Source organism: Carcharodon carcharias, chromosome 13 (assembly GCF_017639515.1).
Source record: "Carcharodon carcharias isolate sCarCar2 chromosome 13, sCarCar2.pri, whole genome shotgun sequence".
Taxonomy (NCBI): Eukaryota; Metazoa; Chordata; class Chondrichthyes; order Lamniformes; family Lamnidae; genus Carcharodon; species Carcharodon carcharias.
Window position 1 is genome coordinate 74,301,871 of NC_054479.1, and position 61,077 is coordinate 74,362,947.

Consider the following 61,077-nt stretch of genomic DNA (forward strand, 5'->3'; position numbering starts at 1 on the left):
TAACTCACTGACTCCGCTATCAGTTTCACTACTTATCACGTTCTTTTAACTCTCCAATTACGCTCTCAGTACCACCCCTTCTCGCGCTCAATTAAGTCTCTAACTCCACTCTCAGTCTCGCCTCTTCACGCGCCCTGTTAACTCTCTGACACCTCTCTTTCTCTCGACCCTTCTCGTTCACTTATAAATCTTAGACTGTGCTGTCACTCTCGCTACTTTTCACGTTCTTTTGAAACTCCGACACCACTCTCAGATGCAATCCTTCTCGCACATTTTAGCTCTCCAAATCCAGTCTCTTTCCCATCCCTTCTCGTGCGCTTTTAAATCTCCGACTCCACTCTCAGTCTCGCTCCTTCTCATGTTTTTTAACTCACTGGCTCCGCTCTCAGTCTCGCTACTTACCACGCTCTTTTAACTCTCCAACTATGCTCTCAATCTCACCCCTTCTCGCACTCCATTAACTCTCCGGCTCCGCTCTTCATCTCTACTCTTCTCGCGCTCTTTAATTCTGCAACTCTGTCTCAGTCTCGCTCCTTCTCTCGATCTTTTAACTCTCTGACTCCACTCTAAGTCTCTCTCCTTCTCGCACTCATTTAAGTCTCGAACTCTGGTCTCAGTCTCGCTCCTTCTCTCGCCATTTTATCTCTCCAAAACCACGCTCAGTCTCCCTCCTTCTCGCGCTTCTTTTACTCTCCAACTCCAATTTCAGTTTCAGGCCTTCTCGACCTCCTGTAGCTCTCCAAATCCGTGCTCAGTCTCAGTCCTTCTCGTGCTCCTATAGCTCTCTGACTCTGCTCTCAGTCTCATTCCTTCTTGTGCTCTTTTAAGTCTCTGACACCGCTCAGTCTCATTCCCTCTCATGCTCTTTTAACTCTCCAAAACGGCTCTCAGTCTACCTCCTACTCGCACTCCTTTTACTCTCCAACTCCAATTTCAGTCTTGGTGCTTCTCACGCTCTTTTAGCTCTCCAAATCCACTCTCAGCCAAGACCCTTCTCACGCTCTTTTAACTCTCCAACTCTGCTCTCAGCCTCACTCCTTCTCATGCTTTTTTATGTCTCTGAATCCACTCTCAGTCTCGTACCTTCTAGTGCTTTTTGAATTCTCTGAAACCACTCTCAGTCTCCCTCCTACTCACACTCCTTTCACTCTCCAATACCAATTTCAGTCTCGGCCCTTCTCATGCTCTTTTATCTTTCCAAATCCGCTCTCAGTCTCTCCCCTTCTCGTGCACTTTTATGTCTCCGCCTTTGCCCTCAGTCTCACTGTTTATCATGTTCCTTTAAGTCTCTGACTCTGTTCTCATTCTCGTTCATTCTCGTGCTCTTTTAACTATTCCGAAGCGGCTCTCAGTCTACCTCCTCCTTGCACTCCTTTTATTCTCCAATTCCAATTTCATTCTTGCCCCTTCTCAAGATCCTTTAACTCTCTGCCTCCACTCTCAGTCTCGCTCCTTCTCGCGCTCTTTTAGCTCTCTGATTCCACTCTCTGTCTCGCCCCTTCTCGTGCTCTTTTAAATCTCAGACTGTGCTGTCCGTTTCGCTCCTTCTCTTATTCTTTTAAATCTCCGACAGCGCTCTCAATCTCGCTCCTTCAAGCGCCTTTTAACTCTTCAACTCCGCTATCAGTCTCGCTCTTTCTCGTGCCCCTTAATGTCTCTGACTCCACTCTCGGTCTCGCTCACTCTCTCGCCATTTTTTCTCTCTGAAACCGCTCTCAGTCTCCCTCCTACTCGCTCTACTTTTACTCTCCAACGCTAATTTCAGTCTTGGTCGTTCTCAGGTTCTTTGAGCTCTCCGAATCCATTCTCAGTCTTGCCCCTTCTTGCGCTCTTTTAACTCTCTCACTCTGCTCTCAGTCTCGCTACTTCTCATGCTCTTTTAAGTCTCCAACTCCGCTCTCATTCTCGTTAATTCTTGTGCTCTTTTAAGTATCCAAAACGGCTCTCAGTGGACCTCCTTCTCACTCTCCTTTTACTCTCCAACTCCAATTACATTCTTGGTCCTACTCGCATTACTTTTGCTCTCCGACTCCGCTCTCAGTCTTGACTCTTCTCATGCTCTTTTAACTCTCTTACTCCACTCTAAGTCTCGCTCCTTCTCTCGCCATTTTATCTCTCCGAAACCGCTCCCAGTCTCCCTCCTTCACGGGCATCTTTTACTCTCGACCTCCAAATTCAGTCTCAGGACTTCTCGCACGACTTTAGCTCTGTGAATCACTCTCAGTCTCACCTGTTCTCACCTGTTTTTAACTCTCCAGCTCTGCTCTCAGTCTCGCTCCTTCTCATGCTTTTTTAATCTCCAACTCCGCTTTCCATTTCGTTCCTTCTCATGCTCATTTAATTCTCTGAATCTGCTCTGAGTCTACCTCCTTCTCCCACTCCTTTAACTCTCCGATTCCAATTTCATTCTCAGCCTTTCTCAAACTACTTTAACTCTACGAATCCACTCTCAGTCTCGCTCCTTCTCGCTCTCTTTTAACTCCCAGTTGGGCTCTCAGTCTCACCCCTTCTCACGTCTTTTTAATCTCCAACTCCTCGCTGAATCTTGCCCCTAATTGCGCTCTTTTAACTCTCTGACTCCACTCTCAATCTTGCCCCTTCTTGCGCCCTTTAACTCTCTGATTCCCTCTTTCTCTCGACCCTTCTCGTGCACTTATAAATCTCAGACTGCGCTGTCAGTCTTGCTACTTCTCACGTTCTTTTGAAACTCTGACACCGCTCTCAGATTCGATCATTCTCGCACATTTTAACTCACCGAATGCACTCTCAGTCCCGCCCCTTCTCGCGCTGTTTTCCCTCTGTGACTCTGCTCTCAGTCTCGTTCCTTCTCTCGCACTTTTAACCCTCCAACTCCACTCTCAGTCTCGCTCCTTCTCGTGCTTTTTAACTCACTGACTCTGCTCTCAGTCTCGCTACTTATCACGCCCTTTTAACTGTCCGACTACGCTCTCAGTCTTGACTCTTCTCTCACTCTTTTAACTCTCCAACTCTGTTTCAGTCTCGTTGCTTCTCTTGCTCCTTTAGCTCTCTGACTCCGCTCTAAGTCTCTCTCCTTCTCGCACTCATTTAACTCTCCAACTCTGCTCTCAGTCTCGCTCCTTCTCTCGCCATTTTATCTCTCCGAAACCAATCTCAGTCTCCCTCCTTCTCGCGCTTCTTTTACTCTCCAACTCCAATTTCAGCCTCAGACCTTCTCGCGCTCCTGTTGCTCTCCGAATCCGCTCTCATTCTCGGTCCTTCTCGTGCTCCTATAGCTCTCTGACTCTGCTCTCAGTCTTGCTACTTCTCTCGCTTTTTCAACTCTCCAACTCCACTCTTAGTCTCGCTCCTTCTTGTGCTCTTTTAGCTCTGTGACTCCACTCTCCATCTTGCCCCTTCTCGTGCTCTTTTAATTCTCAGACTCTGCTCTCAGTCACGCCTCTTCTCACGCTCTTTTAACTCTCTGATGCCGCTCTCAGTCTAGCCCCTTCTCGTACTCTTTTGACTCTCCTACTCCGCTCTCAGTCTCGCTCCTTCTCGCGCTCTTTTATCTCTCCTACTCCGCTCTGAGTTTCGCCCCTTCTCATGCTCTTTTAACTCTCCAACACCACTCGGAGGCTCGCTCATCCTCACTCTCTTTTAACTCTCCGACCACACTCTCAGATTTGCTCCTGCTCACGCTTTTTTAACTCTCCTACTCCGCCCTCAGTCACGCCCCTTCTCGCACTCTTTTAACTCTCCTACTCCATTCTCACTCTCGCCCCTTCTCGCACTCTTTTAACTCTCCTACTCCATTCTCACTCTCGCCCCTTCTCGCGCACTTTTAACTCTCAGAAACCCCTCTCAGTCTCACCCATCCTTGCACTCTTTTAACTCTCCGACTCCACACTCCATCTTGCCCCTTATCGTGCTCTTTTAAATCTCAGACTGTGCTGTCCGTCTCGCTCCTTCTCTCGTTCTTTTCAATCTCCGACAGCACTCTCAGTCTCGCACCTTCTCGCACTTTTTAATTCTCTGACTCTGCTCTCAGTTTTGCTCCTTCACGTGCCTCTTAATCTCTCCGCTCTCATTCTCTGCTCTCAGTCTCTCCAACTCTGCTCGCAGACTTGCTCTTTCTCTCGCCATTTTATCTCTCTGAAAACGCTCTGAGTCTCCCTTCTTCTCGGGCTTCTTTTACTCTCCATCTCCAATTTCAGTCTAGGTCCTTCTCGCGCTCCTGTAGCTCTCCGAATCTGCTGTCAGTCTCAGTCCTACTCATGCTCCTTTAACTCTCCGACTCCATTCTCACCCTCACTCCTTGTCGCGCTAGTTTAAGTCTTTGACTCTGCTCTCAGTCTCATTCCTTCTTGTGCTCGTTTAACTGTCCAAAACCGCTCTGTCTACCGCCTACTCACATTCCTTTTACTCTCCAACTCCAATTTCAGTCTCGGTGCATCTCACACTCTTCTAGCTCTCCAAATCCACTCTCAGTCTCGACCCTTCTCGCGCTCTTTTAACTCTCCGACTCCGCTCTCAGTCTTGCTCCTTCTCGTGCTCTTTGAACTCTCTGAAACTGCTCTCAGTCTCCCTCCTACTCGCACTCTGTTTACTCTCCAACACCAATTTCAGTCTCGGTTCTTCTCACGCTCTTTTAGCTTTTGAAATCCGCTCTCAAGCTCGCCCCTTCTCGTGCTCTTTTATCTCTCTGACTCTGCTCTCAGTCTCACACCGTCTCACGTTCTTTTAATTCTCTGACTCCGCTCTCAGTCTCGTTCATTCTCGTGCTCGTTGAACCATCCAAAGCGGCTCACAGTCTACCTCCTTCTTGCACTCCTTTTATTTTCCAATTCCAATTTCATTCTCGCCCCTTCTCAAGATCCTTTAACTCTCCGACTCCACTCCCAGTCTCGCCCCTTCTCACGCTCCTTTAACTCTCTGACTCCACACTCAGTCTCGTTCCTTCTCGTGCTTTTTAACTCACTGACTCCGCTCTCAGTCTCGCTACTCATCGCGTACCTTCAACTCTCCAACTCTGCTCTCAGTCCCACCCCTTCTCATGCTATTTTACCTTTCTGACTCCGCTCTCAGTCTCACCCCTTCTCGCGCTCTCTTAACTCTCCTACTCTGCTCTCAGTCTCGCTCCTTCTCTCACCATTTTATCTCTCTGAAACTGCTCTCAGTCTCCCGCATTCTCGCACTTCTTTTAACTCTCCGACTCTGGGCTCAGTCACACTCCTCCTCGTGCTCTTTTAACTCTGCTACTCCACTCTCAGTCACACTCCTTCTCGTGCTTTTTAACTCACTGACTCTGCTCTCAGTCTTACCCCTCCTTGCGCTCTTTTAACTCTCTGACTCCACTTTCAGTCTTGCCTCTTCTCACGCTCTTTTAACTCTCCAACTCAGCTCTCAGTCTCGCTCCTTCTCGCAATCTTTTAACCCTCTGACTCCTTTCTCAGTGTCTCTCCTTCTCACGCTCTTTTAACTCTCAAATTCTGCTCTCAATTTCGCTCCTTTTCTCACCATTTTAATTCTCCGAAACCTCTCTCGGTCTCCCTCCTTCTCACGCTTCTTTTACTCTTCAACTCCAATGTCAGTCTCGGTCTTTCTCACGTTCTTGTAGCTCTCCGGATCCACTCCATGTCCCAGTCCTTCTCGTGATCATTTAGCTCTCCGAATCCACTCTCAGTCTCGCCCCTTCTTGCTCTCTTTTAACTTCCGGATCCACTCTCAGTCTCGACAGTTCTCGCGAACATTTAATTCTCCGAATCTGCCCTCAGTCTCGCTCATTCTCGTGCTTTTTAACTCACTGACTCCACTCTCAGTCTCGCTCCTCCTCACTCTGTTTAAATCTCCAACCCCACTCTCAGATTTGCCCCTTCTCACGGTCTTTTAACTCTCTGACTCCACTCTCAGTCTCACTCCCTCTCTCGCCATTTTATCTCTCCGAAACCGCTCTCAGTCTCCCTCCTACTCGCTCGAAGTGCTTCTCACGCTCTTTGAGTTCTCCGAATCCACTCTGTCTTTCTGCTTCTCGCACACTTTTAACTCTTTGACTCTGCTCTCAGACTCACTCCTTCTCATGCTCTTTTAAGTCTCCGACTCCGGTCTCAGTCTCGTTAATTCTCATGCTCTTTTAATATCCAAAATGGCTCTCTGTCTACCTCCTTCTCAAGCTCCTTTTACTCTCTGATTCCAACTTCATTCTCGCCCCTTCTCACGCTCCCTTGACTCTCTGACTCTGCTTTCATTCTTGCTCCTTCCCGTGCTTTTTAACTCACTGACTCCGCTCGCAGTCTCCATACTTATCGCGCACTTTTTACTCTCCTACTACACTTTCCGTCTTGCTACCTATTGCGCTTTTTTAACTCACTGACTACGAGCTTAATCTTGCTCATTGTCACGTCCTATTAACTCTCCAATTCCGCTCTCAGTCTCGCCTCTTCTCACGCTCTTTAAATTCTCCAATTCTGTCTCAGCCTCGCTCCTTCTCTCGCTCTTTTAACTCTCTGACACTGGTCTCAGTCTCAATCCAAATTTTAGGTCTCCAAATCCGCTCTCAGTCCTGCCCCTTCTCAAGCTCTTTTAACTCTCTGACTCCGCTCTCAATCTCGGTTCTTCTCGTGCTGTTTAACTCACTGACTTCGCTCTCAGTCTCCCTACTTATCGTGCTCTTTTAACTCTCCGACTACGCTCTCAATCTCGCCCCTTCTCGCGCTCTATTAACTCTCCAGCTCCACTCTCAGTCTCGACATTCCTGCGCTGTTTTAACTCTCCAACTCTGTCTCAGTCGCACTCCTTCTCTCATTCTTTTAACTCTCTGACTCCGCTCTCTGTCTCCCTCCACCTTGCGCTTCTTTTACTCTCCAACTCCAATTTCAGTCTCGGTCTTTCTCGCGCTCCTGTAGCTCTCTGAATCCGCTCTCAGCCTCGGTCCTTCTCGTGCTCCTTTAGCTCTCTGGCTCTGCTCTCAGTCTTGCTACTTCTCTCGCTCTTTTAACTCTCCGACTCTGTTCTCAGTCTCATTCCTTCTCGTGCTGTTTTTACTCACCAAAAAGGCTATCAGTCTACCTCCTACTCGCACTCCTTTTACTCTCCAACTCCAATTTCAGTCTTGGTGCATCTCACGTTCTTTTAGCTCTCCGAATCCACTCTCAGTCTCGATCCTTATCACGCTCTTTTAACTCTCTGACTCCGCTCTCAGTCTCGCCCCTTCTCGTGCTCTTTTAAATCTCAGACTGTGCAGTCCGTTTCACTCCTTCTCAGGTTCTTCTAAATCTCCAACACCACTCTCAGTCTCACTCCTTCTCGTGCTCCTTTTTCTCTCCAACTCCACTTTCGGTCTCGCTCATTCTCGGTGCATCTCACGTTCTTTTAGCTCTCCGAATCCGCTCTCAGTCTTGCCCCTTCTCGCGCTCTTTTAACTCTCTGACTCTGCTCTGAGACTCACTCCTTCTCATGCTCTTTTAAGTCTCCGACTAAGCTCTCAGTCTCATTAATTCGCGTGCTCTTTATTTATCCAAAATGGCTCTCAGTCTACCTCCTTCTTACACTACTTTTACTCTCCGACTCCAACTTCATTCTCGCCCCTTCTCACACTCCCTTTACTCTCCAACTCCGCTTTCAGTCTCGCTACTTATCACGCTTTTTTAACTCACTAACTACGATCTCAATCTTGCCCCTTCTCGCGCTCTATTAACTCTCCAACTCCGCTCTCAGTTACGCCTCTTCTCACACACTTTAAACTCTCCAACTCTGTCTCAGCCTCGCTCCTTCTCTTGCTCTTTTAACTCTCTGACAACACTCTCAGTCTCGATCCTTCTCGCAATTTTTAGCTCTCCGAATCCGCTCTCAGTCCCGCCCCTTCTCGTGCTCTTTTAACTCTCTGACTCTGCTATCAGGCTCGCTTCTTCTCGTGCTTTTTAACTCACTGACTCCGGTCTCAGTCTCGCAACTTATCGCGTTTTTTAACTCTTTGACTACACTCTCAATCTCGCCCCTTCTCGTGCTCTATTAACTCTCCGACTCCGCTCTCAGTCTCGTTCCTTCTCGTGCTCTTTTAAGTCTCCAAAATGGCTCTCAGTCTACCTCCTACTCGCACTCCTTTTACTCTCCAACACCAATTTCAGTCTCGGTGCTTCTCACGCTCTTTTAGCTCTCAGAATCCACTCTCAGTCAAGACCCTTCTCACGCTCAATTAACTCTCAGACGTCGCTCTCAGTCTCACCCCTTCTCTCGCTATTTAACTCTGACTCTGCTCTCAGTCTCTCTCCCTCTCGTGGTCTTTTAACTCTCCAACTCTGCTCTTTGTCTCGCTCCTTCTCTCACCATTTTGTCTCTCCGAATCCGCTCTGAGTCTCCCGCCTTCTCACACTTCTTTTAACTCTCTGTCCCGGAGCTCAGTCTCCCTCCTTCTCGCGCTTCTTTTAGTCTTCAATGTCAACTCCAATGTCAGTGTTGGTCTTTCTCGCGCTCCTGTAGCTCTCTGTATCCACTCCATGTCTTGACCCTTCTCGCGCTCACTTAATTCTCCGACTCTGCCCTCAGTCTCGCTCATTCTTGTGCTTTTTAACTCACTGTCTCCACTCTCTGTCTCGAACCATCTTGCGTTCTTTGAACTCTCTGACTCCGCTCTTAATATCGCCCCTTCCCGCGCTCTTTTAAGTCTCTGACTCTGCCCTCAGTCTCGCTCATTCTCGTGCTTTTTAACTCACCGACTCCACGATCAGTCTCGCTCCTCCTCACTCTCCTTTAACTCTCCAACCCAGCTCTCAGATTTGTTCCTTCTCCCACTCTTTTAACTCTCTGACTCCGCTCTCAGTCTCGCCCCTTCTCAGGCACTTTTAACTCTCAGAAACTGCTCTCAGTCTCGCCCCTTCTCGCGCTCATTTAACTCTCAGACTCCGCTCTCCGTCTTGCCCTTTCTTGTGCTCTATTTTTTCTCAGACTGCAATGTCCATCTTGCTCCTTCTCACGTTCTTTTAAGACTCTGACTCTGCTCTCAGTCTCTCTCCTTCTCATGCTCTTTTAATGCTCCAACTCTGCTCTTAGTCTCGCTCCTTGTCTCACCATTTTATCTCTCTGAAACCGCTCTGAGTCTCCCGCCTTCTCGTGCTTCTTTTAACTCTCTGTCCCGGAGCTCAGTCTCGCTCTTTCTCGCGCTCCCTTAACTCTTCTACTCCACTCTGAGTATCGCACCTTCTCGCGTTCTTTTAATGCTCCAACACCACGCAGAATCTTGCTCCTCCTGACTCTCTTTTAACTCTCCGACCACTCTCTCACATTTGCTCCTGCTCACCCTTTTTCAACTCTCCTACTCCGCTCTCAGTCTCGCCCCTTCTCGCGCACTTTTAACTCTCCTACTCCATTCTCAGTCTCGCCCCTTCTCGCGCACTTTTAACTTTCAGAAACTACTCTCCGTCTCGCCCATTCTCGCGCACTTTTAACTCTCTGACTCCACTCACTGTCTCACCCCTTCTCGTGCTCTTTTAAAACTCAGACTGTGCTGTCCATCTCGCTCCTTCTCTCGTTCTTTTAAATCTCTGACTCCGCTTTCAGTCTCACTACTTCCTGTGCCCCTTAATCTCTCCGACTCCGCTCTCAGTCTCGATCCCTCTCTCGCCATTTTATCTCCCTGAAACCACTCTCAATCTCCCTCCTACTCGCTGTCCTTTTACTCTCCAATGCCACTTTCAGTCTCGGTTCTTCTCATGCTCTTTGAGCTCTCCGTATCTGCTCTCAGTCTTGCTCCTTCTTGCACTTTTTTAACTCTCTGACTCTACTCTCAGTCTCATTCATTCTCATGCTCTTTTAAGTCTCCAACTCCGCTCTCAGTCTCGTTAATTCTCGTGCTCTTTTAATTATCCAAAACGGCTCTCAGTCTACCTCCTTCTCACGCTCCTTTTACTGTCTGACTCCAATTTCATTCTCGACCCTTCTCACGCTCCTTTTTCTCTCCAACTCTGCTCTCACTCTCACTCCTTCTCGTGCTTTTTAACTCACTGAGTCCACTCTCAAACTCGCTACTTATCGCGCTCTTTTAACCCACCGACTATGCTTTCAGTGTCGCCCCTTCTCGCATTCAATTACCTCTCCGTCTCCACACTCAGTCTCGCATCTTCTCTCGATCTTTTAACTGTCTGACTTCATTCTCAGTCTCTCTCCTTCTAGCGCTCTTTTAACTCTCGAATTCTGCTCTCAGTCTCGCTCCTTTTCTCATTTTATATCTCCAAAATCTCTCTCAGTCTCCCTCCTTCTCGCACTTCTTTTAGTCTTCAACTCCAATGTCAGTGTCGGTCTTTCTCACGCTCCTGTAGCTCTCTGAATCCGCTCCATGTCTCGACCCTTCTCGCGCTCATTTAATTCTCTGACTCTGCCCTCAGTCTCACTCATTCTCGTGCTTTTTAACTCACTGTCTCCACTCTCAGTCTCAAACCATCTCGCGCTCTTTGAACTCTCTGACTCCGCTCTTAGTCTCGCCCGTTCCCGCGCTCTTTCAACCCTCCGACTCTGCCCTCAGTCTCCCTCATTCTCGTGCTTTTTAACTCACCGACTCCACGCTCAGTCTCGCTCCTCCTCACTCTCTTTTATCTCTCCAACCCAACTCTCAGATTTGTTTCTTCTCCCGTTCTTTTAATTCTCTGACTCCGCTCTCAGTCTTGCCCCTTCTCAGGCACTTTTAACTCTCAGAAACTGCTCTCAATCTCGCCCCTTCTCGAGCTCATTTAACTCTCAGACTCCGCTCTCCATCTTGCCCCTTCTTGTGCTCTATTTTTTCTCGGACTGCGCTGTCCATCTCGCTCCTTCTCACGCTCTTTGCTCTTTCTGACTGCGCTCTCAGTCTCACTCCCTGTCTTGCCATTTTATCTCTCTGAAACAGCTCTCAGTCTCCCTTATACTCGCTCTTCTTTTACTCTCCAAGTCCAATTTCATTCTCAGCCCTTCTCACGCTCTTTGAGCTCTCCTAATCTGCTCTCAGTCTCACAACTTCTTACACCCTTTTAACTGTCAGACTCTATTCTCAGACTCACTCCTTCTCATGCTCTTTTAAGTCTCAGACTCTGCTCTCAGTCTCGTTAATTCTCATGCTCTTTTAACTATCCGAAACGGCTCTCAGTGTACCTCCTTCTCACGCTCCTTTTACTCTCCAAATCCAATTTCATTCTCGCCCCTTCTCATGCTCCTTTTACTCTCCAATTCGGCTCTCAGTCTCACTCCATCTCGTGCTTTTTAACTCACTGACTCCGCTTTCAGTCTCACTACTTATCAAGTTCTTTTATCTCTCTGACTACGCTCTCAGTCTCTCTCCTTCTCGCGCTCATTTAACTCTCCAACTCTGCACTCAGTCTCGCCCCTTCTCATGCACTATTAACTCTCCGACTCCGCTCTCAGTCTCGCCTGTTCTTGCGCTCTTTTAACTGTCCAACTCTGCTCCCAGTCTCGCTCCCACTCTCGCTCTTTTAACTCTTTGACTCCACTCTAAGTCTCTCTCCTTCTCGCGCTCATTTAACTCTCCAACTCTGCGCTCAGTCTCACTCCTTCTCTCGCCCTTTTATCTTACCGAAACCACTCTCAGTCTCCTTCATTCTCGCGCTTCTTTTAATCTCCAATACGAATTTCAGTCTTGGTCCTTCTCGCGCTCCTGTAGCTTTCTGAATCCACTCTCAGTCTCCGTCCTTCTCGCGCTACTTCTGCTCTCGGAATCCGCGCTCAGTTTCGCTCCTTCTTGTGCTCTTTTAACTATCCTACTCTGCTCTGAGTTTCGCTCCTTCTCGCGCTCATTTAACACTCTGACTCAGCTCTAAATCTCACCTCTTCTCGCGTTCTTTTAACTGTCCATCATCGCTCCCAGTCTCGCACCTCCTCACTCTCTTTTAACTCTCCGACCCCACTCTCAGATTTGCTCCTTCTCCATCTCTTTTGACTCTCTGACTCCGCCCTCAGTCTCGCTGCTGTTCACGCATTTTTAAATCTCTTACTCTGCTCTCAGTCTCGCTGCTTCTCAAACACTTTTAACTCTCAGACACCGCTCACAGTCTCGCCCTTACTCGCACTCATTCAACTCTCTGACTCCGCTCTTTATCTCGCCTCTTCTTGTGCACTATGAAATCTCAGACTGCGCTGTCAGGCTCTCTCTTTCTCACGTTCTTTTAACTCTCCGACATTGCTCTCAGTCTTGGTCCTTCATGTGCTCTTTTATCTATACGACTCCACTCTCAGTCTTGCTCCCTCTCTCGCCATTTTATCTCTCCGAAACCACTCTCAATCTCCCTTCTAATTGCTCTCCTTTTACTCTCCAACTCCAATTTCAGTCTCCGTCCTTCTCACGCTCTTTGCCCTCAATCAGCTTCCAGTCTCGCCCCTTTTCGCGCTCTTTTAACTCTCCAACACTACTCTCAGACTCACTCCTTCTCAAGTTCTTTTAAATCTCCGACTCCGCTCTCAGTCTCGTTAATTCTCGTGCTTCTTTAACTTTCCGAAATGGCTCCGTCTACCTCCTTCTCACGCTCCTTTTACTCTCTGAATCCAATTTCATTCTCGCCCCTTCTCACGCTCCTTTTACTCTCCAATTCCACTCTCAGTCTCACTCATTCTCGTGCTTTTTTACTCACAGACTCCACTCTCAGTCTCGCTACTTATAGTGCTCTTTTAATTCTCCGACTACACTCTCAGTCTCACCCCTTCTCACGCACTATTAACTCTCTGACTTCGCTCTGTCTCACCTCTTCTCTTGCTCTTTTAATTGTCCAACTCTGCTCTCAGTCTCACTCCTTCTCTTGCTCTTTTAACTCTGACTCCACTCGAAGTCTCTCTCCTTCTCGCGCTTGTTCAACTCGCCAACTCTGCTCTCAGTCTTGCTCCTTCTCTCGCCATTTTACCTCTCCGAATCCATTCTCAGTCTCCTTCATTCTTCTGTTTCTTTTACTCTCCAACAACCATTTTAGTCTCAGTCCTTCTTACGCTCCTGTAGCTCTCCGAATCCACTCTCGGTCACGGTCCTTCTATCGCTAATTTAGCTCTCCGAATCCTCGCTCAGTCTCGCTACGTCTCGTGCTCTTTTAAGTCTCTGACTCCACTCTCAGTCTTTTTCCTTCTCGTGCACTTTTAACTCTCCAAAACGGCTCTCAGTCTACCTCCTTCTCATGCTCATTTTACTCTCTGACTCCAATTTCAGTCTCGCCCCTTCTCACGCACCTTTAACTCTCTGAATCCACTGTCAGTCTCGGTCTCTTTTAACTCCCGGATCCGCTCTCAGTCTCACCCCTTTTCGCGGTCTTTTATCTCTCAGACTCCGCTCTCAACCTTGCTCCTTCTCGTGTTCTTTAAACTCTCCTAATCCGCTCTTGGTCTCGCTCCTTCTATCACCATTTTATCTCTCTGAAACTGCTCTCAGTCTCCTTCCTTCTCATGCTCCTTTAACTCTCCGAATCCGCTCTGAGTCTCTCCTGTTCTCATGCTCTTTTAACTCTTTGACTCTGCTCTCAGTCTTGCTCCTTCTCATGCTCCTTTAATTCTCCAACTCCGCTCTCAGTCTTACTACTTCTCGTGCTTTTTAACTCTCCGACCACGCTTTCAGTCTCGCCCCCATCTTGCGCTTAATTACCTCTCCGTCTCCGCCCTCAGTCTCGCCCCTTCTCACGCTTTTAACTCTCTGACTCAGCTCAGTCTTGCCTGTTCTCGCGGTCTTTTAACTCTCCAACTCTGCTCTCAGTCTTGCTCCTTCTTGTGATCTTTTAACTCTCCGGCTCTGTTCTCAGTCTTTCTCCATCTCAAGCTCTTTTAACTCTCGAAATCTGCTCTGAATCTCAATACTTTTCTCACGATTTTAATTCTCTGAAACCTCTCTCAGTCTCCCTCCTTCTCGTGCTTCTTTTACTCTTCAACTCCAATGTCAGTTTCGGTCTTTCTCGCGCTACTGTAGCTCTCTGGATCCGCTCCACGTCTCGATCATTCTCGTGCTCATTTAGCCCTCTGAATCCGCTCTCAGTCTCGCCCCTTCTCACTCTCTTTTAACTCTCCGACTTACTCTCAGATTTTCTCCTTCTCACGCTCTTTTAACTCTCTGACTCCGCTGTCAGTCTCACTGCTGCTCACCCATTTTGCACTCTCCTACTCCGCTCTCAGTCTCGCCCCTTCTCTCGCACTTCTAACTCTCAACAAACGCTCTCAGTCTTGCTACTTATCAAGTTCTTTTATGTCTCCGACTACGCTCTCAGTCTCTCTCCTTCTCACACTCATTTAACTCTCCAACTCTGCACTCAGTCTCACCTGTTGTCGCGCTCTTTTGACTCTCCAACTCTGCGCTCAGTCTCGCCCCTTCTCTCGACATTTTATCTTTCTGAAACCACACTCAGTCTCCATCATTCTCGCGCTTCTTTTACTCTCCAACTCGAATTTCAGTCTCGGTCCTTCTCGCACTCCTGTAGCTCTCCAAATCCACTCTCAGTCTCGGTCCTTCTCGCGCTACTTCAGCTCTCCGAATCCGCGCTCAGTCTCGCTCCTTCTCGTGCTCATTTAACTCTCTGACTCAGCTCTAAATCTCACCTCTTCTCGCGCTCTTTTAACTCTCCATCATCACTCTCAGTGTCGGTCCTAACTCTCCGACCCCACTCTCAGATTTGCTCCTTCTCAAGCTCTTTTAACTCTCTGACTCTGCCATCAGTCTCGCTGCTGTTCATGCATTTTTAAATCTATTACTTTGTTCTCAGTCTCGCCCCTTCTCACACACTTTTAACTCTCAGAAACCGCTCAGTCTCGCCCCTACTCGCGCACTTTTAACTCTCAGAAAACACACTCAGTCTTGCTCCTTCTTGCCCTCTTTTCTCTCTCTGACTCTGCTCTCAGTCTCGCTCCATCTCTCGCCATTTTATCTCTCTGAAACCACTCTCAGTCTCCCTCCTACTCACTCTCTTTTTTCTCTCCAACGCCAATTTCAGTCTCGGTCCTACTCACGCTCTTTGAGCTCACTGTATCCGCTCTCAGTCTCGCCCATTCTCGAGCTCTTTTAACTCTCCTACTCTGCCCTCAGACTCACTCCTTCTCAAGCTATTTTAAATCTCTGACTCCACCCTCAGTCTCGTTAATTCTCGGGTTCTTTTAACTATCCGAAACAGTTCTCAGTCTCCCTTATTCTCGTGCTTCTTTTACTCTTCAACTCCAATGTCAGTCACCGTCTTTCTCGCGCTACTGTAGCTCTCCGAATCCTCTCTCAGTCTGGCCCCCTCTCGCTCTCTTTTAACTCCCGGATCCGCTTTCAGTCTCGACCCTTCTGGCGCTCATTTAATTCTCCGACTCTGCCCTCAGTATTGCTCATTCTTGTGCTTTTTAAGTGACCGACACCACTCTCAGTCTCGATCCATCTCGCAATCTTTTATCTCTCTGACTCCGCTCTTGGTCTCGCCCCTTCCTGCGCTCTTTCAACTCTCCGACTCTGCCGTCAGTCTCGCTCATTCTCATGTTTTTTAACTCACCAAATCCAATATCATTCTCGCTCTTCCTCACTCTTGTAACTGTCCGACTTACTCTCAGATTTCCTCCTTCTCACGCTCTTTTCACTCTCCTACGCCGTTCTCAGTCTCATCCCTTCTCACGCACTTTTGACTCTCAGAAAACACTCTCAGTCTCGCTCCTTCTCGCGCTCTTTTCTCTCTCTGACTCCGCTCTCAGTCTCGCTCCATCCCTCGCCATTTTATCTGTCTGAAAACGCTCTCAGTATCCCTCCTACTCGCTCTCCTTTTACTCTCCAATGCCAATTTCAGTCTCGGTCCTTCTAACGCTGTTTGAGCTCACCATATCCGCTCTCAGTCATGCCAATTCTCATGCTTTTTTAACTCTCCTACTCAGCCCTCAGACTCACTCCTTTTCAAGCTATTTTAAATCTCCAACTCCACTCTCAATCTCTTTAATTCTCATGCTCTTTTAACTACCCTCAGTCTACCACCTTCTCACACTTCTTTTAATCTCCGAATCCAATTACATTCTCGCCCCTTCTCGTGGTTTTTAACTCACTGGCTCCGCTCTCAGTGTCGCTACTTATCGCGCTCTTTTAACTCTCCGTTTACGCTCTCACTCTCGCCGCTTCTCACCCACTATTAACTCTCCGACTCTGCTCTTAGTCTCACCTCTTCTCGCGTTCTTTTAACTCTCCAACTCTGCTCTCAGTCTCACTCCTTCTCTCACTCTTTTAACTCTCTGACTCCGCTCTAAGTCTCTCTCCTTCTTGCGGTCGTTCAACTCTCCAACTCTGCTCTCAGTCTCGCTCCTTCTCTCGCCATTTCATCTTTCTGAAACCGTTCTCAGTCTCCTTCGTTCTTGTGCTTCTTTTACTCTCCAACTCCCATTTTAGTCTCAGTCCTTCTTACGTTCCTGTAGCTCTCCGAATCCACTCTCGGTCTGGGTCCTTCAATCGCTAATTTAGCTCTCCGAATCCGTGTTCAGTCTCACTCTGTCTCATACTCTTTTAAGTCTCTGACACCACTTTCAGTCTTTTTCCTTCTCGTGCTCTTTTAACTCTCCAAAACGGCTCTCAGTCTACCTCCATCTCATGCTCATTTTACTCTCCGACTCCAATTTCAGTCTCGCTCCCTTCTCACGCACCTTTAACTCTCTGAATCCACTCTCAATCTCGCTCTCTTTTAACTCCTGGATCTGCTCCCAGTCTCGTCCCTTCCCACGCTTTTTTAACTCTCAGAATCTGCTCTCAGCCTTGCTCCTTCTCCTGTTATTTTAATTCTCCTAATCCACTCTCAGTCTCGCTCCTTCTCTCGACATTTCATCTCTCCGAAACCGCTCTCAGTCTCCTTCATTCTCCTGTTTCTTTTACTCTCCAACTCCCATTTTAGTCTCAGTCCTTCTTACACTCCTGTAGCTCTCCGAATTCACTCTCGGTCACGGTTCTTCTATCGCTAATTTAGCTCTCCGAATCCGTGCTCAGTCTCGCTCTGTCTCGTGCTCTTTTAAGTCTCTGACTCCAAACTCAGTCTTTTTCCTTCTCGTGCTCTTTTAACAGTCTGAAACGGCTCTCAATCTACCTCCTTCTCATGTTCATTTTACTCTCTGACTCCAATTTCAGTCTCGCCCCTTCTCACGCACCTTTAACTCTCTGAATCCACTCTTATTCTCGCTCTCTTTCAACTCCCGGATCCGGTCTCAGTCTCACCCCTTTCCGCTCTCTTTTATCTCTCAGACTCTGCTCTCAGCCTTGCTCCATCTCGTATTCTTTTAACTCTCTTAATCTGCTCTTGGTCTCGCTCCTTCACTCACCATTTTACCTGTCTGAAACCACTCTCAGTCTCCTTCCTTCTCATGCTCCTTTAACTCTCTGACTCCAATTACAGTCTCGCTCCTTCTCATGCTCCTTTACGTCTCCAACTCCGCTCTCAGTCTCGTTAATTTCCGTGCTCTTTTAGTTATCCGAAATGGCTCTCAGTCTATCTCCTCCTCACGCTCTTCTTACTGTCCGATTCCAATTTCATTCACGCCCCTTCTCACGCTCCTTTTTTAATCTCTGACTACACTCTCAGTCTCACTACTTCTCGTGCTTTTTAACTCACTGACTCCGCTCTCAGTCTCGCTCCTTGTCGAGCTCTTTTAACTCTCCGACTACGCTTTCAGTCTCGCCCCATCTCGCGCTCAATTACCTCCCCATCTCCGCCATCTGTCTTGCCCTGTCTCACGCTCTTTTAACTCTCTGACTCAGCTCTCAGTCTTGCCTCTTCTCGTGCTCATTTAACTTTCCAACTCTGCTCTCAGTCTCGTTCCTTCTCTCACCATTTTATCTCTCCAAAACCACTCTCAGTCTCCTTCGTTCTCCTGCTTCTTTTACTCTCCAACTCCAATTTCAGTCTCGGTCCTTCTTGCGCTCCTGTTGCTCTCCAAATCCACTCTTAGTCTCGGTCCTTCTTGCATTACTTTAGCTCTCCGAATCCGTGCTCAGTCTTGCTCCTTCTCATGCTCTTTTAATTCTCTGACTCCACTCTCAGACTTGTTCCTTCTTGTGCTCTTTTAAATCTCTGAAACAGCTCTCAGTCTACCTCGTTCTCGCGCTACTTTTATGCTCCGACTATAATTTCAGTCTCATCCCTTCTCACGCACCTTTAACTCTCTGAATCCACTCTCAGTCTCGCCCCTTCTTGCACTCTTTCAACTCTCAGACTCTGCTCTCAGCCTCACTCCTTATCACACTATTTTAACTCCCCCAACCCACTCTTGGTCTCCCTCCTTCTCTCACCATTTTATCTCTCCGAAACCACTCTCAGTCTACCTCCTTCTCGTACTCCTTTTACTCTCCGAAATCAATTTCAGTCTCACCCCTTCTTGTCCACCTTTAACTCTCTGAATCCGCTCTCAGCCTCGCCCCATCTCACATCTTTTAATTCTCCAACTCTGCTCTGAGTCTCGCCCCTTCTTGCGCTCTTTTAAGTCTCTGACTCCACTCTCAATCTCGCCCATTCTCGTGCTCTTTTAACTCTCTCACTTCACTCTGTCTCACCCCTTCTTGTGCGCTTATAAATCTCAGACTGCGCTGTCAGTCTTCCTCCTTTTTACCTTCTTTTGAATCTCTAACACCACTCTCAGTCTTGATCCTTCTTGCACGTTTTAGCTCTCCGTGTCTGCTCTAAGTCTCCCTCCTTCTCGATCTCGTTTAACTCTCCAACTCTGCTCTCAGTCTCACTCCTTCTCTCACCATTTTATCTCTCCGAAACCCCACCAGTCTCCCTCCTTCTCGCACGTCTTTTACTCTCCAACTCCATTTCCAGTCTGGGTCCTTCTCGTGCTCCTGTAGCTCTCCGAATCCACTTTCAGTCTTGGTGTTTCGCGCGCTCCTGTAGCTCTCCAAATTGACACTCAGTTTCGGTCCTTCTCGCACTCCTTAAGCTCTCTGAATATGCATTCAGTCTCGCCCCTTCTCACGCTCTTTTAACTCTCCGACTCCACTCTGTCTCACTCCTTCTCGTGCTTTTTTAAGTCTCTGACTCCGCTCTCAGTCTTGTTCCTTCTCATGCCCTTTTAACTCTCGAAAACGGCTCTCAGTCTACCTCCTTCTCGTGCTACATTTACTCTCCGACTCCAATTTCAGTCTCGCCACATCTCACGTTCCTTTAACTCTCCCAATCTAATCTGGATCTCGTTCCTTCTATCGCCATTTTATCTCTCCGAAACCGCTCTCAGTCTCCCTCCTTTGCGCTCCTTTTACTCTCCAACTCCAATTTCAGTCTTGGTCCTTCTCACGTACCTTTAGCTCTTCGAATCCGCATTCAGTCTCACCCGTTCTCAAGCTCTTTTAGCTCTCCGACCATGCTCTCAGTCTCGCTCCGTCTCTCGTTCTTTTAATTCTCCGACTCTGCTCTCAGTCCCACTCTTTCTCATGCTTTTTTAAGTCTCCGAGTCTGCTCTCAGTCTCGTTCCTTCTCGTGCTCTTTTAACTCTCCGAAACTGCTCTCAGTCTACCTACTTCTCGTGCTCCTTTTACTCACTGACTCCAATTTCATTCTCACCCCTCTCACACTCCTTTAACTCTTCGAATCTGCTCTCAGTCTTGCGCCTGCTTGCGCTCTTTTAACTCTCTGACTCCACTCTCCGTTTAGCCCCTTCTCACATTCTTTTCACTCTCTGACTCCGCTCGCAATCTCGCTCCTTGTCACGGTCTTTTAACTCACCTAATCCACTCTCAGTCTTGCCCTTGTCGTGCTCTTTTAACTCTCAGAAGCCACTGTCAGTCTGCCCCCTTCCCGCGCTCTTTTAAGTCGCTGACTACGCTGTCAGTCTCGCTCCTTTTCATGTTCTTTTGAATCTCCGACACTGCTCTCAGTCTACCTACTTCTCACACTATTGTGCTCTCCGAAACTGCTCTAAGTCTCACCCCTTCTCGAGCACTTTTAACTCTCTGACTCCGCTGTCTCGTACCTTCTTGTGCTCTTATAACTTCTGAAACCGCTTTGAGTCTACAGACTTCTCACACTCCCCTTTTACTCTCCTGCTCCTATTTTATTCTCACCCCTTCTCACACTCCTTTAACTCTCTGAATCTGCTCTCAGTCTCGCTCTCTTTTAACTCCCAGATCCACTCTCAGTCTCGCCCCGTCTCGCCCTGTCTCGCGTCCTTTAACTCTCTGACTCCGCTCTGAGTCTCGCGCCTTCTTGCTCTCTTTTAACTCTCTGACTCCGCTCTCCAACCCGCCCCTTCTAGCATTCTTTTAACTCTCTGACTCCATTCACTCTTGATCCTTCTGGTGCTCTTTTAACTCTCCTACTCCGCTCTCAGTTTTGCTCCTTCTTGCCCCCTTTTAAGTCTCTGACTCCGCTCTGGGTTTCGCTCCATCTCGCACTCTTTTAACTGTCTGACTCCGCTCTCCGTCTTGCCCCGCCTCAGTCTCTTTCAATCTCCAACTCCACTCTCAGATTTGCTCCTTCTCGCGCTCTTTTAACTCTCCGACTCTGCCCTCAGTCTTGCAACTTCTCATGCTCTTTTAATTCTACGACACCTCTCTCAGTCTCGATCCTTCTCGCACTTTTGAGCTCTCCGAATCCGCTCTAAGTCTTGGTCCTTCTCGCGCTCCTGTAGCTCTCCAAATCCACACTCAGTCTTGGTCCTTCTCGCGCTCGTTTAGCTCTCCGAATCCGCGCTCAGTCTTGCTACTTTTTGTGCTCTTCTAAATCTGACTCCGCTCTCAGTCTCGCTCTTCTCGTGCTCTTTTAAGTCTTCAAGATGGCTCTCAGTCTGCCTCCTTCTCGTGCTCCTTTTACTCTCCGACTCCAATTTCATTCTCACCCTTTCTCACGTTCCTTTAACTCTCCCAATCCGATATCGATCTCGCTCCTTCTCTCACCATTTTATCTCTCCAAAACCATTCTCAGTCTCCTTCCTTCTCGTGGTCCTTTTACTCTCCAACTCCAATTTCAGTCTCAGTCCTTCTCGTGCTCCTTTAGCTCTCCGACTCTGCTCTCAGTCTCGCTCTGTCTCTCGCTCTTTTAACTCTCCGACTCTGCTCTCAGTCTCTCTCCTTCTCTCACCATTTTATCTTTTCGAAACCTCACCAGTCTCCCTCCTTCTCGCGCTTTTTTTAATCTCCAACTCCAATTTCAGTCTGGGTCCTTCTCACATTCCTGTAGTTCTCCAAATCCACTCTCAATCTCAGTCCTTCTCGCACTCCTTTAGCTTTCCGAATTCGCTCTCAGTCTCACCCATTCTCGCGCTTTTAAGTCTCCGACTCTGCTCTCAGTCTCGCTCCTCCTTGTGCTTTTTTAACTCTCCGAGTCCGCTCTCAGTCTACGTACGCCTCACGCTCCTTTTACACTCCAACTCCAATTTCATTCTCACCCCTTCTCACATTCCTTTAACTCTCCGAATCCACTCTCAGTCTCGCTCCTTCTCACTCTCTTTTTACTCCCAGATCAACTCTCAGTCTTGCCCCGTCTCTCGTCTTTTATGTCTCTGACTCCGCTCTGAGTTTCGTTCCTTTTCACGCTGTTTTAACTGTCTGACTCCGCTATCAGTCTTGCTCCACCTCAGTCTCTTTTAACTCTCCGTCTCCACTCTTAGATATGCTCCATCTCGCACTCTTTTAACTGTCCTAATCCACTCTCAGTCTTGCCCATTCTCGAGTAATTTTATCTCTCAGAAACCGCTCTCCGTCTCCCCGCTTCTCGTGCTCTTTTAAGTCTCCGATTCCGCTCTCAGTCTTGTACCTTCTCCTGCTCTTATAACTCTCTGAAACCGCTCTCATTCTACTTCCTTCTCACGTTCCTTTTACTCTCCGACTCCAATTTCATTCTCACCCATTCTCGCACTCCTCCAACTCTCCAAATCCGCTCTCAGTCTCGTTCCTTCTTGCTCTCTATTAACTCCCAGATCGACTCTCACTCTCGTACCTTCTCGCGTCTTTTAACTCCCTGACTCTGCTCTGAGTCTCTCCCATTCTTGTGCTCTTTTAACTCTCTGACTCCGCTCTCAGTCTCGCCCCTTCTCGTGCTCTGTTAACTCTCTCACTCCGCTCTTTGTCTCACCTTCTCATGCACTTATAAATCTCAGACTGCACTCAGTCTTGCATTTTTTTACGTTCTTTTGAATCTCCAACACCCCTCTCAGTCTCAATCCTTTTCGCACTTTTTGGCTCTCCAAATCTGCTCTCAGTCTCGCCCCTTCTTGCGCTCTTTTAACTCTCTGACTCCACTCTCAGTCTCTTTCCTTCTCTTGCTCTTTTAACTCTACGACTCTGCTCTCTGTCTCACTCCTTCTCGTGCTTTTTAAATCACTGAATCTGTTCTCAGTCTCGCTACTTATCGAGCTCTTTTAACTCTCTATGATCTCAATCTTGCCCCTTCTCACGCTCTATTAACTCTCTGACTCCACTCTAAGTCTCTCTCCTTTTCGCTCTCGTTTAACTCTCCAACTCTGCTCTCAGTCTCACTCCTCCTCTCGCCATTTTAATATCTCCAAAGCCCCACCAGTCTCCCTCCTTCTCCCGCTTCTTTTACTCTCCAAATCCAACTTGAGTCTTGGTCCTTCTCGCGCTCCTGTAGCTCTCCGAATCCACTCTCAGTCTCGGTCCTTCTCACACTCATTAACCTCTCCAGCTCTGCACTCAGTCTCACTACTTCTCTTGCTCTTTTAACTCTCCGACTCCGCTCTCAGTCTCACTCCTTCTCGTGCTCTTTTAGGCCTCTGACTCAAATTTCAGTCTCGCCACTTCTCACGTTCCTTTAACCCTCCCTATCCAATCTCGATCTCGCTCCTTCTCTCACCATTTTATCTCTCCGAAACCACTCTCAGTCTCCTTCATTCTCGTGCTCCTCTTACTCTCTGACTACAATTTCAGTCTCGGTCCTTCTCATGCTCCTTTAGCTCTCCAAATCCGCTCTCAATCTCACCCGTTCTCAAGCTCTTTTAGCTCTGTGACTCTGCTCTCAGTCTCGCTCCATCTCTCGCTCTTTTAACTCTCCAACACTGCTCTCGGTCTCGCTCCTTCTCATGCTTTTTTAAGTCTCCAAGTCCGCTCTCAGTCTCGTTACTTCTCATGCGCTTTTAACTGTCCGAAACTGGTCTCAGTCTACCTACTTCTCGCGCTCCTTTTACTCTCTGACTCCAATTACATTCTCACCCCTTCTCACACTCCTTTAACTCTCCAAATCTGCTCTCAGTCCCGCTCCTTCTTGCTCACTTTTAACTCCCAGATCCGCTCTCAGTCTCCCCCCGTCTCGCATCTTTTAACTCTCCGACTCCACTCTGAGTCTCGCGCCTTCTTGCGCTCTTTTAGCTCTCTGACTCCGCTCTCCGTCTCATCCTTTCTCGCATTCTTTTAACTCTCTGACTCTATTCACTCTTGCTCCTTCTGGTGCTCTTTTAACTCTCCAACTCCGCTCTCAGTTTTGCTCCTTCTCACCCATTTTTAAGTCTCTGACTCCGCTCTGAGTTGCACTCCTTCTCGAGCTCTTTTAACTGTCTGACTCCGCTCTCAGTCTTGCTCCGCCTCAGTCTCTTTTAAATCTCTGACTCCACTCTCAGATTTGCTCCTTCTCGCGCTCTTTTAACTCTCCGACTCCACTCTCAGATTTGCTCCTTCTCGCGCTCTTTTAACTCTCAGAAACCGCTTTCAGTCTCCCCCCTTCCCGCGCTCTTTTAACTCTTCGACTATGCTCTTTGTCTCAACCATTCTCGTGCGCTTATAAATCTCAGACTGCGCTGTCAGTCTCGCTTCTTTTCATGTTCTTTTGGATCTCCGACACCGCTCTCATTCTCGATGCTTCTCGCACTCTTGAGCTCTCCAAAACCACTCAACATCTTGCCCCTTCTTGTGCTCTTTTAACTCTCTGACTCTGTTCTCAGTCTCGCTCCTTCTCGTGCTCTTTTAACTCTCTGACTACGCTCTCAGTCTAGTACCTTCTCATGCTCTTATAACTCTCTGAAACCGCTCTCAGTCTACCTACTTCTCGCGATCCTTTTACTCTCCGACTCCAATTTTATTCTCACCCCTTCTCACACTCCTTTAAATCTAAGAATCTGCTGTCAGTCTCACTCCTTCTCACTCACTTTTAACTCCCAGATCTGTTCTCAGTCTCGCCCTGTCTTGCGTCTTTTAACTCTCCGACTCCGCTCTGAGACTCGCGCTTGCTTGCGATCTTTTAACTCTCTGACTCCGCTCTCCGTCTCGTCCCTTCTCTCATTTTTTTCACGCTCTTACTCCATTCACTCTTGCTCCTCTGGTGCTCTTTTAACTCTCCTACTCCGCTCTCAGTTTTGCTCCTTCTCGCTGTCTTTTAAGTCTCTGATTATGCTCTGTTTTGTTGCTTCTCGCGCTCTTTTAACTCTCCGACTCCGCTCTCAGTCTCGCTCCTTTTCGCGCTCTTTAACTCTCCTAATCCCCTCTCAGTCTTGCCCCTTCTCGTGCTCTTTTAACTCTCAGAAACTGCTCTCAGTCTCCCCCCTTGCTGCGCTTTTTAACTCTCTGATTACACTCTTTATCTCAACCCTTCTTGTGCGCTTATAAATCTCAGACTGCGCTGTCAGTCTTGCTCCTTTTCATGTTCTTTTGAATCTCCCACACCACTCTCAGTCTCGATACTTCTCACACTCTTGAGCTCTCCGCATCCGTGCTACATCTCGCCCCTTCTCGAGCACTTTTACCTCTCCGACTCTGTTCTCCGTCTCGCTCCTTCTGGTGCTCTTTTAAGTCTCCGATTCCGCTCTCAGTCTCGTTCCTTCTCGTGCTCTTATAACTCTCTGAAACTGCTCTCTGTCTACCTCCTTCTTGTGTTGCTTTTACTCTCCGACTCCAATTTCATTCTCATCCCTTCTCACGCACCTTTAACTCTCTGAATCCACTCTCAGTCTCGATCCTTCTTGCTCTCTTTTAACTCCCGGATCGGCTCTGAATCTCGCACCTTCTCCTGTCTTTTAACTCTCCGGCTCTGCTCTGAGTTTCGCCCCTTCTCATGCTCTTTTATCTCTCTGACTGCGCTCTTTGTCTCATCCCTTCTCGTGCGCTTATAAATCTCAGACTGCGCTGTCAGACTTGCTCCTTTTCACTTTATTTTGCATCTCCAGCACCGCTCTCAGTCTCGATCCTTCTCGCACTTTTCAGCTCTCCGAATCCGCTCTCAGTCTCGCCCCTTCTTGCGCTCTTTTAACTCTCCAACTCTGCTCTCAGACTCATTACTTCTCTTGCACTTTGAAATCTACGACTCAGCTCTCAGTCTCGCTACCTATCATGCTTTTTAACTCACTGACCCTGTTCTTAGTCTCGCTACTTATCGTGCTCTATTAACACTCCGACTCTGCTCTCAGTCTCGCCTCTTCTTGTGCTCTTTTAACTCTCCATCTCTGTCTCAGTCTCACTCCTTCTCAAGCTTCTTTTACTCTCCAAATCCAATTTCAGTCTCGGTCCTTCTCGCGTTCCTGTAGCTCTCCAAATCCGGTCTCAGTATCAGTCCTCCTCACGGTCCTTTAGCTCTCTGAACCCATGCTCAGTCTCGCCCCCTTCTCGTGCTCTTTTAAGTCTCCGACTCCACTCTCAGTCTCGTTCCTTCTCGCGCTCTTTTAACTCTCCTAATCCACTCTCGGTCTCGCTCCTTCTCTCACCATTTTATCTCTCTGAAACCGCTCTCAGTCTCTTTCCTTCTAGCGTTCCTACTACTCTCCAACTACAATTTGAGTCTTGCCCCTTCTCACGCGCCATTAACTCTCTGAATCAGCTCTCATCCTCACGCCTTCTCACGCTCTTTTAACTCTCCTAATCCACTCTCAGTCTCGTTCCTTCTCTCACCATATTATCTCTCAGAAAGCGCTCTCAGTCTCGCACCTTCTTGTGCTCTTTTAACTCTCTGACTCCACTCTTTGTCTCACCCATTCTCGTGCGCATATAAATCTCAGACTGCGCTGTTAGTCTCGCTCCTTTTCACATTCTTTTGAATCTCCGACACTGCTCTCAATCTCGATCCTTCTCGCACATTTCAGCTCTCTGAATCCGCTCTAAGTCTCGCCCCTTCTCAAGCACTTTTAACTGTCCGACTCTGTTCTCAGTCTCGCTCCTTCTCGTGCTCTTTTATGTCTCCGACTCCACTCTCAGTCTCGTACCTTCTCGTGCTCTTATAACTCTCTGAAGCGACTCTCATTCTACCTCCTTCTCGCGTTCCTTTTACTCTCCGACTCCAATTTCATTCTCACCCCTTCTCACACTCCTTTAACTCTCCAAATACGCTCTCAGTCTCGTTACTTCTTGCTCTCTTTTAACTCCCGAATCGGCTCTGTCTCGCACCTTCTCCCGTATTTTAACTCTCCGACTCCGCTGAGTCTCGCCCCATCTCGTGCTCTTTTTACTCTCTGACTCTGCTCTTTGTCTCAGCCATTCTCGTGCACATATAAATCTCAGACTGCGCTTTCAGACTTGCTCCTTTCCATGTGCTTTTGCATCTCCAACACGGCTCTCAGTCTCGATCCTTCTCACACATTTTAGCTCTCCGAATCCACTCTTAGTCTCGCCCCTTCTCGTGCTCTTTTAACTCTCTGATTCCGCTTTCAGTCTCGCCCCTTCTCGTGCTTTTTAACTCACTGACTCCGCTCTCAGTCTCTCTGCTTCTCACGCTTTTTTAATGCTCCTACTCTGCTCTCAGTCTCAGCCCTTCTCACGGCCTTTTAACTCTCCTAATCCACTCTCAGTCTCGCTCCTTCTCGCGCACTTCTAACTCTCAGAAACCGGTCTCAGTCTCTCACCTTCTCGTGTTCTTTTAACTCTCTGACTCCGCTCTTTGTCTCACCCCTTCTGGTGCGCTTATAAATCTCAAACTGCGCTGTCAGTCTCGCTCCTTTTGAATCTAGGACACCGCCCTCAGTCTCAATCCTTCTCGCACATTTTAGCTCTCCGAATCGACTCTAAGTCTCGCCCCTTCTTGAGCACTTTTAACTCTCCGACTCTGTTCTCAGTCTCGCTCCTTTTTGTGTTCTTTTAAGTCTCCGATTCCGATCTCAGTCTCGTTCCTTCTCATGCTCTTTTAACTCTCCAAAACGACTCTCAGTCTACCACCTTCTCGTGCTTCTTTTACTCTCCAACTCCAATTTCAGTCTCGGTCCTTCTTGTGCTCCTGTAGCTTTACAAATCCACTCTCAGCCTTGGTCCTTCTCGTTCTCTTTTAGTTCCCCGACTCCACTCTCAGTCTCGTTCCTTCTCGTGCTCTTTTAACTCTCCAAAACAGCTCTCAGTCTACCTCCTTCTCGCGCTCCTTTTACTCTCTGACTCCAATTTCAGTCTCAGCCCTTCTCACACACCTTTAACTCTCTGAATCCGCTCTCAGTCTCGCCCCTTCTCACGTCTTTTAACTCTCCAACTCCGCTCTGAGTCTCGCCCCTTCTTGCGCTCTTTTAAGTCTCTGACGCCGCTCTCAGTCTCGCCACTTCTCGTGCACTTATAAATCTCAGACTGCGCTGTCAGTCTTGCTCCTTTTTACATTCTTTTGAATCTCTAACACCGCTCTCAGTCTTGATCCTTCTTGCACTTTTTAAGCTCTCCGTATCTGCTCTAAGTCTCTCTCCTTCTCGCTCTCGTTTAACTCTCCAACTCTGCTCTCAGTCTCACTCCTTCTCTCGCCATTTTATCTCTCCGAAACGCCACCAGTCTCCCTCCTTCTCGCGCTTCTTTTACTCTCCAACTCCATTTCCAGTCTGGGTCCTTCTCGTGCTCCTGTAGCTCTCCGAATCCACTCTCGGTCTTGGTCCTTCTCGTGCTCCTTTAGCTCTCCGAATCTACGCTCAGTTTCACCCCTTCTCACACTTTTTTAACTCTCTGACTCTGCTCTCAGTCTCTCCTTCTCAGTCTCGCTCCTTTTTGTGTTCTGCTCTCCTTCTCGTTCTCTTTTAAGTCTCCAAAACGGCTCTCAGTCTACCTCTTTCTCATGCTCCTTTTACTCTCCAACTCCAATTTCAGTCTCACCCATTCTCACGTTCCTTTAACTCTCCCAATCCAATATCGATCTCGCTCCTTCTCTCACCATTTTATCTCTCCAAAACCATTCTCAGTCTCCTTCCTTCTCATGCTCCTTTTATTCTCTGACTCTAATTTCAGTCTCGGTCCTTCTCGCGCTCCTTTAGCTCTACGAATCCGCTCTCAATCTCACCTGTTGTCGTGCTCTTTTAGCTCTCCAACTCGGTTCGTCTCGCTCCGTCTCTCGCTCTTTTAACTCTCCGACTCTACTCTCAGTCTCACTCTTTCTCATGCTTTTTTAAGCCTCCGAGTCCGCTCTCAGTCTCGTTCCTTCTCGTGCGCTTTTAACTCTCCGAAACCGCTCTCAGTCTACCTACTTCTCACGCTCCTTTTACACTCTAACTCCAATTTTATTCTCACTCCTTCTCACGATCCTTTAACTCTCCAATTCCGGTCTCAATCTCGCCCCGTCTCGTGTCTTTTAACTCTCCAACTTCGCTCTGAGTCTCGCCCTCCTTGCGCTCTTTTAACTCTCCGACTCCACACTCCATCTCGCCCCTTCTTGCATTCTTTTAACTCTCTGACTCCATTCATTCTTGCTCCTTCTGGTGCTCTTTTACCTCTCCTATTCTGCTCTCAGTTTTGCTCCTTCTCGCCCTCTTTTAAGTCTCTGACTCCGCTCTGAGTCTTGCTCATTCTCGCGCTTTTTTAACTGTCTGAGTCTGCTCTCAGTCTTGCTCCGCCTCAGTCTCTTTGAACTCTCTGACTCCACTCTCAGATATGCTCCTTCTCGCACTCTTTTAACTCCCCTAATCCACTCTCAGTCTTGCTCCTTCTCGAGCAATTTTAACTCCCAGAAACCACTCTCAGTCTCCCCCCTTCTCGTGCTCTTTCAAGTCTCCGACTCTGCTCTCAGTCTCGTACCTTCTCGTGCTCTTATAGCTCTCTGAAACCACTCTCAGTATACCTCCTTCTCGCATTCCTTTTACTCTCCGACTCCAATTTTATTCTCACCCTTTCTCACACTCCTCTAACTCTCCAAATCCGCTCTCAGTCTCGTTCCTTCTTGCTCTCTGTTAACTCCCGGATCAGTTCTCAGTCTCGCACCTTCTCGCATCTTTTAACTCCCTGACTCTGCTCTGAGTTTTGCGCTTTCTTGCGCTCTTTTAACTCTCACTCCGCTCTGTGTCTCACCCCTTCTCGTGTGCTGATAAATCTCAGAATGCACTGTCTGTCTTGCTCCTTTTTATGTTCTTTTGAATCTCCAACACTGCTCTCAGTCTCAATCCTTCTCGCACTTTTTAGCTCTCCAAATCCGCTCTCAGTCTCGCCCCTTCTTGTGCTCTTTTAACTATCTGACTCCGCTCTCAGTCTCACTGCTTCTCGTGCTTTGTAACACACTGACTCTGCTCTCAGTCTCGCTACTTATCGCGCTCTTTTAACTCTCTGACTGCACTCTAAGTCTCTCTCCTTTTCGCTCTCGTTTAACTGTCCAACTCTGCACTCAGTCTCACTCCTTCTCTCGCCATTTTGTCTCTCCGAAACCACTCTCAGTCTCCCTCCTTCTTGCGCTTCTTATACTCTCCAACTCCAATTTCAGTCTTGGTCCTTCTCCTGCTCCTGTAGCTCTCCAAATCCACTCTCAGTCCCAGTCCTTCTGACAATCCTTAAGCTCTCTGAATCCGCACTCAGTCTCGCCTCTTCTCACGCTCTTTTATCTCTCCGACTCCGCTCTCAGTCACATTCCTTCTCGTGCTCTTTTAACTCTCCTAATCCACTCTCGGTCTCGGTCCTTCTCTCACCATTTTATCTCTCCAAAACCGCTCTCAGTCTCCTTCCTTCTCAAGCTCCTTTTACTCTCCGACTCCAATTTCATTCTCACCCCTTCTCACACTCCCCTAACTCTCCAAATACACTCTCAGTAGTTACTCCTTGCTCTCTTTTAACTCCTGGATCAGTTCTCAGTCTCACACCTTCTCCCATCATTTCACTCTCTGACTCCGCTGTGTCTCGCCCCTTCTCATGCTCTTTTTACTCTCTGACTCCGCTCTTTGTCTCAGCCCTTCTTGTGCACATATAAATCTCAGACTGCGCTGTCAGACTTGCTCCTTTCCACGTTCTTTTGCATCTCCAACACCGCTCTTAGTCTCGATCCTTCTCACACATTTTAGCTCTCCGAATCCACTCTCAGTCTCGCCCCTTCTCGCGCTCTTTTAACTCACTGACTCCGCTCTCAGTCTCTCTGCTTCTCACGCTTTTTTAACACTCCTACTCCACTCTCAGTCTTAGCCCTTTTCACGCCCTTTTAACTCTCCTAATCCACTCTCAGTCTCGCCCCTTCTCGAGCACTTCTAACTCTCAGAAACCGCTCTCAGTCTCTCACCTTCTCGTGCTCTTTTAATTCTCTGACTCTGCTCTTTGTCTCACCCCTTCTGGTGCGCTTATAAATCTCAGACTGTGCTGTCAATCTCGCTCCTTGTCACGTTCTTTTGAATCTCCGACACTGCTCTCAGTCTCAATCCTTCTCACACTTTTTAGCTCTATGAATCCGCTCTAAGTCTCGCCCCTTCTCCAGCACTTTTAACTCTCCATCTCTGTTCTCAGTCTCGCTCCTTCTTGCATTCTCTTAACTTTCTGCCTCTGCTCTCAGTCTCACCTCTTCTCGTGCTCTTTTAACTCTCCATCTCTGTGTCAGTCTCCCTCCTTCTCGTGCTTCTTTTACTCTCCAACTCCAATTTCAGTCTCAGTCCTTCTTGCGTTCCTGTCGCTCTCCGACTCCGCTCTCAGTCTCACTACTTCTCGCGCTCTTTTAACTCTCCTAATCCAATCTCAGTCTTGCCCCTTCTCACTCTATTTTAACTCTCAGAAACCGCTCTCAGTCTCCCCCCTTCCTGTGCTCTTTTAACTCTCTGACTCCGCTCCTTGTCTCAAACCTTCTTGTGCGCTTATAAATCTCAGACTGCGCTGTCAGTCTTGCTCCTTTTCATGTTCTTTTCAATCTCCGACACCGCTCTCAGTCTCGATACTTCTCACACTCTTGAGCTCTCCCAATCCGCTCTAAGTCTCGCCCCTTCTCGAGCACTTTTAACTCTCCGACTCTGCTCTCAGTCTCGCTACTTATCGCGCTCATTTAACTCTCTGACTACCATCTCAATCTTGCCCCTTCTGGCGCTCTATTAACTCTCTGACTCTGCTCTAAGTCTCTCTCCTTTTCGCTCTCATTTAACTCTCCAACTCTGCTCTCAGTCTCACTCCTTCTCTTGCCATTTTATCTCTCCAAAACCACTCTCAGTCTACCTCCTTCTCATTCTTCTTTTACTCTCCAACTCCAATTTCAGTCTTGGTACTTCTCGTGCTCCTGTGGCTCTCCGAATCCACTCTCAGTCTCAGTCCTGCTCGCACTCCTTTACCTCTCTGAGTCCGCACTCAGTCTCGCCCCTTCTCGCGCTCATTAACTCTCCGATTCTGCACTCAGTCTCGCTACTTCTCTTGCTCTTTTAACTCTCTGACTCCGCACTCATTTTTGCTCCTTCTTGCCCCCTTTTAAGTCTCTGACTCTGCTCTGAGTCTCGCCCCTCCTCACGCTCTTTTAACTCTCCTACTCAGCTCTCATTTTTGCTCCTTCTTGCCCTCTTTTAAGTCTCTGACTCCACTCTGAGTTTCACTCCTTCGCGCACTCTTTTAACTGTCTGACTCTGCTCTCAATCTTGCTCTGCCTCAGTCTTTTTTAACTCTCCTACTCCGCTCAGAGTTTCGCTCCTTCTTGCACTCTTTTAACTCTCCGACTCCGCTCTCTCAGTCTCGCAACTTCTCGCACTCTTTTAATTCTCCGACTCTGCTCTCAGTCTCGCTACTTCTCGCGCCCTTTTAACTCTCCTAATCCACTCTCAGTCTTGCCCCTTCTCACGCAATTTTAATTCTCAGAAACCGCTCTCAGTCTCGCCCCTTCTCGCTCTCTTTTATCTCTCTGACTCCGCCCTTGTCTCAACACTTCTCGTGCTCCTAGAAATCTCAGACTGCGCTGTCAGTCTCGGTCCTTTTGTATCTGGCACACCGCTCTCAGTCTCAATCCTTCTCGCACTTTTTAGCTCTCCGAATCTGCTCTAAGTCTCGCCCCTTCTCGTGCTCTTTTAACTCTCTCACTCCACTCTTTGTCTCACCCCTTCTTGTGCACTTATAAATCTCAGACTGCGCTGTCAGTCTTGCTCCTTTTTACATTCTTTTGAATCTCTAACACCGCTCTCCGTCTTGATCCTTCTTGCACTTTTTAAGCTCTCCGTATCTGCTCTAAGTCTCTCTCCTTCTCGCTCTCGTTTAACTCTCCAACTCTGCTCTCAGTCTCACTCCTTCTCTCGCCATTTTATCTCTCCGAAACCCCACCAGTCTCCCTCCTTCTTGCGCTTCTTTCACTCTCCAACTCCAATTTCAGTCCTGGTGCTTCTCGGGCTCCTTTAGCTCTCCGAATCCACTCTCAGTCTCACCTGTTGTCGCGCTCTTTTAGCTCTCTGACTCGGTTCTCAGTCTCGCACCGTCTCTCGCTCATTTAACTCTCCGACTCTAATCTCAGTCTCACTCTTTCTCATGCTTATTTAAGTCTCCGAGTCCGCTCTCAGTCTCGTTCCTTCTCGTGCGCTTTTAACTCTCCGAATCCGCTCTCAGTCTCGCATTTTCCCACTCTCTTTTAACTCTCCGACTCCACTCTCAGATTTGTTTCTTCTTGCGCTCTTTTAATTTTCTGACTCCGCTCTCAGTCTCGCTCCTTCCTACGCTTTTTAACTCTGATAATCCACTCTCAGTCTCGTTCCTTCTCGTGCTCTTTTAACTCTCCGAAACAGCTCTCAGTCTACATCCTTCTTGCGCTTCTTTTACTCTCCAACTCTAATTTCAGTCTCACCCCTTCTCACACTCCTTTAATTCTCCAAATCCGCTCTCAGTCTCGTTCCTTGTTGCCATCTTTTAACTCCCGGATCGGTTCTCATTCTAGCACCTTCTCGCGTCTCTTAACTCTGAGTCCGCTCACAGTCTCGCCCCTTCGCGTGCTCTTTTAACTCTCTGACTCCGCTCACAGTCTCGTTCCTTCTCATGTTTTTTAACTCACTGACTCCGATCTCAGTCTTGCTACTTATCATGCTCTATTAACTCTCCGACTCTGCTCTAAGTCTCGCGCCTACTCATGCTCTATGAACTCTCCGAAACCGCTCTCAATCTACCTACTTCTTGCGCTCCTTTTACTCTCCGACTCCAATTTCATTCTCATCCCTTCTCACACTCCTTTAATTCTCCAAATCCGCTCTCAGTCTTGGTCCTTCTTGCTCTCTTTTAACTCCCAGATCCACACTCAGTCTCGCCCCGTATCACGTCTTTTAACTCTCTGACTCCGCTCTGAGTCTCGCCCCTTCTGACGCTCTTTTAACTTTCGTACTCTGCTCTCAGTTTTGTTCCACTCGCCCTCTTTTAAGTCTCTGACTCTGCTCTTTGTCTCACCCCTTCTCGTGCGCTTATAAATCTCAGACTGCGCTGTCAGTCTCGCTCCTTCTCGCGCTCTTTTAACTCTCCGACTCAGTTCTCAATCTCACCCCTTCTCGCACTCTTTTAACTCTCTGACTCCACTCACTCTCGCTCCTTCCCGCTCTGTTTTACTTCCCTGACTGTGCTCTCGGTGTTTCTCCTTCTTGCGCTCTTTTAACTCTCCGACTCTGCACTCAGTCTCACCCCTTCTCGCGTTCTTTTAAACTTCTACTCCACTCTCAGTCTTCCGCTCTTTTAACTCTCCAGCTCTCATTTTTGCATCCTTTTTTCTCAACGCCCTTCCCTCCAATCCCTCTTCGCCACAGTGTCATCTGTCACTGGTTTCTATGTTTTGCCTTCAGAGATTCACCCTTTTTCTTCCATTAACATATTCTGCCTTCTTACCTTTATGCTACTATCAGCACCTTCTTTAGTATTTACCACTACCATTAACACTCCCTTTATCCTCATGTCCATGACATTTTTTTCAATCTCTCCTGAGCTCCTGCCTATCCCTGACATTCTATTTTGCACCACCTGCACCACACCCCCACCAAACAGTATAAAATCCATCACATTCCTACTTCTCTATAGCACTGAAGAGTCATTTAGACTTGAAACATTAACTCTCCCTCCACAGATGCTGCCAGACCTGCTGAGTTTTTCCAGCATTTTTGGATTTATTTCAGATTTCCAGCATCCGCAGTATTTTGCTTTTATCTTAGAGTAATATTTCCAAGTTTGCTGATGACACAAAACTTAGTGGGAATGTGAGTTCTGGGAAGGATGCAAAGAGGCTTCAAGGGGATTTAGACAGACTAGGTGAGTGGGCAAGAACATGGCAGTCGGAATTATAATGTGGAAAAATGTGAAGTTATCCCCTTCAATAAGAAAAACAGAAATGCAGAATATTTCTTAAATGGAGAGAGATTGGGAAATGTTGATATCCAAAGGCACCTGGGTCTCCTTGTTCGTAAATCTGACATGCAAGTAATTAGGAAGGCAAATAGTATGTTGGCCTTTATTGTTAAGGGAATTTGAATACATGAGTGAAGATGTCTTGCTGCAATTCCATAGAAACTTGGTGAGACCGCACCTGGAGTATTGCATGTAAGTTTGGTCTCCTTACAAAGGAAGGATATACCGGCCAGGGCAACAGAGGTTCAGCACACTAATCATGGTGGATTATGGACTACCATGGACTAGGATGGCGGGATTGTCCTATGAGGAGCGATTAATGACACTGGGCCAGTATTCTCTAGAGTTTCAAAGAATGAGAGGTGATCTCATTGAAGTATACAAAATTCTAATGGGACTTGACAGTGTAGATGCAGGAAGGATGTTTTCCCCAGCTTGTGGGGTCCTAAAAGCAGGGCATATGATCTCAGGATAAGGGGTAGGCCATTTGGGACTGAGATGAGGAGGAATTTCTTCACTCAGAGGGTAGTGAATCTTTGGAATTCTCTGCCCTGGCCGTCAGTGGAGGCTCAGTCATTGAGTATGTTCAACACAGATATGGACAGGTTTCTAGATATTAAAGACATCAATCTATTTGGTGATAGTGTGGGAAAATGGCATTGAGGTAAAAGACCAGCTAAGATCTCACTCAATGGCAGAGAAGGGTCGAAGTCCTGTGTCCTCTTCCTGAGTTCCTCACCCAGCCTCTGTAGTTCCTGGTCCCCACGTAGTGATCACCCATTGGCTGCGGCTTTGTTTTGGACTGTCTCTATTGGCCACAACTAATGAAATGAACTATTGTGCTATTGGTCGATAAAGGCGACGTGGTTCCAAGCCCCACCCATCCTCCACTCTTATTGGGTGACGTGGGATACGTGTAGCCCCGCCTCTAGATCCTGCAGTCTGATTGGTCATTATCCTGAGTGGTGCTTGCCATTGGCTGTTGGGAGTGTCCGTCAGGCGGCGGCGGCGGAGTGGCGATGGCGGCTTATCAGAGTTTGCTGCAGGAATACCGGAGGATGCCAACCGTCACCCGGGCCTACACCACTGCCTGTGTGCTCACCACGGCGGCCGTGGTAAGAAGCAAAATGGTCAGACCCCCTCCCCCGGGCAGCCCTCTCCCCCTCCCCCGGGCCGGACAGCTCCACTCCCTATCTCACTCCCCCGGGCCGGGCAGCCCCCCCACCCCCTCCCCTGGGCCGGGCAGCCCCCCCACCTCCTCCTCCCCTGGGCCGGGCAGCCCCCCCACCCCCTCCTCCCCTGGGCCGGGCAGCCCCCCCACCCCCTCCTCCCCTGGGCCGGGCAGCCCCCCCACCCCCTCCTCCCCTGGGCCGGGCAGCCCCCCCACCCCCTCCTCCCCTGGGCCGGGCAGCCCCCCCACCCCCTCCTCCCCTGGGCCGGGCAGCCCCCCCACCCCCTCCTCCCCTGGGCCGGGCAGCCCCCCCACCCCCTCCTCCCCTGGGCCGGGCAGCCCCCCCACCCCCTCCTCCCCTGGGCCGGGCAGCCCCCCCACCCCCTCCCCAGCCCACCCAGGCTAATGAACAATCTTCTATAGTGTTCTCTACTCTCCTGGACTGTCCTGGAGTCTCTGGGGAGGGAACGTGGATCCCAGGTTCTGCTGTTGGCCAGTTTGGAGATCTATAGTAGCAGCGCCCTAACCCCAAGTGAGCTAACATCCCCTCACTGCGCCGAGAGCAGTCGGGAAATAGGACATCACGTATGTGGCCAGTGCTGTTAGAGTCGGCACCTATTGCTGTATGAGGGGAAGAGATGGAATGTGTGGCAGCAGATGACATTGAGCGTGGATCTCAGGAAGTGGTGAGAACAGTGGTTTGGAGAATGTTGAATGTCTGGGAGATGCTTGTTATGGATCCCGAACATGAAGAATGGAGCTTCCAATGGAATCCATGTGGAATAATTTGGAGCCAGGGACAGTTCCTGAGGAGGGTGTTGTAGCTATCAAAGCAAATTTGACAGATACCTGATTAAAGGAGGGGCAAGATTAACAGCTCAACATTCTGGGTTATAGAATCTTCAGGCAAGACAGGGGAGGGGGTTAAAAAGGAGGAGGCGTTGTATTATTAGTTAGGGAGTCAGTTATTACAGTGAGGAGAGATGATATATTGGAGGGGGCATCGAATGAAGCTTTGTGGGTAGAGCTTAGGAATAAAAAAGGGGCAGCCACATTGTTAGGTGTTTATGATAGACCACCACCCCCCCCCCCAGATAGTCAGCGGGAAATTGAGGAGCAAATATGTGCACAGTTTGCTGAGGTGTGTAAAAACAATAACAATAGGGTCATTATATCAGGTGTTTTCAACTATCCCAACATTAATTGGATAAACATAGTGTTAAGGTCTTGGATGGAGTGGATTTCTTGAAATGTATGCAGGAGAACTTTTTAGGTCAATATCTAGAGAGTCCAACAAGGGACGGCGCAGTGCTGGACCTAATTCTGGGGCATGAAGCAGGACAGGTGGCTGAGGTAGTGGTGGGGGAGCATTTTAGTGATAGCGACCACAACATGGTACAGTTTAAGCTTGTTATGGACAAAGAAATAGACAATTTGCAAAAAAATTGTTTTGGATTTGGGGAGGGTGGATTTTAGTAAAATAAGGCAGGTAGACTGGGAACAATTACTTGTGGGGATCTCTACGGAAGAAGAGTGGGAGATGTTCAAATAGGAAATGGGGAGGGTACAGGCTCGACATGTTCCCTCTAGGATGATAGGAAGGAGTAACAAGCCCAGAGAGCCATGGATGACCAGAGATATTCAGGATACAATTAGCAGGTACAAGGGAAGCAAATCAGCAGAGACATTAGTGGAGTACAGAAAGTGCGGGGTGGAGCTTGAGAAAGCAATTAGGAGAGCAAAGAGGGGATATGAGAAAGCTTTGGCTGGTAAAAGTAGGGAAAATCTCAAGATATTCTATAAGTATATCAATGGGAAGAGAATAACCAGGGAAAGAGTAGGGCCCATTAGGGACCATGGGGGCAATCTATGGGTGGAGCCAGATGACATCGGTAGAGTGTTGAATGAATACTTCACATCTGTCTTCACCCAAGAGAATGAGGATGAAGGTATGGAACTCGGGGAGAGAGACTGTGAGGTTCTTGAGCAAATTGATATAGGGAATGACAAGGTATTGGAGGTGTTGGCAGACTTAAAAGTGGACAAATCTCCAGGTCTGGATGATTTGTGTCCCAGACTGCTGAGGGAAGCAAGGTAGGAGATCGCAGGGGCTCTGACCCAAATTTTTAATTCCTCTCTGTCCACTGGGGAGGTGCCAGAGGATTGGAGAACTGCTAATGTGGTTCCGCTATTTAAGAAGGGTTGTGGAGATAAGCCAGAGAACTACAGACCAGTGAGTCACACATCAGTGGTAGGGAAACTATTGGAGAAAATTCTGAAGGAGAGAATCTATCTCCACTTGGAGAGGCAAGGTTTGATCAGGGATAGTCAGCATGGCTTTTTCAGAGGCAGGTCATACTTAACAAATTTGATTGAATTTTTTGAGGAGGTGACCAGGTGTGTAGATGAGGGTAGTGCAGTTGTTTAGTTTGTATGTATTTATATGTATGCGGTAGTTTATATGTATTTCAGCAAGGCCTTTGACAAGGCTCCACATGGGAAACTTATAAAGAAGGCAAATGCACATGGGATACCGGGTAATTTGATAAGGTGGATTCAAAATTGGCTTAGTTGTAGAACACAGAGGGTGATGACAGAAGGCTGCTTTAGTGACTGGAAGCCAGTGTCCAGTGGTGTTACACAGGGATCTGTGCTGGGTCCCCGATTATTCATCACTTATAGATGACTGTGTGGGAGATAGGATTAGTAAGTTTGCGGATGACACAAAGATTGGCCATGTGGTTAACAGTGAGGTTGAGTGTCTTGGGCTACAGGAAGATATAGACGGGATGGTCAAACGGGCAGATAAGTGGCAGATGGAATTTTACCCTGAAAGGTATGGAAGGAGTAATTTGCCAAGGAAGTATTCAATGAACAGCATGACACTAGGAAGTTCTGAGGAACAAAGGGACCTTGGCGTGTGTGTCCATAGATCTCTGAAGGCGGAGGGGCATGTTAGTGGGGTGGTGAAAAAGGCATATGGGACACTTGCCTTTATCAATCAAGGCGTAGATTACAAAAGTAGGGAAGTCATGTTGGAGCTGTATAGAACCTTGGTGAGGCCACAGCTGGAGTACTGTGTGCAGTTCTGGTCGCCACATTATATGAAGGATGTGATTGCATTGGAGGGGGTGCAGAGGAGATTCACCAGGATGTTGCCTGGGATGAAACATTTAAGTTATGAAGAGAGATTGGATGGACTTGTTTTCGTTGGAGCAGAGAAGACTGAGGGGTGACCTGATGGACAGGGTGGCATGGACAGGGTGGATAGGGAGCAGCTGTACCCCTTAGTTGAAGGATCAGTCACGAGGGGACACAAGTTCAAGGTGAGGGGCAGGAGGTTTAGGGGTAATGTGAGGAGAAACCTTTTTACCCAGAGGGTAGTGACAGTCTGGAATGCGCTGCCTGGGATGGTGGTGGAGGCAGGTTGCCTCACATCTTTTAAAAAGTAGCTGGATGAGCACTTGGCACATCATAACATTCAAGGCTATGGGCCAAGTGCTGGTAAATGGGATTAGGTAGGTAGGTCAGGTGTTTCTCACCTGTCGGTGCAGACTCGATGGGCCGAAGGGCATCTTCTGCATTGTGTGATTCTGTGAAACACGAGAAGGGAAGTCGAAGTCAGTTTATCATTGGGGAGTTGAACTCCTGATCTCTGGATCCAGAAGCATACAGCTATTGAACCAATATTTCATGACAGACCAGTGAATCTCTTTTGGCATTGCATATAAGGAGTCAAAACCAAGCAGGGTTCGAGGGTGAGGAATGATTAGATGTAATTAATTCATTCTATTCTTCGATTTTGAATGTTTCCGCTGTTGGAAGGCCACCAACAGTGTGAGTGCGGACATTGGAATTTATAATGGTAAAATGTTGACAGGGAGATTTTGCAAAACCTATTCTCAGGTTGTGGGTGATATTGTTTGAGGCAGGATTTTTTTGTCCCAAAGGCACTATGAATCTTCTACACAGTGCACTCACAAATGGAGCAGAGCAGGTAGGAACAACAATCCCCTTTTCCCGAAGGACATTGGTGACCCAGCTGAGTTTTCATAATAACCTGATATGATTTTATGATTTTCCTGGTGTAAGCCAAGAAATGTCCAGATTTACTCAGTTCAGTTTCATAACTCGTCTATGCTGTGATTTGAACTGACAAATTCCATTCATGGGAATAGATTATTGTTGAAGAGAAATAGCTGAAGTACAAGATGAAAAGTTTCAGCAACTTGTCTTTCTTCTGAACAACATTGAAGAAGTAGATTCGGCTCTTTTGGTACTTTCCAGCTTTCCATGTTGTTTCATTGATGTAAAATGCAGCAGAATTGGCAGAATCCAGCAATCAAACCCTGTTAATCGCATGTCTGGGCTTTGATGTTAAATATTCAGGAAGGACAGACTAATGAGAAAAGAAAGGAGGGGTTATGGGCGTTAGTGAAAGATTCTCTCAGTGTATAATGAAAGAACAGTGTTGCGTACAATGCAAAAGCTGAATCTAACCGGTTTGAGTTGGAGAATAGAAAGGTACCTGTTTTTTTTTGAGTTTACAGACTGGACAAGAGGTAACAGGAGAGCTGAATTGAGACATTCAAATTAAATGAGGCTTAGGAAAGGGGCATCGGATAAATTGAGGATAAATAGGAAAGAAGAGTGAGGAGGTGTGAAAGAGTGGAAGAGAATAGTTTAAAACCACCACCTGGAAGTTCCCCTTCAAACCACACACCATCCTGACTTGGAAATATATCACCATTCCTTCACTGTCACTGGGTCAAAATCCTGGAACTCCCTCCCTAACAGCACTGTGGGTGTACCTACATCACATGGACTGCAGTGGTTGAAGAAGGCAACTCACCACTACCTTCTCAAGGGCAATAAATGCTGGCCAAGCCAGTGACGCGCACATGCCATAAATGAATAGCAAAAATAAGAGGAAATCTTATGGAGACAGATAAATGCAAAAAACTGCGGATGCTGGAAATCCAAAACAAAAACAAAAATAAAAATACCTGGAAAAACTCAGCAGGTCTGACAGCATCTGCGGAGAGGAACACAGTTAATGTTTCGAGTCCATATGTTTCGAGTTCAACAGAACTAAGGAAAAATAGAAAAGGTGAAATATAAGCTGGTTTAAAGGGGTGGGGGGGCGGGGTGGGACAGGTAGAGCTGGATAGAGGGCCAGTGATAGGTGGAGATTGCCAAAAGATGACATAGACAAAAGGACAAAGAGGTGTTGACGATGGTGATATTAGCTAAGGAATGTGCTAATAGGTGACATTAAGGCTAGAAAGCAGGACGAGCAAGGTACAGATAGCCCTAGTGGGGGTGGGGTGGGATCAAAATAGGCTAAAAGGTAGAGATAAAACAATGGATGGAAATATATTTTAAAATAATGGAAATATGTGGGGAAAGAAAAACCTAAATAAATTATTGGAAAAAAGGGGGATCGGAAAGGGAGTGGGGATGGAGGAGAGAGTTCATAATCTAAAATTGTTCAACTCAATATTCAGTCCGGAAGGCTGTAAAGTGCCTAGTCAGAAGATGAGGTGCTGTTCCTCCAGTTTGCGTTGAGCTTCACTGGAACATTGCAGCAGGCCAAGGACGGACATGTGGGCGTGAGAGCAGGGTGGAATGTTGAAATGGCAAGCGATAGAGAGGTCTGGGTCATGCTTGCGGACAGACCAAAGATGTTCCGCAAAGCGGTCACCCAGTCTGCATTTGGTCTCTCCAATGTAGAGGAAACTGCACTGGGAGCAGCAAATGCAGATATGGCAACACCCAGAAAGTGGAGACAGGCGGTGTAGGATGGACAGAGCCGGGCGGGGTGATATTGATATGGATGACTGTCAGTAACGTTCGGGGAAAGTTCAGGTACACAGACTGGACCATGTGCAGACATTTTGGCTGCTTCCTGTATCAGCGACTGACTGACTGACCTGTCAGCTTGATGTGTTTCTGGTTATAATTTGATTCTTGTTTCGCTTTCTGAGTGTTGTCTCTCCTAAATACTCCCAGTAAGAGTAATTGGAGGCCCAAACAAAGTGTTGGGTCAGTGAAAGAAAGCACTTGGGTTTCTGTGGTACATTCAGTGACCCCAGGACATTCCCAAGTGTTTTCGTCACTGAAGTACTTTTTGGAAATGTAGTCACTATTGTGACACAGGGAACATGGCAACAATCTTGTACACAGCCAGATTCTGCAATCATTGTTTTGGAAAAAACTTGAAAATCTTTCTCTTTTTTTAGTGATGTTGATTGAGGAATAAATTTCAGTCAGGACACACGTGCTGCCAAATGGTGTGCAAGCAGTGGTTGAGATTTCTGGTATTTATTCGAATATTTCTCTCAGGCACAGTGAATGTAGTCAAGCTTGTAGTTTGTGGGTTTGGTGAGATATTACAGTTGACTGGCCTTGGCTGTTATAATTGTATATTCTCCAGCAAAGTATCTTTGCTGATTCTTGTGTCTCCCTACAACCCACAGCACTGGCTGAGATTGGTTACCCCGCCACAAAGCATGGATTAGGATCTTCTAGTGTGTATCACACTTAATTGTGCACTAACCAATGAAAATCAGCTTTGACCTGTTAACCACAATCGTCTCCATTCCTCCGATGGGGTAATGATACGAGCTAAGTACCTGGCTACCTGAGCTCTGACTATCTCCAGTCTCCTTGCTCTTCTATTCCCTGTAGTTTAATGGGATGCCTGTGTACTTCTGGCTTGTTAGGGCTGACATTGAAGCTGTACTTTCCTCCAGTAAATTCTTTCTTCTCTTTTCACAGCAACTAGAGTTCATCACCCCATTCCAGCTTTATTTCAATCCTGACCTGATAGTCAAGAAGTATCAGGTAAGTTTAAAAACAATTTTACTTTATGATGCATTGCCCAGAGATTTATTTAACTTATTACCAGTTCTCTACTGCACTGAACCCAGTAGTAGTTGTTTCTTGTTTGATACTCATAATCCATTACTTCAAACTGCTTCCATCGTTCCATCACTCTGAAACTATCACCTAACCCTTCCACCTCACTGAACTTCTTCAATGGAATAATTTCAATTTTGTAAAGTTAATTCAACCTATATTGTATGCAAGTGTGTGTTTAATTCATTCTTGTGTTCCTCTTATTTTGTCGCAGGTGTGGAGACTACTAACCAACTTTCTTTTCTTTGGACCGTTGGGATTTAGTTTTTTGTTCAATATGATCTTTTTGTATCCTTTGTGTGTGGCAGAATGTGTTTCAGATGGGTTTGGGTTTTACACACAGTTCTGACCTGGAGCTGATGGTGCAGGGGTAACACACTCGCTCCCTAAACACAAATATGAGCTAACTGCGTTTTGTTGGGGTGGGGACACCCTGGTGCTTTGCCATGTGCCAGAGGGCATTGTTTCTCTCCTGATTCTTTTAATGTTGGAACTGATATTGCAAAAAATTAACTTGATGCTGGTAGTCTGAGTTTTGGAGTTTATTACGACACTGGGGCAGCTTTCAGTGCATCTGAAGTTATTTTTTTTTTTTTCTAAACACATTCCTGTTTCCAGTGTGTACAACTTCAGATATTTGCTGCTTGCTAGAGCTAACTTTGAATTTGTTTGATTGCAAGCTTTCTTGTCCTTGATGAGTGGAGCTTTCAGGAGTTGCCGCTGGGCTAAATGTAAACCCCCTGCCTTCCTTTAGAGGCCTTGCAGATTCTATACCCTTCAGGTGTGTGAGGATTTATTGTTGGGCTCTTGCTAGTCCAGCCCAGTTCTAGACAGGATGAAACACCTTCATTTTGTACAAAGCTTCAATGAAAAACCCTGCGCCAGATGAGATCACAGAGGCAGCTGGAGACTGAAAACCATGAGAGGTCTGCAGCTGTTCTCCCTTCTTGGCTACTGTGTGTAATGAGGTAGGTCAGAGCTGCTGCAGTTTCTGTTGTACAGCTTGTGTTGGCTATGTGCCCTTGACACCACCCTCCTTTCTGGGGATCTTATCACTTTGAATTTTTTAATGTTCTTTTGAAAACAGCTTTAGAAACCACCTTGTGTCCTGTCTAGTGTCTATCATTGCACAGCTGGGAGTAATTTATCAATGGCTGCTCACTACCTTTGAAAAATATTCTCTCTGTCTTTTGATGTAAGCTTTTTTTCAAACAAAGAAGCAGTCATTGACATTTGCAAGCAGTTAGAAGCCATCTCTAGCTAATTTGGCACTTAATAGTGACCCTAGCACAGCATAGAAGGAGTCCATGCTAGCTCTCTGCAAAGCAAAATCAGCCCCATTCCCCAGTTCTATCCCATTTAGTTATATTTACCTCAGTTATCCCATGAAGAACATGGTCTATAAAAGTGCAGTTTAGATTGCACATCATAACTAGAGTCAGACAGACCCCACTGCAACCCAGTTTTCTCACCAAAAGGCATTAACTCCTGATGGACTCCATGAGTGCCCTCCAGTCAGTGTCTATCTAATGAATAAAAACAAAAAAACTGCGGATGCTGGAAATCCAAAACAAAAACAGTTCCAACTCAAGTTCTGTCGAAGGGTCATGAGGACTCGAAACGTCAACTCTTCTCCACCGATGCTGCCAGACCTGCTGAGTTTTTCCAGGTAATTCTGTTTTTGTCTATCTAATGAAGCCATTTTGCATGTGTGAAATTGGCCAGTAAGTGTGGTCAAGATTATAGGGGCATCATCGGGTCCAATCTTCTTCTCTTCCAGTGCACACACTCATTGTTACTTTCCAGCAGAGATCTGCTGGGATTGCACACTATTTTTATTCATTCATATGATTTGGACATCGCTGACAAGGCCAGCATTTATTGCGCATCCCTAATTGCCCTTGAGAAGGTGGTGGTGAGCTGCCTTCTTGAACCGCTGCAGTGCATGTGGTGTAGGTACATCCACAGTGCTGTTAGGGAGTTCCAGGATTTTGATCTAGTGACAGTGAAGGAACGGCGATATATTTCCGAGTCAAGATGGTGAGTTACTTGAAGGGGAACTTACAGGTGGTGATGTTCCCATCTGTCTGCTGCCCTTGTCCTTATAGATGGTAGAGGTCACTGGTTTGGAAGGTGCTGCCAAAGGAATCTTGATGAATTTTCCGTCAAAAAACAGGCCATTTAGCCCAATAAGTTTGTGCTGATGTCGTACATTGAGCATCCTCCAACCTTGCCTTCATCTCATTCCGTCACCATATTCTTCTATTTCTCCCTCATGTATTTACCTATCTAAATGCAACTGTGCCATTCATCTCAACTATTCTCTGCGGTAGCGAGTTCCACTTTCTGGCCATCATATATTTGTGAACCCTAGTTTTGAACTTGCTATAAGTGGAAACATCATTTCTACATCTACCCTATTGAATCCCTTCATTAGATCACCTCTTCTCCTTTCTAGAGAAAAGAGTCCTTGCCTGTTCATATTGATCAAGTATGATTATGTTTTACCTCTCCCACCTCTCACTGAACCCAATCACTGCACCCTGACTGTTGGTGTGGGTAAATTCAGATAATTCAGCAGAGGTAGCATTTGGAAGGTGTGTTTACGCTGCATATGTTGGTTCCTTTACCCATTAGGTCGCTGTTGAAGCCACCTGAAGGGTGAGTTAACTTGTCTTTAATATCCTGTGAACTGCGGGCTTTAACCAAAGGGCTGAATCAGGTTAACATATTAATATTACTGCATTCAGCTTTCTAAAAGACCTGCATTTCTATAGTGCCTTTCACAACCATGAGACGTCTCAATCACTTTACAACCAGTGAAGTACTTTTGGAATGTAGACACTGTTGTAATATAGTAAATGTGGATAACTCTCCTGCTCTCCAAAATAGTGATATGGGATCTTTTACATCCACCAGAGCAAGCAGATGGGGCCTCAGTTTAATGTCTCATCCAAAAGGTAGCATGTCAAACAGTGCAGCACTCATTCAGAACAGCACTAGAGTGTTAACCTTGATATTTGTGCTGAAGCTATGGAATGGGACTTGAGCCTGAAACCTTTTGTCTTGGAAGTGAGAGTGCTGCTGACTGAGCCACAGCTGACACAAAGAAACCTTTGTACATGAGGTGCCTGCTCTCTCTACTTCCACAGACTCATAGGCAACTGAAAAACTGTAGAAGCAACAAAAACTCTGAATAAGTTTTTCTTGTGCTGTCATTATTGGAAGCTTCTACGTGAACTTGCCCTGTCTTTGACCTATAATTACCTGTTTTTGCATAGAATGAAACGTGTGAATATTTGAAGTTCTGACTCCTGTGAATGTTTTAACCAGTTTGCCTCCTGTGGTGCAATGCATGGGTAGGTGCAGACCTAGTGTAAGCTTCATGTAAAGTGGGTTTGGGAGGAGGAGTAATTAGTGGAATTCAGTCTCCCTTTTAAAGTCACAAATCTGTGCTTATTTAAAAATTCTAGTATGAATTTCTTGCCCATATTTATAGTGGAAATTGCCTATGTAAACTTCTTACTCAGTAATTAGTAGTTTCCTGCAATTGTTACAGTAAGATAAGGAGAGTACAAGTTCATCAGAGTGTACGCATGTAACCATATTAGGATAATATTAACCCTGTAACTCTATTAAATTAGGACCCTAGTAACCCTGTGACCCTATGAAATTAGGGCCCTATTGACCCTGTGACCCTATGGAGTTAGCGCTGTGTTGACCCTGTGACCCCCAGTTACGACACCCCAGAGCTTGGCAGTTATGGGCCGAAGTTTTCATTCTTGGAAGAACAAAGATGGCAAACACTATTCAACATAATCGATCCTGAACATTCCTGTGGAGTCCTATTAACACAATCGCAACCTGCACCAACTTATTCAATAACCTAAGTGGAAATTTCAGTTGAAATATTCTCAAATCCTTAAAGGTAATCAATATTGGGATACTCGCTCATCCCGCCAGCACTATTGAACTTCCAAAGGCAATCTTCTTGTCCATTTCCACTCCCCCTGGGAATTACCTTGTGGGATGTTTGACCAAACTGCCAAGTAAGGAATGAACATACATACATACTGGAACTAGGTGAGTTTAGGAAGGGTAAAGAGAGGAAGAGTCACATTTAGCATAAATTATGCCCTTTATTTAAACAATTTAAAACAAAGGTTTATGAACTGGATAAAGCAAATCTTCAACAACAGCTTGTATTTATCGGCCCATTGAGTCTGCACCGACACATGAGAAACACCTAACACCTTTAACATAATGAAACATTCAAGGAGCTTCACAGGCATTATAAAACAAAATATGACACCAAGCCACCTAATATTAGGACAGGTAATAAAATGCTTTGCCAAACAAAGTATGTTAAGGGAGTCATTATAGCATATTTGGCTCATTGAATCCATGCCAGCTGTCTGTAGAGTGGTTCAAACAGTCCCATTCCCCTGTTCTATCTCTGTAGCACAGCAAGTTTATTTCCTTCAAGTGCCTGTCCAATTCCCTTTTCTCACCTCCAGTTTCACCAGCCTCTTAGGCACAGAGTTCCAGTTCACTACCACTGTTTTCTGTCCTGAAGCAAATTTTTTTTTTAATCTAAGCTGTTATTCCACGAGCCTCAATTTTGTTAACCAGCCTTTTATGTGGTGCTTTGCCAAACACTTTCTTAAAATCCATAGAGAACATCCACCTCATTACCTTCATAAGCCTTCATGATTATTTCATCAAAAAATTGAATTAGGTCAGAGAATTTTAGTATATCTTTTACAAATCTCTGCTTGTTCTCCTTGATTAACTCAACCCTCTCCAAGTGCCTGTTGTTTTTTTTCCCCCTGATTATTGTTCCTAAAACTTTACCCACCAATGATGTTAAACTGACTAATCTGTAGTTACAGGACTGCCCTGACACCCTTCTTTGAATAAGGCATTTGCCACTCTCCAATCTGGCATCTCACTGAATCTAGGGAAGGTTGGAAGATGATGGCAAACCCTTCTGCTACCTCCACCAGCCCCACCCTTCTTCCCTCCAACACCAGCCCCCTGCCCCGCCCCTTAACCTTTTCTTCAGTAACCTGGGAATGAAGCCATTCAGACCAGGTTACTTATCCACTCAATAGCATAATGTCCAGTATGTCCTGCATTTCAATTTTTACCCCATCCATTCCCTCTACCATTTAAGTTATACTGATATTTTTTCATCTTCCTTTTCCTTCGTACAAAATACTTTTCTGCATTACTAATCTAAACCTTATTATATAATCACTTTTATCTGAGTATTGCCCCAGAGACATTTGCTCCTCATGGCCCACCTCATTCCCTAGCAGCGCCTCATTCCCAGCAGGACAAGAACCTACTGGTCAAGAAAAACTCAGCAGGTCTGGCAGCATCGGCGGAGAAGAAAAGAGTTGACGTTTCGAGTCCTCATGACCCTTCGACAGAACTTGAGTTTGAGTCCAAGAAAGAGTTGAAATAGAAGGTGTGTGTGTGTGTGTGTGTGTGTGTGTGTGTGTGTGTGTGTGTGTGTGTGTGTGTGTGTGTGTGTGTGTGTGTGTGTGTGTGTGTGTGTGTGTGTGTGTGTGTGTGTGTGTGTGTTTGTGTGTGTGTGTGTTTGTGTGTGTGTGTGTTTGTGTGTGTGTGTGTGTTTGTGTGTGTGTGTGGGGGCGGGGGGGGGGCGGCGGAGAGAGAGAGAGAGAAAAGTGGAGGGGGGGGTGTGGTTGTAGGGACAAACAAGCAGTGATAGAAGCAGATCATCAAAAGATATCAACAACAATAGAACACATAGGTGTTAAAGTTGGTGATATTATCTAAACGAATGTGCTAATTAAGAATGGATGGTAGGGCATTCAAGGTATAGCTCTAGTGGGGGTGGGGAGAGCATAAAAGATTTTAAGATATTTAAAAATATCTGGATCTGGATTCTTACCTTCTCTTGATCTTTTCATTGAGAACTGTCGGCGCGACATTAGTCGTCTCAATTTCTCTGCTCCTCTCACCCATTATAACTTGTCTCTCTCTCAACTTACTGCACTCCATTCTCTCAGGTCCAACCCTGACATTGTCATCAAACCCGCTGACAAGGGTGGTGCTGTTGTTGTCTGGTGCACTGACCTCTACCTCGCGGAGGCTGAGCGTCAACTCGCAGACACTTCCTCCTACTTCTCCCTGGACCGTGACCCCACCACTGAACATCAAGCCATTGTTTCCAGGACTGTCACTGACCTCATCTCCTCTGGGGATCTTCCTCCCACAGCTTCCAACCTGATAGTCGCCCAACCTCGGACGGCCCACTTCTATCTCCTACCCAAAATCTACAAACAGAACTGCCCCGGTAGACCGATCGTCTCAGCTTGCTCCTGCCCCACAGAACTCATTTCTCGTTATCTTGACTCCCTTCTCTCTCCCCTTGTCCAGTCCCTTCCCACCTACATCCGTGATTCCTCTGACACCTTACGTCACATCAACAATTTCCAGTTCCCTGGCCCCTCCCGCTTCCTCTTCACCATGGACGTCCAATCCCTCTACACCTCCATCCCCCACCAGGATGGTATGAGGGCCCTTAGCTTCTTCCTCGAACAGAGGCCCGAACAATCCCCATCCACCACTACTCTCCTCCGTCTGGCTGAACTTGTTCTCATACTGAACAATTTCTCCTTCAACTCCTCTCACTTCCTCCAAATAAAAGGTGTGGCTATGGGTACCCGCATGGGCCCCAGCTATGCCTGTCTCTTTATGGGGTATGTGGAACATTCCTTGTTGCAGTCCTACTCCGGCCCCCTTCCACAACTCTTTCTCCGGTACATCGATGATTACTTCGGTGCCGCTTCATGCTCTCATCAGGACTTGGAAAAATTTATTAATTTTGCTTCCAATCTCCACCCCTTCATCATTTTCACGTGGTCCATCTCTGACACTTCCCTTCCCTTCCTTGACCTCTCTGTCTCAATCTCTGGTGATAGACTGTCCACCAATATCCATTACAAACCCACCGACTCCCACAGCTACCTCGACTACAGCTCCTCACACCCCGCTTCCTGTAAGGACTCCATCCCATTCTCTCAGTTCCTTCGCCTCCGTCGCATCTGTTCCGATGATGCCACCTTCAAAAACAGTTCCTCTGACATGTCCTCCTTCTTCCTTAACCGAGGTTTTCCACCCACGGTCGTTGACAGGGCCCTCAACTGTGTCCGGCCCATCTCCCGCGCATCCACCCTCACGCCTTCTTCTCCCTCCCAGAAACATGATAGGGTCCCCCTTGTCCTCACTTATCACCCCACCAGTCTCCGCAGTCAAAGGATCATCCTCCGCCATTTCCGCCAACTCCAGCATGATGCCACCACCAAACACATCTTCCCTTCACCCCCCTATCGGCATTCCGTAGGGATCACTCCCTCTGGGACACCCTGGTCCACTCCTCCATCACCCCCTACTCCTCAACCCCCTCCTATGGCACCACCCCATGCCCACGCAAAAGATGCAACACCTGCCCCTTCACTTCCTCTCTCCTCATCGTCCAAGGGCCCAAACACTCCTTTCAAGTGAAGCAGCATTTCACTTGCATTTCCCCCAACTTAGTCTACTGCATTCGTTGCTCCCAATGTGGTCTCCCCTACATTGGAGAGACCAAACGTAAACTGGGCGACCGCTTTGCAGAACACCTGCGGTCTGTCCGCAAGAATGACCCAAACCTCCCTGTCGCTTGCCATTTTAACACACCACCCTGCTCTCTTGCCCACATGTCTGTCCTTGGCTTGCTGCATTGTTCCAGTGAAGCCCAACGCAAACTGGAGGAACAACACCTCATCTTCCGACTAGGCACTTTACAGCCTTCCGGACTGAATATTGAATTCAACAACTTTAGGTCGTGAGCTCCCTCCCCCATCCCCACCCCCTTTCTGTTTCCCCCTTCCTTTTTTTTCCAATAAATTAAATAGATTTTTCTTTTCCCACCTATTTCCATTATTTTTAAATATCTTAAAATCTTTTATGCTCTCCCCACCCCCAGTAGAGCTATACCTTGAGTGCCCTACCATCCATTCTTAATTAGCACATTCGTTTAGATAATATCACCAACTTTAACACCTATGTGTTCTATTGTTGTTGATATCTTTTGATGATCTGCTTCTATCACTGCTTGTTTGTCTCTACAACCACACCCCCCCCTCCACTTCTCTCTCTCTCTCTCTCTCTCTCTCCGCCACCACCACCCCCCCTCCCCCCCACACACCTTAAACCAGCTTATATTTCAACTCATTCTTGGACTCGAACTCAAGTTCTGTCGAAGGGTCATGAGGACTCGAAACGTCAACTCTTTTCTTCTCCGCCGATGCTGCCAGACCTGCTGAGTTTTTCCAGGTAATTCTGTTTTTGTTTTGGATATCCAGCATCCACAGGTTTTTCGTTTTTACCTACTGGTCAAGGATGTTCTCCTAACACATTTCAGAAATTTCTCCCCCTTCCCTTCCCTATAACATATCCCAGTCGATATTTGACTATTTCAGCAATCACCACTCAATAGTTCTTGCGCTCTGTGATTTCCCCACAGATTTGTTCCTCTGTTTCTGTAACTCTTTGTCCAAAAGGATTAAAGTGCGGTCGCCTCTCTGGGTGGAGAAATTTAGGGAGGGAATCCCAGAGCTTGGGGCAGAGGCAGCTGAAGGCACAGCCACCAATGGTGGAGCACTTAATATTGGGGGTGCTCAAGAGGCCAGAATTAGAGGAGCACAGATACCTCGGAGGTTGGGGATGGGGGAAACTCAAATGGAACATGAAAATTGGTACTGACTGATGGGCCAAATGACTTTACTCAATATGGCGGAGCCAGCAGTCTGAGCGCTTGAAGCTAATATGAAAGGATGTGTTTAAATGAATTAAAACATTGGCTTACTAAAGTTCAACCACTGAGTTCGTAGCCAGTCCTATTTGTGCTTCTGATTGCTGAAGATCGATTGAGTCTCTGCTCTGTGCCAAGTCAGCTCATTGGTTCAGATTATGATATATCTTTTCAGCTCACCAAGGGGTTGATCAGTCATCTTTCCTCCTGACCTCTGTTCAGTGATTCTTGCTGTACAGAATCAGGCTTGCTTTTAGTGCCCCTTTGGTTAAATACTTGGCCAACACTCCCTGCCTAGGCCTAAGCACAGAGTGACCATTTGGGTGAACCGTTGGTGGTTGAGTTAATGGGTCTCATCCCAGGATGGTTGAAGTGCAGAATGAGGTGTTGGAGAATAGAACAGAAAAATTGCAGCCCTCACAGGTTTCAACCACCAACTACCACCACCGCCAAATCAGGCACAGAATCGGATAGCATCTGGGATCACATCAGACGGTGTCCATAATCTGTCTGTGATGTCCGAATCCCGGTACCTGTAAAGTGGCTGCTTCTGTGTGGTTAACTGGGAGGGTTTTGAGTTGAATGCCCACAGTTCCAGTGGGACTGGATCTGATGGGATTTGCAGGCTGTCTTCTTTTACTCAGTGTCCCAGATACAGATATTGTCGAATGTTGGAAGAAGGATCATTCAGGGGAAGAACGGCTGACTTTCTGCTGATGTTTATTTTTGGTGGGTTTTTAATGACAGTATCCTTTTTGCAGTGTATCTGATAGCTGCAGCAGTCATTATTGTTGGTTTCTCATGCTTTATTACACCTGCTTTATATTTCTCAGATTGGTGAGTGCCTCATTTCTAAGCCTTTGAAGATCGTTCTGAACATGTTGCTGTGGACTATGTAGGGATAATGTTAACTCTCTTCCCTGTTTAGCCAACATCCTGAACCTTTGATCACCATCTGCACCAAATATCCAGGGCAGGGCTGTTTGTAATAGAAGGAAAGGTTTACATTTATATAGCACCTTTCACAGCATAGGATCTCTGAGCATATTACGTTGACTAAATTTCAAAAAGTACTTCAATTAATGTTGTAATGTAGGGAAATTACCCCAGTGCAGTAAAACATGGCCATTGTTCTCTCTCACTCCATTCAAGAGGTACAGGTACACCAAACAGCAGGTCTGGGTGATTGACCAATCAGCTGTGTCAAGCTCTGGGCGATTGACCAATCAGTCATGTCAAACACTGTGCTGGGGAGAGCACTGATGAGTAACCCCCTGTAAATCACTAAATATATTGAGAACTTGCAGGGGCTGGTACAGAGTTGTAGTCTGGATGGAGCTGTTCACCTTTGATTTTCACTTGAGTGCACCTTTTAGTGAGCACAAATGGCCCACGCACTGGGCTGCATTGGTAGTTTGCAAGAGAGATGAGCTCAGCTATACACATTGGTCCAGAAGGGGGAATGAAAGGCCTAGGAGGTGTCTATGCACAATACCTGGAGACCGTCTACAGGGCTGTACAGCTGAGGAATAGTTTGTAAATCATTGCAGGAAAGCAAAGAGATGCTGGCCTGTTAGCTGGATGTGGGTGGGAGAGGCTGGTAAGCAAGGTTTACTCTTTTTCTGGCATTTTACTTCTGTGTTCATCAAACTAGATTGAGTTAATTTGTCTGATAAACAGGGATGTCATTTTTACTCACTTTTTAAATGCTTGGTTCACCTGTCAATGAGCAAACTAAGCAAAAGGCTAGGTTTCATTAAATACAATTGAGTGTAAGGCAGCCATGACTAACCTCCCACAGTTCATTATATGAAAACCAGCCTAGTGTCTCACCTACTCCTCCTGTTCAGTGACCCTTGACTCTGGTACTCAGCTGTTTGGAATCTTTGCAAGCTTGTTCTTCCTGGGCCAGGCCTTCACTATCATGCTGGTGTACATCTGGAGCAGGAGGAACCCATTTGTACGAATGAATTTCTTTGGGCTGCTAAACTTCCAGGCTCCATTCTTACCATGGGTGCTAATGGGATTCTCACTGCTTCTGGGCAACTCTGTCATCGTTGACTTGTTGGGTAAGATTGAAGCGTTTAAATTTACTAAGTTGTTCATGCTTGTCCCAGACAAGCCTAATTTAATTAATTGTCTGATGGTAAACTGATTTAATGTAGATTCTACTGAATTGTTTCTGAATCTTCAGTATTAGAAAGGGAGATGGATATCTATGCATTTATCAATCTCTTCTTTGCTGTGCTGTTAAGCTTCATCAAATTGAATTCAAACCTCAGCTTGGAAGGAGACGTTTTGGTCAGTTGTCCTCTATTGCAGTGTGAAATTCTACCCAGTGATCGGAGTTTCCAATCCAAAAGCAAAATACTGTGAATTCTGGAAACCTGCAATAAAAACAAAAACACTGGCAATACTCAGCAGTCTGGCAGCATCTGTGGAGAGAGAAATTCAGGTTGTGATCGTTCTGATGAAAGGCCAGGGGGACCTGAAACATTAAATATTTCTCTCAGCATGATGCTGCCAGACCTGCTGAGAATTTGCAGCATTTTCTGTTTTATTACCTTGGTTTCCAATGTTCATTTGTGAGTATATCTATGGGGCTGAAGGGAGGCCAGTGATAAGGGGCATGGACAAGGAGCAGCCAGTGTTGGAGGGAAGGAGAGGTGAGGAGAAATCATTGTGAGGGGGGGAGTGAGGAGAGGGGGAGAGGAAGAATGCAGAGGAGGTCACGGAGTGTGGGCCGATGAATGGAAGAATTTTAAAGTGCGAATTAACAGCGAAACATCAGAGAGGGGAACCATGTTGTGGGTCGTTCATGAATAAGAGTGCAGGAAATGAGCTTTGTAAATATTAATCTGTTGTGTGTGAGGTACAAGTGGACTATCTGATCCCCTGTCCCCCTCCATCTCAGTAGTGTCAAATCATTTTGTCAGTGAAAATCGATATCAGAGCCCGAGTAGATTGAAGCCTGTACATTCTCTTTGATACAGGGATTGCAGTTGGCCATATATATTACTTCCTGGAAGATGTCTTCCCAAATCAGCCGGGAGGAGTGAAGTTACTGGTAACCCCGGGGTTTCTGTAAGTGTTGTCTCTTTCCTTTGAGTTTTACTATTTTTTGTTAATGCAATGAACAAATTACATTTAGCAAAATGGAGCTGGCTGCCGTCAGCTGAGCGCTGGAGTAAATCCCCTTCACTCCAAGAACCATGTAATCATTGTTACACCTGTTCACAGTCTCAGTTGTTTGGCTTCTGCTAACTTTACTTTCTAACCTCAGAGTACACTGCTCTGAAAGCTGCTGACTGATGCTGGGTTAGGCTTTCATGGTACTTTCTGCATTCTCGTATGCTGCTCCGGTTCGGCCACTGTGAATCTCTTCAACAACACAGCCAAGCCAGACCTTGTTCTCAGAGTGTGGGCAAATTTCTGATCGCCAGATTGCCCTGGTTTCTGCAGCCTAAAGGTGCTAAGGCTAATTGTAGTTTTTCCACTGCTACTTCTGCATTGGCCTGGGGCTCCTGCTACCAACGCGGTTGGTACATGTACCCCAGAACTGACTTCAAATCTATTACAGCACAGTATTCACAACCCATGAACTATAATGACCACATAGAATGCAGTCAACTTACAAGAAAAAACTGATGAACACGTCAACTCTTTTCTTCTCCGCCGATGCTGCCAGACCTGCTGAGTTTTTCCAGGTAATTCTGTTTTTGTTTTGGATTTCCAGCATCCGCAGTTTTTTTGTTTTTATCTTTGTGCTTTGGAGGTTGTTCCATTATATTAGCGAGAGTTCATTGTTAGTAGTGATGTTTTTTGAGACTGAATAGGAGCCGGTAGGGCTGCTGTGGTACAACCAGTACCCTGTTAGTACCAGCTGTGCCCGATTATTCAGTTAAAATCTGATTATGCAAATTCCCTGCACCACCAGCGCTGTCGGTGCTCAGGGTCCCTGCTATATTGGACATTGCCACAGCTGTCAAGATTTTTATAGCAATTTCCACACCTGTTTCCTGCTCCTCTCTGAATTACAGGAAGGCAATATTTGACGTCGCAGACGAAGATCCCAATTACAACATGCTGCCTGAAGATCAGCCTGGGGGGTTGAACTGGGGCCAGGGGCAAAGACTCAGGGGGCAGAACGAACAGGACCCTAACGCACTGCAGTGATACTCCATATTCTTTCAAGAGACTGGTCATTACTGAACTGAAGAAAGTTGATTTTTTTAATTTTCATTTTATGTAGAGATTGTGGTCCATTCACGGTCTTTGATTTCCGACTATGGCAATTAAAATGCTACCTAATCACGATTGTCGCATCAGAATCATGGACAAATTCCAGAATATTTTGTTTTTATTCATAGAGTATCAGTACTTTGAACATTGTTATTTGTGTGTAAATCCATTGTATCCCAGGTGCTTGGATCATGAAAGAGTCTTAATAAACAAGCATCATTCATCAGGGACCAAGGCCTGCTGTTACCGTGCAGGCTGACAGGAACATGCAGTATTCAACACGGATTGAGGCCTGCACCTGATACCTGCTTGGAAATGTGTGCATGCGAGGCTGACCTACATTGTCCAAGCTCACATGAAGAATGGGACCAGTGAGAGTTGGCAGCTTCTGAAGAGTGAGGTGGGGAATCTGTTGGGGCTGTAACTGTGTCTGGGGTTTGCACACTGGGTTTTAGACCCTAGCCCAAATCCAACCCAGTGCTGGGGGTTCACCAATCCATGGTAAAAAGGAGCAAGCTGTCTGGTGCAGAAATGGAAAAAATTTTGGCAAATTGGATCTCGCCCTGTTCAGTGTCATTTATCTCTGAAGGAATTGGAAATTCTGACAATTAACCAAGTCTCTTTAAAAGTAAGACAAAAATAAAAGTAGCTGGAAAAACTTAGCAGGTCTGACAGCAACTGCGGAGAGGAATACAGTTAATGTTTCGAGTCCGTATGACTCTTCATCAGATGAAGAGTCATATGGACTCGAAACATTAACTGTATTCCTCTCTGCAGATGCTGTCCGACCTGCTGAGTTTTTCCAATTGTTTTTGTTTCAGATTTCCAGCATCCGTAGTATTTTGCTTTGCTCTTTTAAAAAAAAAAACCTCCTGCTCTTAAACATGTGGAATATAAATCAATCTTTATTAAATCAATGATACACCCAATTACATTACTTTCCTACTGAAATTACTCAGGCCAACAGATTCATTTGGTGTTGTCCAGGACTGTCACTGACCTCATCTCCTCTGGGGATCTTCCTCCCACAGCTTCCAACCTGATAGTCGCCCAACCTCAGACAGCCCGCTTCTATCTCCTACCCAAAATCCACAAACAGAACTGTCCCGGTAGACCGATCATGTCAGCTTGCTCCTGCCCCACAGAACTCATTTCTCGTTATCTTGACTCCCTTCTCTCTCCCCTTGTCCAGTCCCTTCCCATCTACATCCGTGATTCCTCTGACACCTTAAGTCACATCAACAATTTCCAGTTCCCTGGCCCCTCCCGCTTCCTCTTCACCATGGATGCCCAATCCCTCTACACCTCCATCCCCCACCAGGATGGTATGAGGGCCCTTAGCTTCTTCCTCAAACAGAGGCCCAAACAATCCCCATCCATCACTACTCTCTTCCGTCTGGCTGAACTTGTTCTCACACTGAACAATTTCTCCTTCAACTCCTCTCACTTCCTCCAAATAAAAGGTGTGGCTGTGGGTACCCGCATGGGCCCCAGCTATGCCTGTCTCTTTATGGGGTATGTGGAACATTCCTTGTTGCAGTCCTACTCCGGCCCCCTTCCACAATTCTTTCTCCGGTACATCGATGATTACTTCGGTGCTGCTTCATGCTCTCGTCGGGACTTGGAAAAATTTATTAATTTTGCTTCCAATCTCCACCCCTCCATCATTTTCACGTGGTCCATCTCTGACACTTCCCTTCCCTTCCTTGACCTCTCTGTCTCAATCTCTGGTGATAGACTGTCCACCAATATCCATTACAAACCTACCAACTCCTACAGCTCCTCACACCCCGCTTCCTGTAAGGATTCCATCCCATTCTCTCAGTTCCTTTGCCTCCGTCGCATCTGTTCCAATGACGCTACCTTCAAAAACAGTTCCTCTGACATGTCCTCCTCCTTCCTTAAATGATGTTTTCCACCCATGGTCGTTGACAGGGCCCTCAACTGTGTCCGGCCCATCTCCCGCGCATCCGCCCTCACACCTTCTCCTCCCTCCCAGAAACATGATCGGGTGCCCCTTGTCCTCACTTATCATCCCACCAGCCTCCGCATTCAAAGGATCATCCTCCGCCATTTCCGCCAACTCCAGCATGATGCCACCACCAAATGCGTCTTCCCTTCACCCCCCCTGTCGGCATTCCGTAGGGATCATTCCCTCCGGGACACCCTGGTCCACTCCTCCATCACACTCTACTCCTCAACCCCCTCCTATGGCACCATCCCATGCCCACGCAAAAGATGTAACACCTGCCCCTTCATTTTCTCTCTCCTCACCGTCCAAGGGCCCAAACACTCCTTTCAAGTGAAGCAGCATTTCACTTACATTTCCCCCAACTTAGTCTACTGCATTCGTTGCTCCCAATGTGGTCTCCTCTACTTTGGAGAGACCAAACGTAAACTGGCGACCACTTTGCAGAACACCTGCGGTCTGTCCGCAAGAATGACCCAAACCTCCCTGTCGCTTGCCATTTTAACACTCCACCCTGCTCTCTTGCCCACATGCCTGTCCTTGGCTTGCTGCATTGTTCCAGTGAAGCCCAACGCAAACTGGAGGAACAACACCTCATCTTCCGACTAGGCACTTTACAGCCTTCCGGACTGAATATTGATCTCAACAACTTTAGGTCTTGAACTCCCTCCTCCATCCCCACCCCCTTTCTGTTTCTTCCCCCTTTTTGTTTTTTCCAATAAATTATATAGATTTTTCTTTTCCCACCTATTTCCATTATTTTTAAATATTTTTAAATCTTTTATGCTCTCCCCACCCCCACTAGAGCTATACCTTGAGTGCCCTACCCTCCATTCTTAATTAGCACATTTGTTTAGATAATATCACCAACTTCAACACCTATGTGTTCTTTTGTTCTATTGTTGGTGACATCTTGATGATCTGCTTCTATCACTGCTTGTTTGTCCCTACAACCATACCACCCCCCTCCACTTCTCTCCCCCTACCCAAACCACGCCCCCCACACCTTAAACCAGCTTATATTTCACCCCTTCCTTGGATTCACCTAGTTCTGTTGAAGGGTCATGAGGACTCAAAACGCCAACTCTTTTCCGCCGATGCTGCCAGACCCGCTGAGTTTTTCCAGGTAATTCTGTTTTTGTTTTGGTGTTGTCTTGACTGTTCACGTTAGCTTAACCAAGATTGGGTTAAGTTCCAGATTGGCTCTGATGTGCTTTATCTTTATAAGCTTAACAGTATATCATTCTGTCAATGAGTCTATTTAATATGGGAGTATGTTTGCTCACTATATCACCATGTTATGTTTATTGTAAGTAGTTCTACCTCTCTTGTTCATTGTTTATATGAAAATCACAGATGTTACACATAGCCATCATTTCCTTTACTCCTTTTGAGATGTATCCCAAACATAAACCTATTCATTTTTTATTTCTACATCCATGGGATGTGGGTGTCATTGGCAAGGCCAGTATTTGTTGCCCTTTCCTATTGCCCTAGAACTGAGTAGCTTGCTAGGCAGTTCAGAGCCAATCACATTACTTCGTATTCCATTTTATCTCCAATCTGGCCTTCTGCCCATGACAGTTTGTGGGAAGAGATGAGAAATGTAAAGGAGTAATATCTATTATAACAGCTTCTTATTCAGTGTATGACCACCTACTTTAGCAATGGGTGTGTATATTTTACATTAGAATAGCAGTAATAAGTATTTTCTATTTAATCTTACGACTGGGTAAAATTCCCCTGATACTCAGCAAAGAGCAAAACCAAATCTGTATAAGTTAGCTGGTTCAACCAGTTAGTGCAGTGGAGTTCCTGAGAGGAAAATTGTCCTGGGCTCTTACAACAACTTTTGCTGTGTAGCACATTACTGGCAGATAGATTTACAGGAACCAGCCCCGAGATACTGCCACCTTTCCAGCAGGTTGAATTTTCCAGTGTCCTTTGAAAGTTGTCCAATTTGAGTAACTTGACTCCTTGTTCCTTAAATCTCCAAAAAAATCTTGTCTGTATATTTTTTTGAACAGGGGATCAGCTCTCATTAGCATCCTGCTTGGTAGCTAATGCAAACGCAGACTTTCATAGTTGCATTATCTTGCTCGCTCTCTGTATCAAAAAAGTTGTCAAGATGCAAAAACTGTCACTTGATTTTCAATAGGTTTTGGTTTGGGTTTCTTTCTTTTCCAGGACAACCAGGTCACATTGGTCTGTGTCTGGGAAGAGATTTAGTATGACCACCATTCTACTTCACCTTAAAAAACATAACCATCATGTAACGTCCCACATTCATGACAATGTCTCCCTGTGTTCTGGTGGCAGATGGTTCCTGCTGGTGAGATGGGAAAAACAAAGGAGCAAACAAACCACAATCCATTGCATCTTCACAAGAGTGTATTGCAGTGCTCCTCCCAAACGGTCAAGGCATCAAAAATACATTTTTAAAGGGTGTGCCTACTTGATGGTTGCCCTGGTTTGAAGGTGACTGCTGTCACTACTGGGCACAACGGAGCAAGCAGCCATTTCTTCAAAGGAAAACCTTCGTCACCCAATAGCCAGCTACCAACCTGGGGCATAGGCTCCAAATATTTGCAGCAGGTTTGACACCCTTAGGTGTCATGGCAGCTGCCAGGAAATCATGTGCAGAGTGGAGGAAAACCTTATTGTGCCCACACATAAGCTGCACATTTGATTGAACTTAAAGACTTTCTATTCATATATCCGTGAGCCTCTTGTGATGGTGATGTGCTTGCAATCCATTACACCTTGCAATCAAGTTTACCAACAGACTGACATCTGTTGGAAAATTAATGTGCTCTCCTTCCGTTGCATAGAAGGCATTGGTCACTGATGTTCTGCACCTTTGCAAGATGCTGCAGAGGTCTGTAGCAGAGCACTGGAAGGATCCAGCTGCATTAAAGTTGAGGGCCACGGTAACTTTCACTGCAATTTGGCAGGGCTTGGGCACCTGCTGATCAATGTGAGAGGTCTGCCTTCAACATGGCACAGATTTCTCTGACCATTTCCCTGAGACATTCTAAGCCTACCCTGGATTTTGGTCATTCCCAGGAAGCTCTCCCTCTTCTGGGATATCCTTGGTTCAGAGTAAATATCTCCTCCTTGCTGTTCTGACTGAGGTTCTGGTGCCTCTGTCTTTCTTCTTCATGATGCATGTGTGAGGGTGCTGCCCCATTTCTTCAATCCACTTTGCATGCAGATATACCCTTTCTCTTTTCCAGCCACCCACCACCCTTTCCCTGAAGTCATACAGCAACCTCTCTTTCAGAGACAAATTCAGCTTTAAATCATATACCTCACACAGCTCTATATAAGGTTCAGAAATCTATACCTCAAACCTTCAGAGCTGTTCATGTCTCCTGTTTTGACAGTGAAAAATCATGACATACTGATCTCTATCTCTTCAAATAGCTTGGCTGATTTATAAACAGATGCCCCCCATTCACAATGCTGCACATATCAGAAACACTGAGAATGGGGCAGGACCATGGAGTATCCCCACTCCATGAAAATTCAGTCCAGTTCCTCTATTTAAGAAGTCCAAATCCCATATACTTTCCTCCAGGTCCCTGTAAAATTTCAAAATTTGCCGCTGACACCAAACTTGAGGTGTGGCAAACTGAGGACACCAATCAATTGCG

At 46.7% G+C, this 61,077-nt stretch overlaps 1 protein-coding gene across 2 annotated transcripts; it reads left to right on the plus strand.

Moving 5' to 3' along the window:
- The first annotated feature begins 35,280 nt into the window (after positions 1–35,280).
- Positions 35,281–55,557, plus strand: LOC121285449 (derlin-2-like). 2 transcript variants are annotated; one of them, XM_041201878.1, is made up of 7 exons: positions 35,281–35,406; positions 42,243–42,308; positions 42,598–42,671; positions 51,863–51,956; positions 53,084–53,279; positions 54,204–54,294; positions 55,251–55,557. In XM_041201878.1, the coding sequence occupies exons 1-7, from the start codon at positions 35,311–35,313 to the stop codon at positions 55,384–55,386; spliced, it is 753 nt and encodes a 250-aa protein (XP_041057812.1). In that variant the 5' UTR covers positions 35,281–35,310; the 3' UTR covers positions 55,387–55,557. The 2 variants fall into 2 exon arrangements, with proteins under 2 accessions (XP_041057812.1, XP_041057813.1); XM_041201879.1 differs by having other exon boundaries at positions 51,869–51,956.
- The last annotated feature ends 5,520 nt before the right edge of the window (positions 55,558–61,077 follow it).

Excerpts from the sequence above, each read along its gene's own strand:
- LOC121285449 (XM_041201878.1), top strand. The coding sequence starts at position 35,311 with ATGGCGGCTTATCAGAGTTTGCTGCAGGAATACCGGAGGATGCCAACC. Across the intron at positions 42,309-42,597 it reads TGATAGTCAAGAAGTATCAG|GTGTGGAGACTACTAACCAA; the intron begins GTAAGTTTAAAA and ends ATTTTGTCGCAG. Across the intron at positions 53,280-54,203 it reads TGTCATCGTTGACTTGTTGG|GGATTGCAGTTGGCCATATA; the intron begins GTAAGATTGAAG and ends TCTTTGATACAG.